Source organism: Nuphar pumila, chromosome 7 (genome assembly GCF_984573655.1).
Source record: "Nuphar pumila chromosome 7, dmNupPumi1.hap1.1, whole genome shotgun sequence".
In the NCBI taxonomy this organism is placed as follows: Eukaryota; Viridiplantae; Streptophyta; class Magnoliopsida; order Nymphaeales; family Nymphaeaceae; genus Nuphar; species Nuphar pumila.
Window position 1 is genome coordinate 30,914,298 of NC_143255.1, and position 72,089 is coordinate 30,986,386.

The window sequence follows — 72,089 nt, forward strand, 5'->3', positions numbered from 1 at the left end:
AATCGTTTATCATAACTAATGTGTTTTATATTTAATTTTTTGTTATACTCATGTGTGCTAACTTTCTGAAAGTATTTGTAGGCTTCTCATCGCTTCGCGACTACAAACAAAGAGAAAGATACGAGGGTAGTGTGGCAGAAGGTGGCTACCAATCGATTTGCCGACATGCTGCACAATATGAAGACTGCAACAAAAATAACAACTGGTAGGATAGATGATCCACTACAGTGGAAGGGCCATGGGCCTTCTACTATTAGGAGAGATTATTGGGAGGGCATGTGTGAGAAGTGGGCGAGCAATGCATTTTGAAACCGCTCAGCAAAGGCTGCACAAAATCAAGCAAAGATGTTCGATGCCCATCTACACACAGGTCAATCTAGGACTTTTGGGAGCCATCGGAAGAAAATGGTAACTCAACAATATATATATATATATATATATATATATATATATATATATATATATGTATGCATTGTCAAATTTGTAAGTATTTCTGCATACTTATTAATTGATTTTTTTATCATTTAACATTGCAGGAAGCAGAAAAAGAAGACATTGTGTCTTACAAAGATGTGTTTGTTGAAACACATAAACATAAAAGCATGAGAGATTTTGTATCAGAGAAGGCAAGAGCGACATCGGTATGTATTTATTGTATTAATAAACATTGCAATATACAAGTTACAATGAATTACGTTATCATAAACATTATAATTCTTAATTATTAATTCATATTGTAATCATTACTTTGTAAGAGTCATACGAGCAACAAATGGTAGAGCGATATGACAATGACTTCACTCAGCATCTGTCTTTTGATCCTGCAGCATGGGTGACTGCAACCGATGAACTCAAAAAGGGTCATTTGAGTTTGAGAGTAACATGAACATCACAACAGTTGTTGCCTCTTGTAGCCATAGCTCTCAGAGTTCTCCCGCCAGCATCAACTCTCAACATCTGATTGACCCTGCTATGTCTTGGGATGGTGTTTGTCAGCGCCTTGAGGATAAAATGCAGTACTATTTAAATGAAGTCATTCCCAACACTATCCATAATGAGTTGTGCAACTTTTTTTGGGATAGGCGAACTTCGTCTGCATTTAACATGAGCTCCGGTGCCCGTCAGGTATAAAGATTCATGTCATTTGTTTCATATCGTTAGATTTCAAGCTAGTATATGCATGATTGAATACATATATGCATGATTGCCGCACTATGAAATTTTTTGATACCTTTAGAACACATATATGCATGATTGATTCACTATACAATTTTTATGACACCCTTATAACACATATACGCATGATTGAATCACTATGAAAGTTTTTTTATAACCTTACAACACATATATCCATGATTTCATCACTATAAAATTTTCTTAGTGCATTATAACACATATATGCATGATTGAATCACTATGGAAGTTTTTTGACAACCTTACAACACATACAAGAATGCTTTCATCACTATGACAACCTTAGAGTACATATGAGTACGATATTAGCATATATGAAAGTTTTTTAATGCCTTATAACACATATATGCATGATTGAATCATTATAACAAATTTTGACTGCCTTAGAACATGATACGCATGATTGAATCACATATAAAGTTTTTTTACTGCCTTAGAACACATATGAGCCTGATTGAATCACTATGAAAGTTTTTTGACAACCTTAGAAGACATACAAGCATGCTTTCATCACTATGAAATTGTTTACTGCCTTAGAACACACATATGCATGATTGAATTACTATAAAATTTTCCTTAGAACACATATATGCATGATTGAATCAATATGAAAGCTTTTTGACTGCCTTAGAATGCATATGAGCATGATTGAATCACTATGAAAGTTTTTTGACAACCTTAGAACATATATAAGCATGATTTTATCACTATGAAAGTTTTTTGACCGTCTTGTAACACATATATGCATGATTGTGATACATAACACATTTATTTGACAACCTTAAAAACCATATATGCATGCGTGAATCACTGTGACATTCTTTGACAACCTTAGAACACATATTTGCATGATTGAATCACTATAATTTTTTTTCCAATCTTAGAACACATATATGAATTTTGTTAATGTCCTTTAGTTTATTGTTAGTCTATGTGTCATTCGGCCATTTACTTTGTTGCATTATATTAGGTGTATTGTATATAATTTATTTCATTATATTTTCTTTATAAATACTAACATTTTGGTTCTCTTGTAGGATACTGAAGATGATCAGCGTAGAGGAGCTGATGAAGGCATGGAGGGAGGGGCAGATCGAGAAAATGAAGAGGATGATGCCCAGAATCTTGGCGAGGATTAGATTCATGTGTTTAATTTGTTTGACGTACTTGTAACTAATTATAACTTGGCAAGGACTGTATTTGGTTGTTAAAGTTGTTTAACTTAGAACTTGTGTTAAATTTGTTTCACCTGTATATGTATTTTTTATGTGTACTTTTTTTTATAAGCAGGTTATATGAATTGTATAATGATAATTTTTTCCCGAGTTTTATATTTCAATTTTTTTTTTTAAATTAGCGACGGATTAACAATGGATATTATCCGTCACTACTTTGTTGCCAATTTAAATTAGTTGTTGGTTTGCGACAAAATTTAAGTCGTCGCTAATGTCCGTCACCAAAATGGCGACAGATATGTATCCCTCGTTACAACTTAGCGATGAATTATCGATGAATTAAATTATGTCACATAACCAAATCAGTCTCTATTTAGCGACAGATTAGGGACGGACATGATCCACCGCTAATCCATCGCTACTTAGTAACAGATAAACTCTTTCGCATTTTAGTGACTAGGGTTATGCGACGGACGCTATCCGTCGCTAAGCCATCGCTAATCTGTCGCTAAACATATTAGCAATGGATTTTGCGATGGATTAGCGATGAATAGAGTCCATCGCTAATACACATTTTTCTTGTAGTGTCAGTCCCTGATTCGGTTCAGGTCAAATACTGCTTGGACCCTTACTGGATCCGGGTTTGAAGCAGTTAAATACTGGATCCAGTTTTGACCCAGAATGAAACAGATCTGGGTCTGACCCGGTACTAACCCGATTTGGGTCAGACCCGGTATTAACTGGAATCGTGTAAGACCCGGTAAGAACCTTATATGGGTCCAACCCGGTATTAGATGGATCCGGTTTTAACCGGGTAAGACCCATACCCGAACCCGATCTGGTTTCACTGATTAAAAATCTAAAATAGAAACTTGAGGGTTTCTGTTTAGTGAAAACAGGAAAAGGGGTTTTGCCCAATCAGCTTGTCGGTGATCGATGTCTCTCGTTGGCGACCGATGCCGCCTACCGGTGACCGATGTCTTCTGCCGATGACCCACACAGGAGCCCCGCCGATGTCCTCTCCCACCTCACCCGATGGTAGAGGTGAGACAAGAAAGGGGGTTCATCGACGTCATCGATGGCGACCTGTATCCGCTCCACCGGATCTTCGATGATGACCCACGGTGATCCACGGTGCGCCTCCTGACAGAAAACCCCCTTCCAACGAAAAGGGTTTTGCGTCGACAATCCAACGGTCTGGTGGAAACACCCCCCTCACTTGTGACACCGCACGACGATCCCGATGCCAGGAGACCCGCCCCTGCAGCCCGACGACCACAGGTAAAACTCTCGATCCTTTGTTTCTCATTTTTTTATGCCGGTGATGGTCGACCAGTTAACCGACGAGCCATGTCGCCCCCCTGCGATGGGCTGTAGGAAAAATTATCGCCCCACGGTGACAGTCACCTATAAACAGCGACCTGCATCGGTTGTCGGCTAGCAGCATCCAGTGCCATCAGTCAAAATCATTGGCGACCACTGGCTTTCAAAAGCTATTTCGACGACAAAGAAACATTAGGTATTATATCGGGTCTACCGAAAAAATGTTGTCGCCCCATGGCGACAGTGGCCAAAAAAATGTCAACGCCTGCGCAGCGGAAGCATGGTGTGGGCCCATAACCCATTGTTGGGATCCTCCAGGGACCTACACACAACAAAATAGATGGAAGGCGAAGCGTACCTGATGTCGTCATCGATGAACCTGAATCGATGGCTTGGCGGTAGGCGCTGGTGGCTGGATCGGGATGAGCTTCGCTCTTCAGCCGGGTTGCAGCCCTACGATGAACGCAAGCTCCTTCAACAGTCGGTTTGCAGGATCCTTCTTTTCCTTCTTAGTCGAAAAAGCTCAAAAAATGTATGTTACTTTAACCTTCTTTTGTGTTTTTCTCTGTATGCTCGCTTATGCAGGGTCGCTCATGGATACCCTTTTGTAACTGTAGCAAAGGAAACGGTTACGTAATTGTTTTCTCTCTGAATTTCTTTATGTTTATCGGAAGGGACACTATAAGGGGAAAGTTATTATATTGTGGGTAACTGCCACATATAGTGGCTTATCCCAACATGCTGTTGTCACAACTATTGTTGGTGGTGAGACTAGTTAAGTAAGATGCTCATGAAAATCTGTTTGCTTATGAGATTATACTTATTTTCAACCATAGTGATCAGGAAACAAAATGAATAAGAGAAGCAATGCATGAAGAGAGCAGGTAAGCTATGAAGCAAAAAGCATAATACTATTGTGAAGTAATTATGCAAGTGCATGAAAAATGAAAAGGAAACACACACAAAGCAAGATGAAGTGCAAGCACAATCAAATAAAAAAATAACATGAATATAAGTTTAAAATAATATAAAACCAAAACAGCGAGTTTGTTATAAAAAAAATATTATTTTCTCTATAAGAAGTGAGGAGAAAGTGAAGAGAAGTGAAAAGAAAACATTAAGGAAGCAAGATAAAATCAATTTGAAAAACAAAGGAGACACTGACTTCTTCCTGAAAGGGAAACTAGTTTTCCATATTTTGGAAGTAGGTTTCCCAAAGATTTCTCTCTTTTTAGAGAAGCCAGGAGTTTCTTGCTTCTAAAACACACTTTTAAGGAAATGAGCATCCCTACTTAGCAAGAAGCTTGGAGTCCCCGTATAGCAAGAAGCTTCTACTAACTATGCTATCACCAAGGTGGTATCCGTCCGTGTTAAATGAAACATGCTAAATGGGTTTTTCTTCTCTTCCGATATTTATTTTTAATTTTGACCCCATAAATGTGTTGGGCATGATCGATTTACGAGGAATCCACACCTGGATCATGTGTTTTGGATGAAAAAACAATATTTGGAGCCTAAAAATTTTACAAAGATTTTAGACCACTGATTTTTCAAAAGTTATAAAAACTCACCCATGCATTGGAATTGAACACTTAAAGAGCTGATTCATATAAAATCAAGTACATAGATCACATTTGTGAAGTCTGAATTTAAAAATAAAATGAAAAAACCTGAAAAACACATTTAACACATTTTATTTAGCACAAACCCATTACTATATACATATAAGCTATTATCTATCAAATATAAGTTATATTGGCCCCACCCGGCCCTATTAGGCCCACCGGGCCCGACCGAGGGCGGGGCTTTTCCCAAACAGGGCTGTTGGCCAGGCCCGTCAATTGATGGGCCAGTCTGGTCCATTAGCAGGCCGTGCAGGCCCATTGCCCACCCCTCATCCAAAACTTGTTTCCCTGATAAACGTACAATTGGACATTGAGGCAAGTCGGGCCTAAGCCGGTTGGAATCTTACATGGACAGCTATAACGAAGGCAGTCAGAAAGGGACTACCTTCAAAAGAGAGCAGATCAGCTGATCTGTCAAATCACATTAGGGAAGTGATTTGACATCTTGACCGTCCATTGTCTTTGTGTATATTGTAGACTGTGAGGCTAAAAAGTGATTTGGCAGATCACCTGATCTGATCTCCCTTCAAAACGTATATTGTGCCATGAAGCCATGAAATCATATCTTGATGCTAAAAGCTTTTTTACATTTTTTAATTATAGTGGAGGACGGTGATCTCACTAAATGGTCCAACCACTAAAAAAATCACACTTAGATGTGCTATAAGCAAATCTGACCGTATGGATGTGTATCTTCAATGGTTGAAAAGCTACAAATAGGCTCTTGGATCGAATTTTTTGATGTGTAGGTAAGATTTTACACTGTAAAATTTTTCAAATTTTTTTGCAGACTTTTAGATCCTTTTAAAATCTTAACTACACACCAAAAAAGTTTGATCTTTATTAGTAGGTTTTCAATTATAGAGATCACATTCATACGGTCAGATTTGCCCAAAAATACATCAACCATAAAGGTGATAACAGGTAGGTGGACTGTATAGTTGAAGGATCATCACCCTTGTCTAAATTATATATTCCTAAATTTTTAATCATATAATGTTGGTGTTTTTTTTATATTGTCCCATAAACGTATTTACTAATTCATTACTTAGCTGGGTGCTCAATTATGCTTGATCATAGTTACTGGAAACCATGTGCTTCTTTCACACTTCTAAAACTTTTATGAGAAACTTGCATCCCTTAAGTGGAATTTATTTCACTGTTCAAGTATTTGCCCTTATTGTTGTTATAAGTGAATCTCTTTCTTTGGAAATTTCCAACTTGTGCTTTATGATGAGAGATGCAAGAAAAGAAAAATATGTCCATGCAGATTAAGAAATGAATCCAAACTACACAAGCTGCTTATATAATCAATCTGTCAAATGAACCAATTTTCATAGGAAAATTGACAGGTTCTTTTTCCTTTTTTCTCTGCAAGCTTGGGATTTATCTCATCAGGACCTAGGATCCTATCACATGCTCCATGTCATAGGGCATTAATGTGCTCTAAGCCCGCCGGAGTCGCCGGAGCCACAGCAGGCCTGGGTGAAGGTGCCGACTCCTTCACCCCAGGTTCGAATACCAAATCCACAATCACAAACAGACCGGCACCACAATGATAAAAAAAAAAAATACCAAATCTACAATAAAAATCGTCTGATCCTCGTCAACCCTTGACAAAAACACACAAAATGTCTTATTAAAACATGGGGGCGGCTCCCCTTGTCTGGCAGGAGCAGTTAGTGAACGTCACCTTGTGTTGGGACGTTGCAAGTTCGAATCCCATTGGTATAGTTGTATAACTGTTGGGGGTCTGCCTAACCCCAGCTTTCTCTGCGAAAAAAAAAAAACATGAAAAAACTATTTTCATGAGTTTACGTCCTTAAGACTCGAGGCACTTAACCTTTTTTGTCCAAGGAGAAACTGCACCCGAGATCAAAGACCTAGTCGCGGTGACCTTAACCTGCCCTACCCACCATCGTCGTCCCAAACATAGATTGGTCATAAAACTATATCACAAGGATATAAAGTTTTCGATATAACTAATGTACAAAGGGATACAGAATCAGAATCAAAATTGAGAATCCCTATGACATGGACATAAAAGAATGATTTAAATCTAAAAATAATCTGATGAAGCAGATTTAAATCCAATCCAAATGCACACCAAATCTTATTTAAGGATCTAATTGTACAAGGCATTAGACTCAAATTGGATGCCTGACTAAACCTAATCCATTTGCACCACAATAGCTAGGGTTGGTAAACAAGGTGAACGAACCCAACTTCAGCTGTTCAAGCTCCGCTGATTTTATGGTGAGTCGAGTCGAGTCGAGTCTAGCTCATGGCAAGTACGAGTTTTTTTTTTATAACCCGAAGAAACCGCTCCTGGCACGAAGACCTGGTCACGCTGGCTCAGCCTTCCATACTTACGATCGTCGTGTCAGCAGCGTAAAACTTCGAGGCTAGGACTCCTGCCCCCCGGAGCCTATGCTGTGAGTTGGTTTGTGCAGAGGGGCGATGCCCATGGGAATTGAACCTGCCCGTCTAGCAGCTAGAGTGAATAGGATTTGAATTTTAAACTCTTCTCTTACAAGCCAAACACTTCAATCATTTGTCCAACGCTAACTATATGATATGCAAAATTTTTGTTAAAGTATACTTATTACTCTGTTAATGAGCCCATACAGGCTCTGAGCCTAGCCGAACAACGTGTTGGACTTTTCGAGCTTGTTTTGTTGGTTCAAAACGGGCTCGCTACGAGAGCCCGAGCCGAGCCGAGCCGAGCCGCAGGTGGCGGTTTGGATTTGTGTTAGTTGTTTAACCAACCTCAATCCATTCAGTCAGGTCCAGTAAGAATATCCAAATTCTGCTGATGGTTGGGTCCAGGTTTATGTTTGACAGTCTTGGATAAAATCGCGTAAAACTTTTTAGTGGCGTGTCACTAGAGACACGAACACTGACACGTCTGGACAATATTTTAATTCTTATTTTATTAGTTTTATTGTTTTAAAGTTTTATTTAATAAAAAATATTTTTTTTTAACATTAAAATATCAAAATATAGTTTTAAATTATTAAAATAAAAACATTTTGTGTCCTCGCATCCTATTTTTCAAAAAAAAATTGAGCTTGAGAGTCCAACCTGCGTTACGCACGTGTCTTTGTGACGTAGGCCCAACCTATACCCCAGCCGGAAAAAAAAAACTTTCCCGGATTTGGATTCGGGTCAAGTTTCTTAAAAAAAATCTATTCGATTTCAGAGACGGTCATAGGTCGATCACGTGGGATTCGTGTTAGTGGGGCCCTGTGCCATCTAGCAGGACACGCGTCCGGACGTGATTGGCCTATCACGATGAGATAGAAACCCTTCACGCGCCGTTGCCCCCAAAATCGAGTATTCGTTCTGATTTTATCTTCGCTTTGAAGTCCATTTTCGAAAAACCAACCAGAAGCAAAGAAGAAATCCCTCTCTTTCGCTCCTTCCGGCGAACGCATCTCCGGTGAGTCTAGGATTCCGGCGGGAGTAAAGCGTTTCCGGCGAGCATCGGTATGTTGCAACTCTTTTGATTATGTTCCCTGGTTTTTCCTCCTCTCGTTTATTTTTGCTCCTGTACCTTTTTTTCGATATTTGGCGCTTTTCATGAAGGGAGCTCCAATGGGCAATATTTTTCATCAGTATAATGTTGATTTGGTAGACTATTATGAGATTTTTTGAGGGATTTTGTTGTGCATTTTGCTTCTTTTGCATGCGTTTTTTCGGCTTGCTCTTCTGGATCTTTGTAGCCTTTGTGTTTATGGTCAAGTGTGTCTGCGTCTCGTGTTCTCATATCGAACATTATCCCCACAAATCCATGCTTTATTGCCTCCAATTTTCTGAAGCACGACCACCCACAATGGCCGCCTTCATTGATTGTGCCCTCTCATTTGGTTGGCAATATCATTTAAGATGTTTTCCGGTAAAACATCCAATTATGTTCGAGAGAAAGAGAGAGAGAGCGCGTCAAAATATGTGGAGAGTTTTCGGATGCGCTGTGCTTTCGGCATTATTCCTCACATCTACTTCCTGCTGCTGCAAATGCAGTGCAAGTAAGCCCAACCAATTGGAAACATCCGCCTTGTTTGAACCATTACCAACATGGGTTAAGCTGTTGTGACTATTTCTTGAACTGCTGTTTTGATTGTTATGCGTCATCATTTTGTTAATGTTCATGTATCGCTCTTTCTATCAGTTTTGGATTTGAAGCGTTCTTTAAGTTGCTTTCTAGGCCATCTTTTTGGCACGTTTGGCTTGGTTTCACTTATAATTGTTTTTTGGATGATCTTAAGAGGTTCACTTGCAATCATGGTTCATAATGCACATTTGAAATTTCACCTACTACATGCATGCAGACACTAACATATTTTTTTATGTTATATGTGCACAAAATACACGCATAATGTACACGCACACAGTCGTTGTTGTATATTAGATAAAGTATTTATGTTTTGAATTATGATTGGTCAACTGTAATAATATTCTCTTCTTTTTCATTTCATAGTTGTGCTGCTTACACATGTCATAACCTTTTTCTTTTTTCTATATTTTTGTAGGAGATGGCTGATAATTCTAAAGAAGGTGTTAATGGAAGTGGTGTGCGTCATCATCGCACGAATGTTCCAGAGGGTAGCAATTTGGTCCCAAAGATTGGCATGGAGTTTGACAATGAAGTTCAAGCATTTGAGTTTTATAACTTGTATGCATATAAACAAGGGTTTAGTGTTCGAATTAATTCATGGGACAAGAATTGCATGGGTGAGCTAATACGAAAGACATTTGTATGTTACAAGGAAGGTTATGCCATGAAGAAAGGTGGTACTACTAGAGTGAGATCGGATGCGAGATGTGGCTGTCTTGCTCGAATGGTTATAAAGAGAGGTACCAATGGCAGGTTATATGTGTCTCAATTTGAGCCTGTACACAACCATCAAGTTGTTGGTCCTAGTGAGGTTCACATGTTAAGGTCACATCGAAAAAGAGCAGAAGCTGGCACTTCACCAGATTCAACAGGAAGTTCAAAGAGAAAATCGAAGGCTACAAAAGAAAAGCAGTCTGAAGCTCATAAGAATTTGACTACTTTTACCGTGGATTATATGATCTACCTAACCAAAAGGCGTGAAAATTCTCCCAAGTGTGGAGACACGGGAGCTGTGATGCAATATCTAGAAGAGAGATCAATCAATGACCCATCATTTTTTAGTGCAATACAACTTGATCAAGATGATTTGATAACAAATATCTTTTGGGCAGATGCAAGGTCGAATATGGATTATGATTGCTTCGGGGATGTTGTTTGTTTTGATACGACATTGAATGCTAATAGTTCTGGTAGACCCTTTGGGTTATTTGTTGGTGTAAATCATCACAAACAAAGTGTTATTTTTGGTGCAACATTATTGTATGATCAAACCATTGAATCATTTGAGTGGTTGTTTCGATCCTTTGAGAGGGCTATGAAAGGAAAACGCCCCAAAGTAATATTGACAGATCAAGATCAAGTAATTGCAAATGCTTTGGTTAATGTGTGGCCTAATACATACCACCGATTTTGTCTGTGGCATATCTTCCAAAAGGCATCACATGCATTCAATAGCAAGGATGATTTTAAGAATGACTTTGGCAATTGTGTGTTTGATCATGATGATGAAGATGGTTTCTTATTGGCATGGCAAAACATGTTGGAGAAACATGATCTTGTCCGCAATGAATGGTTAGAAAACTTGCTTATGGAAAGAGAAAAATGGGCCTTAGCTTATGGACGGGATAACTTTTCTGCTGATATAATAACTACTCAAAGAAGTGAAAGCTTTATTAGCATTTTGAAAAGGTACTTGAATTCTCAATTAGATTTGTTACGTTTTCTGGAGCATTATGAGAGGATAGTGGAGGATCAAAGATTCGCTGAACTTGATGAAGATAGTAAGGCCAATGAACCAAGTATGCTATATACACATTTGTTAAGAGAAGCTGCAAAAGTTTACACTCCTAATGTTTTTGAAATTGTTAGAAAGGAGGCGATGATGGTTTTGGATTGTGATGTTGATCGTTTGAGTGAAGATGGGTCTATATCTAAGTATGAAGTGGCATTTATACAAAATGTTAAAAGACATACTGTTACCTTGGACTCATCAAATTGCATGGTTTTTTGTAGTTGCAAAAAATTCGAGTTCATTGGTATTTTGTGTTGCCATGCTTTGAAAGTACTTGATCATATGAAAATTAAACAAATTCCACAACACTACATCTTGAAAAGGTGGACAAAGGATGCTAAAAGTGGGGTGATAAGATCTCATATTGTAGCACAAACTAATGGCATTGTAAAGTCGATTATGGCAACACGGTACAACCTTATAAGTCAAACTTTGATTAAGATCGCAGCAAGGGCTTCAGAAAGTGAAGAAGCGTGCAAGTATTTGGAGGGTCAATCCGTGATGATTATGGAAGGAGTGGAGCGCATATTGAAAAGGGATTAGTGTAAGATACATTAATGTTTTTGCACTCAAATTCCAGTACAAGCATCAAGTTGTGAAATTTTTGTTCCTCTTGCTTTTCATTTAATGTGCAACATGATAGATGTTATATATATGATAATTCTCAAATGCAGGTATGAGCATTGTGGGCAACATCGAAAAGATAATGCTTTAAAAATGAAGGATTTTTGCAGTTGAGGATATCATAAAGTCAAATCTTGCTTGAGACAAGGGAAACGATTCAAGGGTGGATGTGGCATATTTTGGTCTGCATAGCCCCACCTCATGCAGCTTTGAGCGGTGTGTGTGTGTGTGTGCATTATATGTAGATGTTTAGGTGTTTGATGTTTAAATTCTTTTTTCATCCTGTTGATAATAGTATGGGTTTTGTTTTCTCAGGAAAAAACAACACATTCAATGCCATTGGATGATTTACATTCCACAAGATAAATATTGTCCCTACCAGAAATTAAGGTATGCATGTGACAATGAAAATTAATTGTTCAGTTTTTTCTTTTTTGTTCTGATTTTTATTGTTTATTCTTGTAGAAAATGTGAAGTACAGGTATCTGCCACAAATATAAAATCTTTAGGTGAAGATGTTCTTAGTGTTGATATTTCCACCAATTGCCATGTGGAATTCAACCATCTTATGGGATGGAAATTTGAACTTTTGTTTGGACCTATCCCAATATTTAATCTATACATTAACTATTAAGTCAAAAATCAAAATTTTGATACAACAGTTAAGTGACTAGCCTCATCCATTTTTTATTGATTCCTTTTATAAACTTATGAACATTTGTAAATTTGTGCATGTGTTAAGATAGGTGCATGCTGGTTTAACTCCACTTTTAGTCAAACTTTTGTTATGCTGGTGCACTTTTGTCGGTATGAGCATCACCAAGGAGATCCATCCTACATATCACGGAGGCACTGTGTCATTTCTGACAAGTATGTTTCGCTTTCATGTACTATTCTTGTTATGTGTTCCATAGCCTTCACTATTGATGGTTCCTGAGCTACTGCAGTGTGCCAAGGAATAAACCGGGGTAAAACTAAGAATAAGGGAAGAAAGGCTTGTGGACAAGATGGGGAAAAAAGAGAAAACCTTCTGTTCTTCCCTTCATCATTCTTGCCTCAAACCTGAGAACCATCTTGTTCTTTTTGTATATATATTTTTTACCCGTTATAAGGTTTTAAATCTTCTTTTATAAGTAGAATATTTAGCCTTTGGTTTGCAAAACCTTGTTTTAGTTGTTCATCCTTCAATAGTACTTAGGCTTTCAGTACCCTAAAATCTTTTTTTAGCTCCCAAGATGAGAATTTTAGGTTGCTTTTGAGTTTTGTGAACAGCCCTGCCCATTTTTTGCTGTTTAATGTGAGTTTGAGTTTCATCCTAGGTCTCTTTCTTAAATAGGAACATGACTTTGTTGGTCATATTCTAGAATAAAGAAATTGTTTTGAATTCAGATTCAACAAGAAGTGGACATTTTTGGAGTTGTTACGCAAAGCCTAGTGCTGAGTATAACAAAGAAAATATCTTTTTTTTTCCTTTTAGGATGATGAAGGACAAATGGCATTTCTTCTTTTCTCCTTTTTAATTAAAACTTGGTGTCTGGAGGATCTAGTTTTGGATTCCAATTAGGTTGCCTTCTGTTGTTTATGCTTGGTTTTGTATTATACTTCAAATTCTGAATGATAATGAGTTCATGGAAGCTAAGCTATATTATAGAGACTTGGTTTTTTCTGCGTTGGGTCATATGGAGATAGATGTTATGGTTGGTAATGTGCAGTCAACTTTTGCAAGCAGTGGCAAAGTAGATAAAAACTTGTTTGTCATGTATTTTTGTTCATATATTTCCAAGGATAGTGTGAATAAGCATTGTTAATTGACCTTTCCTGTTTTATTGAACGTCCTGTTCATATGTTTTACATGAAATTTTCATTTGTGTCTGCCTCTCCATTGGACCATTATCTAAGACTAAACATGTATGATTAGATTTCACAAATACGATGCATCAGGACACTCCTCAGTTGCTTTTGTTTATTCAAATGTTAAAGATCAATGTGTGACGGTTATTAAATTCAGATCTGTTTACCATTTATTGGATTGACTGGAGGTTTACCAACAGTAGGTTTGGTCTCACAATTAGTGGACTGAATGAAATGCCCGTCTATTGGAGGTTTAGATATCATCCACATCAATTTGCTTTAGGTGAGATCTGATTCAGATCCAATGATAAGAGACACCATTGTAGCATTTTTAATACTATCCAGTCTATAAGAACCTTTTTTTGTTGCAATTTAGGTGCTCTTCTTAACAATCATGACTACAGCTGCAGTTGATTATAAATTTTAATTGCAAGCAAGTCCTGTATCAACTGTGCACCATATTATTGGTGCGTGACTGCAGACATGGGGTATGAAAGTATGATATCCATGCTGTATTTTTATTCCGAATTTCACCAAAGGCTTGTCCATGGATTACTTCAAGTTTTTCATAAATTGCAGATGGTTCTCCGAGTTGCCGGTTTCTGGTGAAGATATTTGAAGGTAACTGGAGAACTGAATGCTGCTGCTACTTCTACAAGACGGCTGCTAGAGCCATCTGCTACTGAAAGACTTTCTGAATGTTTTGTTCTCTCTTTAAACCCTTTTAATCGTTTGGGATAGCCAAAGTTCTGAACCCTTCTACTTTCAATTCATAATCCACGTATCAGCTTGTGAATTTAATACTTTGAATTTGAAATTTATTTTCAGAGGTCTAAAACAGTAAAAGTGAACAAGGCACAAGGTTTCTGGATAACAGAGTCAAAATAAGCAAATTTGTTTTTTGCCAAGAAAGGTGCCTTTAAGTTGTATGTCAAATTACTAGTCAGCAGAATGCATCTTTTTAGGGTGATACTGAAAAAGAAAACAATATCTTTTGCTCTATGTTGAATCAAAATTATGCGATAGAATTGAGCAGTATGTAGGTTCTAAACACTTAAAAAAATGTGTATAGGTGTTTTGATTAATCTAAACTTACTGGTATATTTTATACTTCTTAGTGTAAAACATGCATTAGATGGAGGTGCCTTTCATGTTTATATGTGCTTTAGAGCGATCAAATATCAGTGGGCTGATATTGCACTAAAACTTGATGATAAATCACATTTTATGGTTAAATTGGTTTGATCCAAACTATGATTTTTAATAAATAAGCAATGATAAACACATCTATAAGTTTAGATTAAGCAAAAATTCATGGAACTGTGTTTTATTGAAATGTCTGGTGCATTTAAGAAACAAATGTTCTAGAAGTGTTTGGTACATTTACGAGAAAAAAACTGTTTAGGAGCTACTAATTTTTCCTTCTTTGGTTGTCAGGTTAATGCAGACTCATGGGTTACCAGTTTTGCCGGTTTGCTAATTACCACTCTGACTACCATTTTGTATTGTAATTCCAGTGACATCAGGAATCAATACTCCCCGGAGCCCTGAAAATGAGAAAATGTGGGGATATTCTGTCCTGCGTACCACCAGTGATATAGCTAGTAAAACACTGCTGGGAACTTAAAAAGCTGTTTGTTTCATCGTGGCGGTCGGTCTATGTTTTATGTCTGCTTAAGCTGAACGTTCCCAAAAATCTTCGGGGAACCCACATCTTCTTCAGGTTTTCTTTTGATCGAGACGGATTGGAAATATTTTAACCTGCCTCACAAGGAATTCCTTTGGGTAGCCTGTAAGATTTATGTTAATATTGTTGGGTGCCCATGTAACCGAATGTGGCGTTGGACCAACTAAATCATTCTGGATCTGTAAATTATGCCTCTTCCTGGTTTTGAATATTGATATTCAGAGTAAAATGCGAACTAAAAATTCTCATAGCGCTTACCTGTTCCGGTGGCTTAATGGATAGGTGGTAGTTAGATTTCACACAACTCAGAAACTCTGATGTGTTCAATGTAATGTCCAAACTCAAACCCTGTTAATTAAAGAGAAACCTTTTTGATGGTTGCCCGCAAACAAATAGCAAGTTGTATTACGATATTTCGAGTAAAATACGAACTGAAAATTTACATAGCGACTTTCTCTTTGAACCTTTTGAAGGCATTGAAGCCTCTTATAAGGTTTTGAACAAGTTCAAAAATTATTATCCTCAGTTCCATCAGTGCTACTGCAATGGAAGGTACGACGTCTGCGAAAAGTATTAAGCTGAGCAACCAATAATTTAAACTTAGGTACAAGGAAATTGGCCTGAACACGTAAGTACATTTCTGCGAAGAATCCCGCTTTGTAACCCATGGGACACATTGGAAGCAAACCGTCATTGTCACTTACCCTCACACATACAGCGGATACTTTCAAATCCAAATTCCCAAGGTTTGATTTCACCAAAATTTAAGCTTTAGATACTGCTTAGAAATAGCCATGCTGATAATAATAAATTTAGGTTGGGAATGGACAATGATCCTTCGAATTTGAGGGTTTGGATCAGAACTCCCAAGCAAGTGGCAGAGCTGTCAGAAAGGCAATTGGGGAGCAGGAGTGCAGAATCTGACACGCAAGTCAGCAAATTCTTCACCTTCCAGCAGATACTTGGTATTACCATCTCTTTCATCTACAACTCATTCCGATGGTTACCTCAACAATGCTCTCAGCTTTCCCACCTTTCCCGTGAATTTACAAACAATTCCAATCACACGTGCAGAAGGGAGGAAAAGCGAGTATAACCATCCAATAACTCGACAGATCACCTTGGTTGGTCCAAAAGGCTAAAGCTTTTTTATGCACCCACCCAGATCACCCAGAGGAACAATCTCCTTTCCTCCACTAATGAATCTTCTTTATGCCTTGCACGGAAGCAGCACGCGAAAACGCAGAACTAGTGTTGGTGTGTGACTGCCAGTTTAAAGAGTAAGAGTAAAATTGACCGACACCAAAGACTTAAACAAAACCGGCTGGGCCGCACCACCGTGGCTCTGCCAGTCCGTAGTTGCTCGTACACCACACCCTGGCATCACATCGTCGCACATGTTGGAACAGCAGACGAAACCAAGAACAAGTTTGAAAAAGCACCCCAACGCAAGGAACATGTAAAATTAAATGGGCAACAGATAGCAAAAAGGCAAAAGGAAAGGAACATGTGAAATTAACCGGAAGTTCATTCAAACTTCAAAGCATTTGGCAGAAAAGGAAAGTTTTTTTTTTAAAGGCAAGCTGGGGTTTGGCAGACTCCCACCAGTTACACAACATACCATTGGGTTTTGAACTTGCAACATCCCAACACATGGTGATACCAAACAAGCAGAGCCCCCGTGCACTAACAGAAAATAGTAAGGGAATTTCATTCAAAGCATTTGGCAGAAAAGTAACACATTTATGTGCAAAATGAAGGCAGCAAAAGAAAAAAATATTAGGAGGATGCGAAGAACAATCAGAGATTTTCAGAAATAAATACATGTTTCTTTTACATACCTAAAACCCGAAAAAAAAACAAGAGGCACCAACCAGCACCATTATACAAAGCCCCATAATGATCACATAAAGAAAGAAAGGGAAGGGAGATGTGGAGAAAATTGTTCAACACTCGTATACAATGCCCTAGTCCAAAATCTTTTCTATGTACCAACTAGATTACACTGAAGTGGATAACCTATTTACCCAACTACACGCCAAAAAAAGAGGAAATAGGAAAGGAAAACCAAAGATGAGACAAAATAATAACTCAAAAGGGGCTACGGAGACAAGTGGATCGATGTACGCAGAAATGCAGGCATGAATACATGCTCATGCATAAAAAAGGTCCACTCCCTACCCACACTCAAAAGAATACATTTTTAGCAAACTACTGAAGAAAGACCAAAAGTTGAATCACGGAATTCATCCACCACCTCTGTAATGCTGCTTTCTTCTTTAATCTCTCCTTTTGTGTTGCCACTAACATGGTGGCAATACCTCTGTCGTTAGGTTCAGCCAAGGCCCAGACAAACTTCTGCTTTTTAGTTGTATATCTTTACTGGTTTTTCAAAAGTGTGTCGCGCCTGCACAAGATAATAAGTTCCAAAAAAAATCATATGGCAGATAGAATTAGGCAAGACTACCAACACTAGTGAAGCAGATGAAGTAATACATTGTGTGCCTACTCAGTAATGTGCAGCTATTAGAAAACCGACAGTAAATATCACTCTAGCATTTCCTCTTCACCATCAGCAAAAGAAGAAAAAAGGAAAACGATCACCTGTTTTCAGCTGTCACAAAGATGTGGATAGGAGACATGATGCAGGTTCGACTCGCAAGTTCGAATTTTTTTTTGAAAAACAGGACATGGAGGACATGGAAATTAATCAATAAAAATACATTTTTTTATATTTACTATTTTAAAATGTGATTTTATTGAACTAATATTAGAAGCACTAAAAATTATTAAAATATATTAAATAATATTGTGTGTTCCCGTGTCCAAATCAGTGTCTGGTCGTGACACCAAGAACATGCAGACGAAATGGCATGTCCCTGTGATAGGTTTCCAGCAATCAGCGGTCATAGCTTGGTCCCCAGATGTCACAAGAATCAAGGTAATTGACTGACGCATCTGCCAAAGATTAACTAGGATACTGCAACTAGACATATTGAAGTATTGACACAATTACTGGTCTCGATCTACCATCCCAAACCCATGACAACTAGAAAAGAAATCAGAAGACAAGTCTCCTTAAGTGGATTCCCAAGTCAAATGGCAAGTCTTCCACAACAACTTTACAAGTTCAGCTCCAGATCTTTCAGATACCACAAGAAAACACAACCAGAACGAAAACAAATTGCAAAGGGACTAACCTGATTGGCAGTATAGGCCCTTTTTGGGGCAGTGTCCGAGTGTTCCAATCCAAGGTACTGTTCCCACGCGCCATAAACATCTCTTCTCTGCAAAATACAAACCAAAGTAACACAAGTGTGCTGCACACACACACACACACACACACACACACACACACACATATATATATATATATATATATATATATATATATATATAGAGAGAGAGAGAGAGAGATGAATTGACACCTGAAAACGACTCGAGACTACATCACCATCCTGAAGATATTCAGGCCGACCCAGTGACATGAAGGCAAAATTCCACTGAAAACCCAAGCAAGTAACATGAGAGCCAAACCTAGCAGTTACTGGAAAGTGGAAATACAAACAGTTCAGTAAAATGAGGCAAGTTGAGCGAAATTACCTTCCTGAACTCTTCATCAGGAACCTGCAATTTTTTCTGAATCCGTAATTTAACTTCTGCCAGAGTCTCACCTTCATGTATAACCAAGAAAAAGGGTTCACCAAAATTTTGAACCTGCTGTTAAGCCAGCCAAGATAGAACCACGTCAAAGGTGCAATACAAGAAGATACGGCACTCAACATGCATGAAGGATGCAACAAAGTCCATTGCATGTCATACCATTTGATTTTGTGATGCATCCTTTGTGAAATGATACACATGGATCAGCCGGTCATGAGACCCAAGATTTTTCTCTTCTTCCGGGATCTGTGCAAATAAAGAAGCTTTGGATTCAATTATTAAACATATATTTCAAGCTGTCACATGGACACTCCATATGGGATGGGGTACCCTTGTCGACCAACGTGGGTCGGGTCCAACCTCGAGCCAATCCAAAAAAACTTGACCTGTGGTCGAAGGGTGGGACTATTTTAGCTCTCTCTCTCTCTCTCTCTCTCTCTCTCTTATTTTTGGGGGCATTCACCTGGGTGGGGAAAAGAGAGAGAGAGGGGGGGGGTGTTACCTACTTCCTCCTTTCTTCTTCTTTGACTTCTACTTCATACACACACAGAGTATGTATACATAGAGAGAGAGAGAGAGGTGGTGGGAATGGGATTACAAAGTACCCCTTCCTTTATATAATAAAAGGAAAACACATTTTTATGTTTTAAGAAATTTCATTTTACCCCTTTTTCTTTTACACTTTTTTATGTCTTAAAATTTTTCATTTTACCCCTTGTTCTTTTACATTCAAAATACACACATATCACATATATATAGCCACATTTTTTCAACATTCCGTGTCGTACCCTCCATACCTGTGTGACATACATTTCAAGCTCCCATGTATCAAAGAAATCCTTTGACAACTTATTCAAATATTATAATGCTTGTATAAAGAACAACTAGGCATTTTATATCCAGTCTAAACCGTTTGATGAACAAAGTGAACTACTTAAGCAAATGCCTACCTCCTCCGCACGTAATGTCCAATATTGGTCATTGATATTCTCAATCTTCTCACTCAATGGGAAGATCTGCACCAATGAGACATATAATCCTCAGGATGATTAATTAAATCAAAGTGCAGCTTATGGTAGCTAGAAAAACTAAGCAATTACAATCTTAGAAAAAAAATAACAAGCCTCACCTTGTAAATCTTGTGATAGAAAACCTCAAGCAATCTAAGCTCAGCATTAGGATTAGACAATTCAACCTGTTCCATATTGGATGAGTACAAGTGCAAAGACAGAGAAAACACACATACAGACAGTCCTACAAGGTGATAACCAAGAGTACTATTAAAGCCTCATATAACTCCCTGTTGGAGGTAAAGAAGGCGGTTGCATGTCAGTGTCGCAGAAGAGGATGCCACAGGAACCAATCATCCACTTCCAACACTTGCCACCCCATACCACAGGTTTGTTTTTGGGGGCCTCCTTCCTTGCAGAAAGAGCCCCCCTGCATTTGGCTTTAAGCTGAACTCATGGATTGACATATGTTTCCACGGAAGCCTTCACACACAAAAGATATGGCAGAACAAAAAGGTACATCCACATCTTGCACAGACCCTTCCTGACTTCAGAAAGGAAGAGATAAATCTAAAAGCACGACTAGGATTGCAGACATTACCTTCGACTTCAGGTCATTAATAACGTCACCCACTGTGCTCTGTTTGGGTAATCTTATACTATGAATGACCACCTGAAAAAGAAAACCCCCAAGGTTCAAGAAGACCATTTTAGGCAAAATAGGGCAGGACATAACCAGCTTACTCACTTCATCCTTTGTGGAGTGATGGAATGAAATTTTCAGAGTCTTTAAGCCTTGCAATTCTGGAAGTGGAATGTCCAAAACTTCATAATATAGTATATCAGATGTCTGACGCAACAAAAAGAATAAAAGATTCAGTCAATCAGAAAAGAAAACTGGAGACTTGTCAAAGGAGCGACCAACAACCTGGTTGTAGTGAACAAGCATGTCTGACAGATGCTCCACACCTCTGTACTTAATAGGCTGTGGTTTAGGTTGCTGGGAGTAACAGTTATGAGATGTAAGCCTGATTTTTGATGGTTCTTGCAAACCAATATGCTGGGCAACTCTTTCAACAACATCATCATATGTGTGCAACTTTGACCTGTGAAACCAATATAAAAGGGAGTAAATAAGCATAGATTATAGTAACATTAACACGTAAACAATACTACAAGCCATACAAACATCCATAATGCTACATACAGTTCTAGACAGAAATCGTCCTCCTTTGGTTTATCAAGAGAACGAAAATGAACAACCTGAAAAAGTGAAGATTTGAAGTGGGCATGAGACAATGGTTAAATTCATGAACAAGAAGGCTGGAGAAAACAATTAAAAAAAAATTGCATATTCTACTATTATCACATGACTCAAAACACAGAAACCAACTGAGCATCTAGTAAACCCCATGACTAATGTAACAGACCAAGATAACCTGGGTAAAGGACATAAATGTAAACATATATGGCCTTTTTGCCACCAAATTGCAGCTTTGTGCAGGTTGCTAGATGCTTAATACAATGACCCCATATGCAGGTCATGGGTTGTGACCAGAAGTAGAGAAGCCATTAAAACAGTCCAAACATCTAAGCCTAATGAACAGATCCAGGAGCAGCTTTCAAGGCCCATCCACTAAATATGCTGGAGAAGATTTAGTCATACTTTTTCACACCCCTACTCACAGACCCTTTGCATCCTGAAGAAACATCAAACTAGATTTGGCAGGACACACTTATGTGCGAAAAGGGGTTTTGTCCTAAATCCTGTGGGTAATGGGTGGGTTGTTGCTAAGCCAGAAGATGGAAGCCTGATGGGTACCAAAGGGGCCAAACTCCTATTTTCAGTGATAAGATCAACACCTGAACAATTTGAGGCCAAAAATATCATTGGACAACATATCTCTGGCATCTGATAAGACTGGAAAATATATTTGCCATAAAAGGGACACAATGGCCAAGGCCTGTTTAGGATCTACATGCTCATGTCACATGATGACAACCATGAAGCGTGGATAAGGGGCATGAAAGAACATTAGCTTGGAAGTATCTCAAATATGTCTAACAAATATAGGCATTGATTCCAGTTAGTACCCAAATCAGTTACCAACTAAGAACCTAAGAACTTAATCGATAGGTTCATAGAAACACTTCCTGAATGAAGAAAAGCAATGTCGGCCGCGATCCTGAATATGCTTGTAATACATTTGAGTCCAACAATATATTGATGCTATGTAAACAGGGTAAATAGCAGTCATATGTGGTGCCCAGTGATCACTAAATATGAATTATCTGTAGAAGCAAACTATTGCTCAGCCTCAACACTTCTATTATTAAAAGCATAAAATCCATAATTTCAAGAACTCACTCAAGTATACCTGTCGATTATGAACATACTCCAGAAAGGAGGGCACATCTGGGTAACGGGAATGGTCATCAGCATCAATAAGAGGAGCTTTCTGGTAACAGACGATGTCCCCATCTTCAAGCTACAAAAACAGAGGATCAAGATATCATGATAGTGATCTCTCTCTCTCTCTCTCTCTCTCTCTCTCTCTCTCTCTCTCTCTCTCTCTCTCTCTCTCTCTCCTGTCCTATACCTGGCTAGCTCGAAAAGTGATTCTCTTGTCAATATGTTCACACATAACAGTAGGCTCGAACTTAATCTCCTATACATTGAAGAAGCAAAGAAACATGAACCATTGTTAAACCAAAAAATCCCATGCATGACATTTCAGCAATCAAATAGACAGTCAGTATAAGACACTAGAATTGCATTAACATGCTTGATACTGACCTCATACAACTCAATTTCTTCATTTGGTGGAAAACCAGCCATTTCATTCAATCTAGTTAAAAGTTCTACTGGCTTAGCTCCTGCTTTCACAAAAAGCCTTCCTACATATCTGAGAATTCAAAGAGGGAAACAAACATGGTCAAAAGATAACTTAAGAAAAGCAATTTTGGAAAAGAAAGATGAGTAGATACCGTAGCTCTTCCTTTTCAGGATCATAAAGCTTGAAAAAAAGAAGGATAACTTCTTTTGTCTTGTCAGGAGGAGGATGAGGATGACCATCCTGGATCAAAGAGATAATAATCAATTCCTAGCAGCAAGTGCATGAACCCCCACAACCATGTTTACCACAAGAGAATCAAGGAGAGATGATCAATTCCAAAGTTCCAAACATTACTAAAGACAGACAAGAATCACAGTGAAATTGCCCTGAAATTCAGTGGCAGAACTGCTTTAGCAAGGTGATTACCAGTCCAAGTTCAACCTCCAAGAACAATTTCAGCTCTGCATTATGAGCTTTATTGGAGACCTCCCTTAACTGGCCAACCTACAAAATGACAACAAAAGCTCACCTCAAGAAAAATATCCTCAGGCTTGCCTTAGAATGAACACACACACATGTATATATATTATAATGTTAGTTGCACCCCTGCACCCATGTGACATAGCTCTAAAGTGTCAGTCTAAACTGGATATGAAAAGGCTAACTATAAAATGAAAACAACTTTTCATGTAGTGCTGAGCCCATTCATGTAGAAGAGAATAGTTGGTCCTAAAGCAAACATCAATTTTCAACAGTGCTTGACGAAGAGCAAAAGTACTTTATGAAAATGAACTTCTGCACAAAGTTATTCTAAAGAAACAGAACCATAAAGAAAAAGAATGTCCTTCAAAGCCAAAATTGCACCACCGAATCAGAAGTTACCATTGGAAAGTCATAGATATTACTACATATTTAGGCATGGATGTTCTAAATAGGAGTTGAAGACAATAGCATAGGGTTCAACACCAAAATTCAAGTGGATAGAGTGTATCTACCGATTGAAGTTCCTCTTGTTGGGTCAAAGGCCTGTTAGGACGATATGTATGGTTTTGACGCTTAGCCCATAGCCAGAAACGTTGATATTGCACTGGTATCCCAAACTCCTTGGCTACCTCTTCCTGTAACACAGATAAATAGTTGAGCAACCACACATCACAAAGAAACAGACCTCAATTATATCCTTTATATATCCAAATTAATACAAAATTAACAATACAGACAATAAGACTACAGCTAAGCTAAATTAAACTGAAAAGGCAACTGAGACTCTGTAGGTTACATATAACAAAACAAACGACAGCTAACAACACAGAAAAGCACACAATGCTTAAGAAAAAAAGTTGGCTGATTATCTCAAGGTCCGGGCGTAGTTACCAGAAGCACCCTTAGGGAAGGGGAAATGCACTTCCGAAGCGGGAAGCACAGGAAGCACCATGCTTCCCTTGAAGAGGGGCAGCGTGGGGAAACCAGCTTCCCATGTAATGGGAAGTGTGCCTTCCGTCACTTCTCAAGTCACTTCATTACCGCTTCTTATTTTCTTAACCTTCATTTCCCTCTCGTTTCCTCTTTGTTTCTCACTTGTTCCTCCCTCCCACAGACGGCGCCAACCATGTAATGAAATGGGAGCAATCTCACAAAGCACAACCCAACACGGTTCATACAAGAGACAAGATGATCACTCGCACAACCCAAATATGAGTTCAAACACAAAAGACCACTAAGGGTCAAACCAACAATATAAAAATTAAAAAATCATAATCTTCCTTTCATAGAATGCATACAAGATGAATACAATACAAGGGGCAACACGCCCCATATATACACAGATTCTAGCTGTTGGGAGGCCCCAACGGTCATATTGTCAAGGGCAATAATGCCCTTGTTAATATTTATAAAAGACAACAAAAAACAAAAAAAAAACAAAAAAAACAAAAATAAAGAAAATAAAAAAAGTGTGAAGACAGTTCTGCCTTTGATGGGTAGATCCTATTACAAGGGAAAAATTATCAAAAATACCCCTAAAGGGTATTACCTCATACATTTACAAATAATTCATAAACAAATATATATATATATATATAATGTATATGTCCACCATATATATATTATATACATATATATGATAGTTAGAACCATATAAATATACATATACATAAAAGATACAATATCTTACTACCCTCCATCAAACTCACGGTGTAACAACTGAGAGTTTGCCAAGGAGGAAGAACTCTGGGTGAGGAGAGCGCTTTGATGAAGAAGTCCGTTAATTGATACTCAAAAGGAACACATGACAACATAATGGTCTTCTTCAAAAAAAAAAGCATGCACGTAATGGCAATCCATTTGAATGTGCTTGGTTCTTTCATGGAATGTATGATTGTCTGCTATGTAAATTGCACTCTTGTTATTACAAGACAATCTTGAGGGTTCTGTTATGTGAACTTCTAAGGCTTCTAATAATTGTCTCAACCATACTAGTTCGGAAGTAGTAGTCATCATAGCACGGTATTCTGCTTCTGTAGAGGAAAAAGACACATTTTGTTATTTCTTGCATTTTCACGAGATCAAAGAATCACTTATAAAAACACAAAAGTTAGTGGTTCGGCATCTATCATTCACATCTCCCTCCCTTATCAAAGTCAGAATATGCAATAACCTCTAATGAGGAAGAAGACAAAAATGAGTCATAATTGATAGTATTTCTAATATATCTAATAATCCCCATTAGAGTACTCATATGTAATGTAGTATGAGCATACCGAAATTGGTAAACAAAGTGAATGGAATGAGCAATATCAAGACGAGTAATAGAAATACAAGACAGTGCTTTAATCATTTGTCTATATGGGGTTGGGTCCTTAAGAGGTTGCCTATCATCTTTCTTCATCTTAGCATTGATGATATCCGTAGTATCAACTTTTTTTATTAGAAAGCCAGAATCGTTCTATTATCTCGGCTGCATACTAAGTCTGAGACAAAAAAATAACCGTGAGGTGAATATGCAACTTAAATACCAAAAAAATAATGCAAAATGCCAAGATCCGTCATATCAAAGTTGGTTTTGAAAACCTCTTTCATATAACTAACTCATTGTTTATCACCTCCTGCAATAATCATGTCATCCACATAGAGCAATAAGATAGTTATATATGCATTAGAAGACTTAATAAATAGTGCAGTGTCAATATAACAAGACTTAAACCTAAGTTGAATCATTACAGTACTTAAATTGTTGTATCAAGCGTTAGGAGCTTGTTTTAGGTCATATAAAGCCTTCTGCAAGTGAAGGACTTTTCCATGTGCCAATTCTAAACCCGAAGGTAGTTCCATATAGACTTCCTCATTAAGGTTACCATTTAAAAGTGCATTTTTAACATTCAACTGAAAAACAGGTCATTTTCTAATTGATGTTATAGTGATAAAGGTTCTAACAATGGTTATATGAGCAATGTGTGTGAATGTTTCTCCATAATCTATTTTGTACTCTTGACTATATCCTTTAGCTACAAGTCTAGTGTTATATATCTCTAATGTTTCATCACTCTTGATTTTAACTTTGTAGACTCATCTACGTCCTATAGTTTTCTTTTCCTTGGATAAGGTTTGGATTTCTCAAGTTTTAGTCCTTTCTAAAGCTTCTAATTCACTGTTCGTGACACTAATTCATTCTAGATGATTTCTAGCATCTTTATAAGAGGATGGTTCAACATATGACCGGATGACCATAAGAGAGGTCTTATACTTAGGTTCAAATGAGTCATAATACACAAATCCACTGGGAGCCTTGAAAATCTTTATGAATCTTCTAACACTAGATGGATCTATGTCTTGATTTTAGGACTATCTTTCTAAGGCAGTTGGAGGATGATCCTCATTATGGCGAGAATAAGTTTGAACTACATTATGTGATTCAACTGTCATTAGAACTTTCACCATCATTCTCATGTGCATCATAAGTGTCCTCATGTCACTCTCATGCACATCATGAATGCCATTAGCATCATTCTCATGAATGTTATCATTGTCGATATCTTTACCATGCTCATTTGCAAAATCAAGAAAAGAATACTCATTATGTTGTTTGGTTTCAACCAGTGTTATTAAAAATGCGCCTCAATGCGCAAAAAATGCACCTCGCCTTAATGCGAGGGGCGTTATGCCCCGAGGCACATGTATAAAGCGCAACAGACCTGAGGCGTGCGCCTCATACGCCTTGAGGCGCATGCCTCGAGGCGAGGCGCGCCTCAAGCCGAGGCATACACGCCTTGATGTTTTTAGTCAAATGAAGGTCAAAGCCCTCATTTGACCAAAAATTAGGGGTTTTTTTTATGCAGTTTTAACTAAGCTGCTAGTAAAAAGGCATTTACTATCCTGTTCAAGCCCGCTGACCGTAAGTACGTCCGACAAAGCCAACACGGCTAGGTCTCTAATCCTAGGGGTGGTTTCTATGTGTAAATATAAAAAAAGGGCATGATAAATGCACAGGTACCAGGTAGGGGTGTCAATGGGTTGGTGTTACGAAAACTGTGAGCAAGAAACAACCGAAGGAAACAAAACACAACAAGAACACATAGATTTACGTGGAAAACCCTCTCCTCAAATCCGTGAGGGAGTAATAAACCACAATCGCTCTGAGGAAAAAACTTTATTGGTATTTCTCGACAGATACAAGAGAGAAAGAAAAGAAAGAATTTATACAAGGCAAGGGCGACAGCCCTAAACCTAAACAAATCGGGTTTGATCCATAAGACACCGGGTCTCAAACATAAGCCAAAAAAAATATCTTCTAAGGGGGAGCCCCCGGACCCCCCTTACTGCAAGGGCCCTATAAGATCCAATATGTGTCAAGATCGGGTCATACCCAATCCATTGACAACCTTAGTAGCAAGTTCACCAATTTGTTGTCTAATAGACACTCAAAGCAACCACGTTAATGAAGTCATTGAGATTAGTTGCTTCGTTTCACAAAAAATTAATATCAGTGTCAACTTGTTCAATGTATTCAATTTTGTAGGAGCAATAATCTCTTCTAGAATGTGGCGTTAAACCCTTTTAGTGGCAAAATCAAGTCATGTAATTACATGCATTCGCAACCCTATATATATATATATATATATATATATATATATATATATATATATATATATATATATATATTAACATTTGGTTGTTAATGCTAAAATGCATTTTCTAATTATGACATGATATTGTTAATGCTAATATGCATTTCGTTGTTAATGTTAATTTTTTATTTAATGAATGCTCATGTTTTATTTCTTAGAAACTTACATAGATCAAGTTGTTGCATTAATGTTATTTTTACATGTTAATCTCATATTTTTTCAGTATTTATTTGAGATTTTTTATTTCTTGTTGGTTGTTGCTTCATCAATAAAGATTTTTTTATTTATTTATAATTTTAGATATTTTTTTATAGTTTTTTTAAGTTTAAAAAAAACTTTGAGGCTTACGCTTTACGCCTTGAGGCTTACGCCTCGCCTCAGATTTTGGTGGAGCGCCTCGCTACGCCTCGACGCTTTTCACAACACGGGTTTCAACCTTATCAAATCCATTTTCATTTTCACGTAAAGCTTATTTCTTTTAACATCATAACACCTATACCCTTTTAAATTTTTGGCATACCCCAAAAACACACAAGGAATAGCTTTATCAAAAAGTTTGTCATTTTTATTAGTAAGAACAAAGCATTTACAACCAAAAACTCTAAATCTTTTTATAATCCGGATGGATTTTAAACAACTTTTCAATAGGAGAAATATTTTCAAGAGTGTTTGAAGGCATTCTATTAATTAAATAAATCGTCGTAAGAGTGGCTTCAGCCCAAAAACTTTTAAGAATATTTTTTGATAATAGGAGAGTCTTAGCAGTTTCAACAATATGCCTATGTTTTCTTTCGGTTAGGCCATTTTTTGAGGGGTATATGGACAATACTTTTGATGAATAATACAAAAATTCTCCTCTGAAATCTGATCTAAAGATTTTAATGTTGGTCTTAAATTTATTTTTAACATAGCTATGAAACTTTTTAAAGTAATCAAAAACTTCGGATTTAAATATAAGGAAATATATTCATGTATGCCTACTATAATCATCTACAAAAATAACATAATATGATACTCCTCCTTTGATGAAGAAAAGTGTTTCTCTCAAGTACATTAGTATAATTAAAGATATGTATGAAGGAGTAGTAACCAATGTCCGCACTTGTGGAGGGGTGACAACCAAGGATCTGCTTTAAGCCCTTTCCTATTTACGATTGTGATGGATGAGCTTACGAGATCAATTCAAGAAAATGTACCGTGGTGTATGTTGTTTGCTGATGATATTGTTTTGATTGATGAGTCTAGAGTTGGGGTTAATGCTAAGTTAGAATTATGGAGACAGACATTGGAAGCTAGAGGTTTTAAGTTGAGTAAGAGTAAGACTGAATATATGGAATGTCGGTTTAGTAAGCAACGGAGTAGTGATGGGAGTGTAGTGAAGCTTGGTGAGCAAGATATACCGGTGAATGATTATTTCAAATATTTGGGATCCATCATTCAAAAGTATGGAGAAATTGATGGAGATGTAAATCATAGGATAAAGGTTGGGTGGATGAAATGGAAAAGTGCTACTGGAGTGCTGTGCGATCGTAGAATGCCATTGCGGTTGAAGGGAAAGTTTTATAGGACGACTATTAGACCCGCTTTACTATATGGTACGGAATGTTGGGCTGCCAAGAGACATCATATTCAAAAAATGAGTGTAGCTGAGATGCGGATGCTTAGATGGATGTGCGGAAATACAATAAAAGATAAGATTCGGAACGAAGAGATACGTAAGAAGGTAGGTGTTGCACCCATTGAAAATAAGATGCGAGAGAATCGTTTACGATGGTTTGGACATATTCGGCGAAGGCCTAATGATGCTCCAGTTAGAAGGTTGGAGAAATGGGAAAATATATTAGTTAAAAGAGGTCGGGGTAGGCCTAGGAAGACTTGGATGGAGATGATAGGAAAGGATATGAATGCTTTGAACCTCACCGAGGACATGGCGTTGGATAGAAATGATTGGAGGAAAAGGATTCATGTGGAAGACCCAAAATGAATTTCTTTTTTGGTTCATATCGCTGACCCCAATTGTTTTGGGATGAAGGCGTAGTTGTTGTTGTTGTTGTTGTATGATACTCCTCCTTTGGGCACAAAATTACTAGCCCCAAAAGGTAATGATTTCATTTTTCCAAGAATGCATTCTTTACAAACCAAGTCTTTCTCATTATAATTTGCAAGAAATGGAAACAAATGTACCTTTGACATACTATAGGATGTTGCAATCTCCTATGACAATTTTTAATGTCCTTTTCCACAAAATTACAAAAAAATGTTTTGACAATTCAAGTTTGTAGATGAAATAAAGGTCTTCACTTCTATGGCCTTGACCAATCGGCTTCCCGAACTGGAGATTCTGCACCAAGCAATCACTAGGCGAAAAAATAATTGTATACCCATGGTCGGCAATTTGATAAACGAATAGGAGATTTAAATTTTGTTTTTGTGCAATTTTAACATTTGGAATATAAAAAGTTTGACTTTTTTCAAGATACCAAATTTTTTTATTTTTAAAAAAGTTTCATCGACAGTATAAACATAAGAATCATTTGAATTAATGACATTCGAATAATATCAACTCATTTAGAGTCATGAAAGAATGCACCAAAATCAAGGATCCAAGAAGTCTTACCAGGGTCAATGCATGTGGACACAGTCGCATCAAAGAGAGGAGGCTTGATTTTTAGTAGTGGTTGAAGAGCATTCATGAGTTATGATAGAGATATCGAGCCAACGATTTTGGAGCATTCATCTATATTACTCTTCTCAAAAGATGGACATACGGAAGCAACTCTTTTTTTTCTTCTATCTTCTCTTCTCCTCTTTGGGCAAAAAGGTTTGATGTGACCCGGCTCATTGCAATAATGTCAAATGATCTTCTTCTTGGAATCATACTTAGAATCATACTTGTAGTCATACTCATTTGTGTTTCACGGGTCTTGACATAGTTGGAACCGAGTCTTCAAGTGGATTTCTTCTTTAACGTATTTTCTTCCATAGTCAATTCCTCTAATGTTTCTACTATGGAAGGAATACCCCCTACATGCAAAAGTGTGGACTTAGTTTCCTCGAACTCAAGTGTTCTGAATTAATTTTTCTTTATGGAGTTCTATGTCCAAAGGACAATGCCATTTAGGCTCTAAGAGAGTCAACTCATCCCAAAAGAGAGATATAACCTATGTCACATGGTGTGGGTGCGGGTACAGGTGCAGCGATGCAGCACTTTAAAAAAACTTGGATGCTGAGGTGCGGAGAGGATATATATATATATATATATATATATATATATATATATATATATATATATATATATATATATATATATATATATATAATTTTTAACAATTTAAGTTAACCCTACGTGTATGTGTGTGCATTTATGTATTTATATATATAATATTAGATAAAAATGAACTTAATTAGGGTTAACTGAAACTACTTTTGGATAGAAATGGACCTCAATATGGTTAACTTTACCTAACCCAAAGGAAGTTGTGTCAAAGTGTTGCACCCGCGGGTGCGGGTGCGACGTGGGTGTGGTGCCCTGTTAGAAGAGCATGTGTTACATATGATAGAACATTGTAATATTCTCTTATGCCCATGTCTCCTTGGGTAATAGTCTTAACCGTATATTGAAGATTACATGAGCAATATATTTCAAATACATGTCTGGGAGGTATTTCCATGCATCGCATGCAAAATCAAATTTAGCTAAGCTAGAAACACTATTGATAAGCCATGTCATAATCTTGGAATGACCCATCAACCATTCATTTCATTTCTTCTCGTGTTCGGCAAAAGCTTTGTGTATGTCGTCTCCTTGGAGAGGCACTTCCTTTCCATTGTCGATTTTGGTAAGTGAGTTTGTGATCCTTCTCGATTTCATCTACTAAACCCCATAAACCTTTGATTCAATTTTAATGATTGACAATTAATGCCCACATCACATAATTTGAGTAATTTAGTTTCACAAGAATGGTAACACCAATTTCTCTATCTTCCATGGTGAGGCCATAAGAGAGAAAGAGAAAAAAGGAGAGCGGAAGAGGGAGATGATTCAAATAACTTTCAAGAGTTCCACGATTCACAAGCAAAGAGTCTTCAAGAGTTGATTCACCAAAGCTCTGATACCATGTAACGAAATGAGATCAATCTCACAAAGCACAACCCAATAGGGTTAATACAAGAGACAAGATGATCACACAACCCAAATGTGGGTTCAAACACAAAAGACCACAAAGGGTCAAACCAAGGTTGCTAGACTAGAAAGCGGAAGCAGAAAATGATTCGAGAAGGAGAATCGAGAAGTCGGGAAGCTATGTCACATGGGTGCGCGTGCGCGTATATATATATATAATTTTTAAGTTTTAGCAGTTATTAGTTAAAAAAATGTTTTAATGAGCCATTCGCAGTTTCACAGTCTGAATTAGTTAATACTTACACATGCATGGCTTAATCTTTGAGACAAGCATATGACTACTGGCAAGATTCCGACATTGAAAATATCAGTGCAGGAAGGAGAGTTGTTTCGACTCCCCACCTGAGCCAACACAACCGAACATTCAAAAACCCACATAGCGGCAAGGGAACCAACAACGACAGAACGTTATAGTGTGGCCCGCCAAACCGCATGTCCAAGCCCTCTGGCAAGGTGCACAAGGAACCTTGCAGTTGAGCCATTAGCACCGAGTAGGGACACGATTCTGTTGCAGCAAAGGGAAAGCAAACACAGAGACCCAAAAAAGCACAAGTGCGCACGGAGACCCCGATGTTCTAAGAGGGAGAGAGGGAAGACGGAGAGGAGAGGAGGAGAGCAGAGGGAGTCGGGGGCATACCAGGAGCAGTCGACGGCGGCGAAGCGGTCGGCGGAGAGCATAGGGAGTCGGAGAGGAGACGAAGGGAGGATTAGGGCAAAAATTGCCCTAATCCCCTCCGCAGCCCATTTTATCGGGCATATTTTTTTTTAAAATTCAAAAAATGGATCAAAATGACCCTGGGTGCATTGACCGCACCCAGGGTCGGGTTGACCTCACCCAGGGTCGGGTTGACCGCACGTGCACCCGTGTCGCATCGATGCGGGTGCGGCACCTGGTTGGTTGAATCCCTGTGACATAGCCAAGAAGCAAGGAATAATATATATATATATATATATATATATATATTGAATGGGAATCAAAATGAAACATAAATAAAAACTAAAATAAGCGACTTTAATTAATTTCATAATAATTAAATTTTTAACAAAATCTAAAAATGATGACTACCAATTTAGAGAAAGCACATAGAAGTGAGTGAGAAAACACATAAAAAACATGAAAAGTTGAAAGAGAAATATAAGAAGAATAGATGAAGCATGTGGAAAGCATAGGAGAAGCGTAGGGGAATCAAGGTTCTCATCAAGTTTCAGAAGCGAAGAGTATCGCGCTTCTGAAGCGAGTTTCTGGAAAGCGAGCTTCCCACCTATCTAAGAAACTTCCTATAACTTTGGGTCAAACCAACAATATAAAAAATTATAATCTTCCTTTCATAAAATGAGTAGAAAATGCATACAATACAAGAGGCAACATGCCCCCATATATATACACAGATTCTAACTGGTGGGAGGCCCCAACGATCATATTGTCAAAGGCAATAATGCCCTTGACAATACCTATAAAAGACAACAAAAAACAGAAAAGGAAAAAATAAAGAAAATAGAAAAAGTATGAAGACAGTTCTGCCCCTAATGGGCAGATCCTATTGCAAGGGAGGAATTAGCAAAATACCCCTATAAGGGCATTACCTATTACATTTACAAATAATGCATAAACAAATATATGATAGAACCATATATATATATAAGATACAATATCTTAACAGTTCCCCCCTTGCTTCCCTCTTGTTTTTTGTATATTTTATTTTAATATTGATTTTTATTTTTTCTTGCTTCCCCCTAATTTCCTTGCAGTGTATACAGAAAAAAGGAAGAGTTCCAGCTTTGTGAAAAACAATAACTAGTCCTATCTCCTAGCATGGTTCACTAGACAGACATAAAAAACAGTCAACCTTAGTAACTCCCAAACGCAAGAGCATCCTTGCTTACCTATGTCACATGGGTATGGGTGCGGGTTCGTTGGGTACGATTATATATATATATATATATATATATATATATATATATATATATATATATATATTTTTTTTTTTTTTTTTTTGAGGAGATTGTGGGTGTGGATGATATTTTGGGGAGATTGAGGTGTGAATGAATTTTTTTTAGAGGGGGGCAGTTTGATGTTTTTTTTTATAAAATAAAAGGTGTTCTTTTCTTTCTCTCTCTCCAGCTCACCGACAAAAGAAAGAAGAGGAAGGCGAAGAAGTCAGGTAGGCCTCTCTCTCTCTCTCTCTGTCTGTGTGTGTGTGTGTGTGTGTGGGGGGGGGGGGGGGGGTTATCGTGGTGAGGGCAGAGCCATAAAAACACTACAAAAAAGTTTGGGTCGGGTCTGGGTTGGACCTGACCTGGATCAGTGCGGGACCTGACCCAAGGTGTACCCGCACTGAGTCTGGTACCAGTACCCATGTCTTGCCGTGTCGACACAGGTACGGCACCTCAAATGGTGTGTTTATGTTACATAGTTGCCTACAAAATAACCAGGATGAGCCAAACGCTACTTTAATTTAAAATAGGAAACTTGAGCAGCACATGACAGTAAGAATAAGAAAACTAATGAAATAACACTTGTTTTTGTTAACCAAAAGAGTATATACTCTTTGAAATTGTCCACACGTGCACAAACCTGAACCAAATTTTGAGTTGGGGTAATTAATAGCGATAATATGTTATGCATTAATTGGTTAACGCCTGTCAAACTGTTGAGACATCAAGGAACAGCATAACTGTTTCCAGCAATACCAGTTGAATCAGCAACAATTCTAATGAAATATTTTCAGAATAAGATTGTAAAACAAAAAGAGATCATTACGCATCAGACACAAAATAGATCAGTCAGAAACTTACATCCAGGCTTCCTCTTTAAATGTAAGTCATGTGCAATCATCTTAGTCAATCAATCCCCAACCTTTTTTCTTTATTTTCATTGTTATGACCAAAGGGTATCCACTTCTCTAATTATACATGTCGAGAAAGGTAAAGGAACAAAAATATAAAACAAACAGGAGAGTTTCTAACAAAAATATAAAACAAATTGTTGATGGATAAGAGAACATTTATTTTGTAGATGAAGATATAAAAGAATTGAAAGAGTTGAAGAACATTTTTGGAAAAGCAAAGCAATTGGTGGTATTCATATAATGATGAGAGCACATACAGTGAGGGGACATACATGCCTGCACTGACGAGATATTTTTTACTCTAGAAAGCATATACAATTGCAAAAAAGTAGTTTCTCAAAAACATCAATTGGCAAGAAATGTGAAAGCATGATTTTAAGTTCAAAATTTTGGAAGGAAGTGAGTCGTGCTCTTAAAACAATGGCCCCTTTGATTGACGTACTTCGATTGGTTGATAGCAATGAAAAGCCTGCTATGGATTACATCTACAAGAAAATGGACAAGAAAATGGACCGTGCAAAGGAACAAATCAAGGTATAAGTTTTTTTTTTTTGTATTCTACTAATTGTAAATTTTATTTTAAATTTTAACTTTCTTTTATAATGATTATTTTCAATTATTTTACTTAATAGGTAAATTTGCACGATGATGAACAAATATATGACCCAGTTTAAAAAATAATTGATAAAAGATGAAACAATCAATTACACAAACCTTTGCATGTGACAGGCTAATATTTAAATCTAGTCATATACTATGAGCTATGTCACATGGGTGTGGGTGCGGGGATTCGGCACTTCCAAAAAACCCGGGTGCAGGGGTGCGGCAGGGGCAAAAATGTAAATATATATATACCGTAGGTTCCCCCGGCGCGGGTCGGGGGTCCAGTTTTTTTTTGTTGGTGTTTGTTTGAAGATTTGTTACCCACGTTCTGCTTGTTGTGTACCTTGGCGCAACGGGACAAAATTGATGAACTGAAAGGATTGGCAATCCGATTGACCCAGCATGCTGCGTTCTGTTGACTGTCATGATTCAATCATGTCTGAAACTCCCTGGTCTTCACGAAAAAAAATATTAGCAAAGATTTGATGTGGTTTGTTGGAGAATCTTCACGAGGCCTACGGCTCCACCGCCACTGCCATGCCGCTGCCTAGGGCTCTTCAAATTTCATTTTATATACAGTTGCACACAGATGACAGCTAAAAGAAATTTATTGGATTTGACATGTGGAAAAGAGAGGTCTACACAAGGCTACGGCTAGAGCACCCATCTCGTCAGGAGAAAAGTGAATACTAATAGCCACCAAGGCTACCACCACCATTATCATTTATTATGGAGAGAGAAAATCCTTGACGAAGAAGGATCTGGATCGTTGAAGCCTTGAAGGATAAAGACTTCAAAAGGCTCTTGAATTTTGGTTTTAATTTTTGAGGAAGATGGATCATCATTTCCAAGTTAACAGTATGTTTTCCAACGTTGCGAATTAATTGTTTGGAGGCAGGAATAGCATGGGATGCCAACAAAGCTCGTCAGATGTTGTGGACACAAGTGCCCCTTTATAAAACAAGAGCAGCCGCAACAAGCAGCTGTCAGCAGATTTTTTTTTAATTCTGCAGCCCATTTAGTAGGGAAAATTTTTTTAAAAAAATCCAAAAAAATGGACCGAAATGACCCTGGGTGCGGTCAACGCACCCAGGATCGAGTTGACCGCACCCGCGTCGAGTCGCATCAACGCGGGTGCGGCACCCTGCTAGCCGAATCCCTGTGACATAGACTATGAGTATAAAAATATCAAGTCTAATGAAGAGATAAAGAATGGCTTATATAATTGCATCAATCGTCTTTTTTTAAGCGAAGCGAAGCAAATCAAGATTTACTAGTAGACCAATTCACAAGATATAGAGATGCTAGTGGGCCTTTCGGGATGGAGTTAGCAAAAAAGAAGAGGAAAGTGCAAAAGTCAGGTAAAATAATTAAATTTTATATAACTCGCTTTACATTATTTTTATAACTTATATACTTTAATTATATCTAATTCAATTTTTTTAGTGGATTAATGGATTTTTTTTGCCATTGGTTGGCCCCGGCTCCAGACCTTTGTTGTTCGAGTCTTAGGTCTCACATGCAGTGCATCTAGTTGCGAACCTAATTAGAGTACTTTTGAAATATTTATCAATTTGTATAGTTTAACTTTATATATATTTTTGTAGATTCATACCAAGAAAAGAAACCAACTTTTGCACAAGAAGTTGAACGATTTGGTTTTTAAGAAATATAATAGGAGATTGAAGAGGTATGAGGAGCGAATGAGCAAAGAAAATCTCAACCCCGTCGTCTTAAGAGAAGTCAATGACAAGGATTTGTGGCCAAGTGAAGATGAAGCAGTCTTCGAAGATGACACTTTACTTATATGGGATCTTGTTGATAAGGCATCTAGAGTGTTCAGGCATAGGGCGGGGGAAAGAACTTGCGTTACTAAAGACCTAAGAAAGAAAAGGTCTAACAAAAAAAAAAGTGGTGAGGGTGGAAGAAGAAGAGGAAGAAGCTAGCTCTATAAAAATTGAAGAAGAAGAGCAATATATCGATGAAAAAGATGATGATGATGGACTTTCAAGTTCATCATCTAAAGATTAAATTCTTGTTGTTATTGTAAACTTATTGGGGTTCTTTATGACTTGGATGTGAACTTAATATTGCTAAGGCTTTAATTGTGTTTAAATTATGTAGTTGCCTAGGTTATCAGTTGTATGATTTGTTTATTCAATTGTTCATTTCTTCTTCTTATTTGTCTATTGCTTATATTATGTCTATTGTTGTTAATTTTTTTGTATACATGATTTTATTTTTTGTATATTGTTTATTCGCATTATTAGTTGTATTGTTTGGTTATTCAATTGTTCATTTCTTCTTAATTTTTTTCAGCAGGTTATCAGTTGCATGGTTTGTTTATTCAATTGTTCATTTTTTCTTATTTGTCTATTATTTATTTTATGTCTATTGTTGTTTATTTGTTTGCATACATGATTTTATTTTTTGTATATTGTTCATTCACATTATTAATTGTATGGTCTGTTTATTTAATACAATTGCTTTCTTGTGTTCAATGACATGTCATGTTATTAATTTTAGCAATTTGTTTACGTATTTTGTGTTTTTTTATTTTTTATTTGAGGTACCACTTAGGCCCCGCCTAGTCTTTTTAGGGGCTCACCGCCTTGCGCTTTTGACAACTAAGATTTGTAATAATTTTGTATCAGTATGGTGCACTCATACCCATATCCTACGATGTGCCCTTTAAGAATCCCTAATCTCAACAAAAGTACCTCCACCAACAGACTTCATTACTCAGAAGAAACAGGATTATAGGAAGACTGAGGATTAGAGTTCCAAGAATAGAACATAATCATTAAGGCATTGTCTGTATTCAACATTCTTTTTTCTGCTTTATACCAGCAGTGCATGAGTTTTATATTAAAGAAATTAACTTGAAAGGTTAGCAAGATCCAATGATCTATGCTTGTCAGAAACCAACTCCGACCAAAACTATAAAGCCCTAGCAGATACATGATGTGAGAGAAAGAAATAGGCCAAAGTACATTAACAAGTTCTAACAGGCAATAACAGATTCAATTTCATGCATAAACAAAATTTTCCTCTGATAATCATACCATGGCAGTACAAATTTTGTTGCATAACACTCAAGAGTTGATAAAGTGATGGGACACTAAAGAATGGATCAACAAAAAAATGCATCAACTTAGTGCAAAATAAATTAAGTTTCAACATTTTTATGCAGACAAGTTTTCTGTGCACTTCTCGGAAGAATGGCTGATACTTCATTAGACAACGAAGAACGATTGCATGAACAAAAGCAAAATTGGCATTATCTCATAAATAATTTCATGAAGACAAATCTTCATCCAATGAATGCTCCAAGCCATTTTCATGCAGAGTTTGCACCTATTGAACAGGTGGGCCTGTTATAAACTTGTTTATAGAGTTACTACAGACACCAGCACAGTATCTTATCTATATCTTCCCATTATCAAAAGTACACTTACATGTTTCCACATTTTTGCTAATTTGAATTCAAAATTAGTAGCACGTCAAGGTAATGCAAGTGAGAAGTGAAATTATGAGAAAAATACACAAAGAAATTAAAGCAGTCAGCATAAATAGCTTTTGCAAGTGGAAGTTATCCACACCAAAGCAGTGTAACAGCTCTAATAGCCAGAAAATAACCCAGACATGAGATGATGTGATGACAAATAAGCACAGCAAGGACAAGGCATCAACGTAGCACAAGAGCAAACACCAAAGACAGCTGAACCAATGGACGACAAGAAAGAATGACAAAAGAACATTGAATCCCACGCCAAAATTAAAAGCTAACTTTCATTATAGAATTTTCGCCACAAGTAGATTTTTAGCAAAAGAATATTCTAAATAACAACCCATGAAAGTGCACCTTAAAAAGGCTAAAAGGCAGTTGCTTCTGAATACGAAAACTTTGAACTTTGTCATGGTCCACCAGATCAAAATATACGTCCTTGCCAATCTGTTCTGCAAGATCCTCACTCCGAGCAACCTTAAGTGCAATGACCAATTCAGAAAAAGAAAAATGAAAAGAGGTGTCTAATATTTGAAGACCCCAGATCAAACCCACTGGCACACGGGTGTGTCCGTAGCTTTCAAAGGTGGCCCACAGAAGGCAAGGTGGTCGTGGGGCCCAACCCAGAGTTTTCCTTAGCTTCGGCAAGGGTTCCTCGTCATTAAAAAAGATGTCTACTGTGAAATCAAAAGAGATAACTTCCGAAGGTTAGAACCTTTATTATAGTATACAAGTGTGCTTCTGCTTTCTCCTTCTTCTTATGTTCCTTCTCTTCTTGTTCCTTCTTCAACCTAATCTGCGCATTAGGTTCCACCTCCTCAAGTTACAATTCTGTCATTCATAACCATGAATCAATACAAACCTGAATCATATGACTTGTGACTCAGCTTTACCCTTAGATGCTCCGCAATATCCTTTTCATCAACATTACAAATTATTTTCTCCTTGTCACTTTCCCGAATATAAACAAGCATGTACGCATTTGAATATTTTGTAAATTTGAATGGTGTATTATTAAATCCAGGATTTGTCTGTGGTAACTGCAAAAGTAAGCCAGAAAACAAACGTTGAAGAAAATAATTTAACCAGAAAAAGGAATGAACACAGAATCATGTGAAAATTTGTTGTCCTTTTTATGTAACCTCACCTCCTCCTCACCACCATACTGCTCCTCCAATGCTCTCTTTGTGTCTTCTTTTGTTACCCTTTCATCATCAAATTTAAACCTGAACAGCCCAATTTTGTTAGCAATTGGGCTCTTGAAGAAAATGAACTATCCAAAAATATTAATGGACTAAATGATCAATTATATATCTAAGAGTGAGTATCACAAAGTTTCATGAAGGCCTAAGACCTGTAAAAAGATGCACTCTGGAACTCCATTTTCCAAGAGAATCATTAAAGAAGTTAAAAGTTTTGCATAAAAGGAAGTTTCAGAAGGCACTCTAAATAATAAAAATAAAAAACAATATCACAACCCATATTGGTTACATAGCCTAGAAACAACATAGGAATTTCAAAATGTAAAAGAGAACACATTTACCGATAATAAAGTAGCAATCAACAGTTGCTGTAATTTAAGCATATAGCCAGGCATAGCATAAAAACAACACCGGCTACTCCCACACAAAAACAGAAACAAAGAACGCATAAACCTTGAATCAAGATATTTATTTTTCAGACTGTTCCCCAGACAGCCAAGTTACCAGTTAAAATGTCATTGTTATTATAAAGGTGAAGGAAGTCAACTGCAACACCAGCTAATAGTAGCATGAAACAACCACGGGAAAAAAATGACACACTGTAGCAATGATAAATATATAACATACCACTGATCAGAGAGGGTTGGCCTAATAAAAGCATAATAATGTCCTCCATGCACCCCACCACTATGAACTAGAACACTGCAACAGAATAGATACGTACAAAATCAGTAGTCAATAGAAATTAAAATAGAACATAAGGAACACATGGATTGACTGATGCAATCCATCCAAGATTTATAAACTGGAAGTATGCTTGAGGATATGGTGTATGCACTCTTTTTATTTCTGACCTTTAAAAGAGACAGCTAAAGAAACCATATGTTGACAAGGGAACAAAACAGAACGAGAAAAGTTCACTGGTGATAACTACGGAATTTCCTAAAAATCAAAAAACCGGTTTTTTCCCATGTACAAAATCAAGGAGTTTTGGAAATGATGATGATGGTTCTGAAAAGTACATTAATTTTCACCTAGACATGAGACAGCATGATGTTCAGCAGCTTAACTCAAAGGCAGTAGCAAACTCATTTCCAAAGAAAAACAATATTGCAAGGGTATCCACCTGGACCTCTGTAGCACACCCTTTAGGTCCACAAATAAGCAATATAGCAAAAGTAACATTCACTTGCAGCAAGTGACAAAACTTTGGCCATCTAAGCAATCCACTGAGCAAGCAAAAATTATATAGCATATGACATTAAACATGCTTTTTCTGGACCATGTTATGTGACAAAGAACAGAAAAAAAGACATGAATGACATCTGGAACGACTATCTGCCAGTTTCCCTTGGTATTGGATTATTATTTTCAGCTCTGTTCCCACAGAAAATGGCAAGCCAAAGTTGCATTCACAGAAACTCCCTAAATCCTATAGCTTTCTTGCTCAACCATAACATAATTGTTCCCACAAGTGTTTTTCTCACACAGCCTTATTGTCTCTATAATATTACTCTTATACACCTAACTTTCAAATTATTCTAGTGCCAAGTTGCCAACCTTAACAAAAGAATCACATTACAACAAATAAAACACTTAAAGCTGTTTAAAATACAAAAGCTACCATATTAATCAAATTCTGCAATCATCAAATACACACACACATACCCACACTGTGTCTGTGTGTGATGAACTGCAAGACATTTTGGGAGTATGATGCTTCACATGCAGAAGAATGCTACTGCATGTGCATCTCTAAACTAGGATGTTTCATCCTTTCAATCCAAACCTTGATGCAGATCCATTTACAATAAGTTATTTATGTGCCCACCAAAATAAAAAAGAAAGAGCAACAGGATACACCTGCTTTACCTTTGTTACATGACAAATTTTCACTCATTCAGACAGTTTTCCTAGAAATTCACATTATAGCACAGGTTTCAAAGGAAACAAAATCAGAAAATAACATAAAAAAATATCTCGAGAACAAGGTGGATTATCCCAGGATTCAGGAATATCGACCATAGGATGAAAAAACAGGGTAGTCACAGAATAACTTTTCTCACTTTCCACATCCATTAACTGGGTTACCATAGATCTCCATCGAGCTACTTCATAGAGAGCTTGGACAAGTTATTTAATAATCCAGTGTGATAACATTCTGATGGGACTAGCAGACAATGGATGTGTTAGACTGCACATTTCTACTACTAAAAAAAGAAGTGAAAATACCAACTAAGCAAGATAACATATCTTCAAGAAAGTAAACACCATTTAAGGAAGAAAAATCAACAAGCAATAACCATTAATGAATAGCTTTAAAACTCTCTCCAACGATATGAAATGCACAATAGCACCACTTTAATAAAACAATAAAGTACCTGTGAAGCGTGTAAAGGTTCCGAACACTCCTATCCGCATCAGGCGAAAGATATTTACCATCCTCCCTATCAAGGTCCAACTGCAGTGGGAATTCATACCGATCATTTATCTGTAAAACCAGACAAGAGGTTGGATTTCTCTTAGAAACTTTCCAGCATGAAAAGAAGGAGCAGTTGGCAGTTGAAAATCAGATGCTAACTAATTGAAAACCAAGTAAAGATGTGATTCTTATATAATACAATAACCTAGAACAGTTAATAAATAAGCACCAGCTTTTTCAAAAATCCGCTTTTTCAAAAATCCGCTTTTTCATCAATGAGGAAAAAAATAAAAGGAATAAGCCCTCTCACTGCAAACAAAATCATGTGTCAATAAGAATATTATACCATTATTGTAAATCTAGAGACTCACCAGTCCATGATCATACAATTTCTAGTCATGCATTAACCATCTGCCCATAAAGGAAGCAGTGCCTGCTCCACTACCAAGTTAAGAAGTTGCTAACCCCTCCAACGGAGCCAGAGCATGTTGTGCACCAAAAGAATTTCCAATATTAAAACAAAAACAGTTCTGAAAACTTTTATCATACAAAGGGTTTGAAAAAAATAAAGATAGAAAATTCATGAATCAAGAACTCCAATATTAGCATTCAGAAAAATAAAGATCAATAATTAATGAATGAAGAACCCAAACTTGCTGTGGAATCATATTTGTGAACATAAGGATCATGAAAAGACAGGCAAATGTGAGTATCAAAAGTTTCAAAACCAGACTCCTAATCCCACTCATGGTAGCTGGAGGTTTACACGGCATGCAATCATGTATTTTACATGCAATTTTTTGTACTTCAAATAGATAAGTTATTGAGACCATATCTATACATTTCATGCAATTAGATTATGTATTGATCGGTAGTCTTTTTGCACTGTTAGTGTGCTTGTGCCAAGCATACTTCCAGATCAAGCCCTATTGCATGATTGGTACCTGTATCTAGTTCAGTAATTCTTGAATTCTGTCACTAATACACAGTTAGGAATGGAATTACAATTATTAAAAATGGGAATATCATATACAGTTCTTCAAAACCCACACCAACCAAAAGCCTCATTCTTTCAGGATTACAGGAGGCTCATGATGAAAGGATCCCCTTGTACAAATCTGAAAATAATCACTCATAGTTCAAAGGCAAAGCAAGAGAATATGCATCATGATATGGGATATCTTTCGTTATAATCAAATCTCGCTAAGGCTCGTGGTAAATCTTCTAAGAAACCTTCAAACTTCAAAGAAAAGGCTAAGGCACTTCAGAGGACAAAGACTCCTGCTCTTGACATTCCCAAACAAGTGCCCTAAGAAAAAGAGAAAAAGAAATTTAAAAAAAAAAGAGAGATAGAAGAGAGTTAGGCAATTCAGAGGATAAAGACTCCCACCCCTGAAAATCCTAAATAAGTGTCCTTGAGTATATCTTGCTTAATGAGAAGCAGCAAAACCATCATGATGCTAGAAAGATTCTGATATTCAGTGCCTCCAAGAACATCATTTTAGATATTGAGTAAAATATCATGCAATGATTCAAGAAAAAAGGGGAAGAGTCTGAAAAACATGGGGAACCACCATCAAGGGTCTAACACCCCAAAGTTAACATTTGACAGATTTGAGCCATTGAATAAAAATTGGAGAGGATACATGATAAACGGTTACCTTAACCATTGTATCTCGCATAAAATCATATTCAAATCGTTTCAGCTGAAGCTGCAAAACAGGGGGAAAGTCGATAAAAAGGACCCCTTTCTTTGCATCCTGAAAAAATACAATGCAAAAACATTATTTAGTGTGATATATAGCCATATCACGTCAAAGGAAAAAATCATGCAAAAGGCAACGAAATAGATATGTAACTAAGACTGGCTGCCACCTGTAGGCCATATTGCTCTGCGTGATACTTATTATCACCTTCAAGGCGCTCCACTTCCACATACTTGTCAAATGAAGCATAAACATCTCTACATCCTTTGACATCAAGTTGTAGGTCTGAAAAGCATGCAGAATTGGTCAAACATTTAACAGTGCTTATATAAAATCCTGCAGGGAAAAAGAAAGGCCTGATAATGCACACTCAGAGATAAGTGAAATACCATAGAATGACTCCTTCCTTGTTGACTTGTAGTCAACATTGATGCACTCTATGTAGTTCATGTGGTGCCCTTCAAATAACTGTTGTATGGTGCCCTCAACAACAGTGCCCTAAACCATTTAATACCAAATAAATGCAATGAGTTAAAATTAGGCCCTGAGCAATCATTCTGAAACTTCCATTGCACCAGCCATCATACCTTCATCTTGTCTTCCAGCTTTTCACAAAGAACTCTGTTAAGCTCTTGAACATCGTGCTGCATGAAAGAATCATAAGTGTCCCACCCGAAAGATTTTGTCAGCTCTTTTGTGGCAACACTGTTATCACTATACTGGAGCTTATAAAACAAGCTTTGCAAAGCCAGAGGAATACTGCCTGAAGGCATATCATTCTCGGTTGTCGGCATATGATACACTGCCTAAAAGAAAAAAGAAAGACAGAGAGATATTCTCATATCACATCTTAGCTGCTTAACAGTCTCCAAAAAGAACCACGAGAGCACCACACATAGAACTTTTCTATCAAACTAGAAAACAGAGCATCGTACTGGCAGTGTCATGACAATAAAACTACTACCAAACAATAGTGTTCCCAGCCGATTCTAACCTTTCTAAAATAAGGTATATGATACAATGTTTGAAGAAGGGAGTTCATGTAACATGTCGCCCCTTGGTTCTTAAGACCAACATATCCTGTTTCCTTCTTCGAGTCATATGTCCAATAATCAACCACTTTACGAACAGCAACCTCGGCCTCAACAACACATGTGTCGTTTAAAAGAAACCCTTTCCCCGGGTCATATAGGTCACTGAGGGGCATGAAGGAAGTAAAACCCCAATCACCCTCCCGTGCATTGAACTGATGCTGTGTATCTGATCAAACCACAGAATAAGATGGAAAAAACACATAAAAGTTATGATATGATCTTCATAAAGTGTGTCATCGGATCCATGCATATTAACTAGCTAATGCATAACCTTCATAACCATGTTGCCTAACATCAATTTGGAGAAGATGCAAAATAAGTTGAAACATGCATGCAAAATATACCCATTGATTACGAGGCATCTTATAAAAAATGACACGATCGAACAAAAAATGGGGCCTGAAGCGACATTTAGCAAGCAAAACCCCAATCCTCACTAGCTATTCGAACAAATTCATGATGCACCCAATATGGGTGATGAGCAAACATAATGTTATGGGACGATCTCATACAAGTGCACAGAGAGAAAATGGACAACTATTCGACAAACCAACTCAGCAGCAATATGAAGAAAGGGAATGCAAGGTACAATTGCATACCTTTCCTTATGCTGTACTTGCTATGGATTTGATTGACCACAGCCAAGCTAAACTGTGCGTACCGACTCCACCCATAAGGCAGAGTAGCCGAATCCGCCACATCCAAATACATAGACAAATGGTCTACGTTGTTCCCCTTTGGAAATATCAAAATCCTCCTGAAATAGAATGAAATCTCACACCGATCAGAAGGCAATGCTTACTGTCCCCAAAGACTTCCAGCACGATCAAATGATCCGAATCAAATAAGCGCAAAAAAAAAAAACACAAAGTTAGGCATGCCCACCATTTGTAGCCACCGACGATGAACACATCGGAGTAATACTTCTTGACATTCAACCTCGAGAAGTTCTCGATCGTCAAAGTGAACCGCGTCGAGGGCGGCTCCTCGACCTGCTGGTTCTCTGCGGTGCTGATCGTTTCCCCTTGCGCCGCAACTAAGGAAGGCCGACGAAGCAAGCCAAAACCCCAAATAAACCCCCAAGCAATACACCACCAGCAGAATCAAAACAGATGGACAAATTAAACAAACAATAAACTCACAAATCACAAGCGCATAACGAACAAAAAAAAAGGATTTATAAGAGTCCGCGGTTCGGCATACCTTCCATCGACTGCGGTCCGTCATTGAAATCGGAATGAGGGACGAGCATCTCCTCGTCCTCCTGCTGCAGAAACCAGAGGAGAAGCTCAGATCCGGCCGATAACAGAATCAAAACCCTAGAAACTCGCAGAAAGCGCGCCCTCGCGATCGGAATCGCGGACAGTAACCGGACAATTGTGCGCGAAAGGCGAAATCTTCCCGGGGGGGGAAAGGGCAGAATCGGTGAAGCCGAACTAGAAACGAATAAGGGAAAGGATTCGAGACACGACGCAGTAGATGGGGGACATGAAAACGCTTACATCCAAGGGAGGAGGAGGCGTCATCATTGTCATGGAGACCAGGAGATCCTTTTGGATCCGAATTCTGAGATGGGAATCGACGGCGAGAGAGCTCTCTCGCTCTCTCTTTTTCTTTTTTCTCTCTCGCGCTCTCGCGCAGGAAACAGAGACAGGGAGGGGGGGACGGGAGGACCCCGAAATTTAGTTTAGGGGAAAAGGAGAGAGACGGGAGAAGGGAGGATTCTTATTTTCGTGAGATTTTGGGGTACGTAGTTGGGAAGCGTGGGAATTGGGAAATACCCTGGAAGTCCCCTCGGCGAGCTCTTTTACTTATTTCTGCTTTACTTTTCCTTTTATGTCTTATGTACCCTTCTTTTATTAATCTATTATTAACTTATTTAAAGTTGCTTATTAACGTTTTAGCAAAGTGGGTTTAAAACACGCATGCTCTTTAATGACACCTTGAAAACCAAAAAAAAAAAAAAAAGGAATTATTGTTTTACGCAATGCCTACGGAGAAAAAAAATAGTTTTTATTTTGAGAAAGTTTTTAAATGTGCACAATTACATAGGCCTCAAAGGGGTTTGGCATAGTGGCATGAGACCTAGTCAGGTGGCCGAGGTTCAAATCTCATGAGTCAAGGGGTAAGCTCATAGAGTTTTACGCTGCTATGATCTTGAGAGTAGTTTAAGTTATAGTCAGTGGGGATAGGTCTCTGTGGTTTTTCCGTATAAATATCAACAAAATATTTATAAAGAAACAGTGTTTTAAGGATGCTCTAGGATGGATTCAATTTTGCTTGATCTATTTCTCCAGTTTTTTTTTTTCATTGAAAACCCTCAGCATGTGCCATGTGAAATATAAGCATTACATTTTTGCATTTGACGCCCTAATCGGTGGCCTAAAATCTCAAAGAGGCCAACTGGCTATATATATATATATATATATATATATATATATATATAGAGAGAGAGAGAGAGAGAGAGAGAGAGAGAGAGAGAGACTACCTTGAATTCACCACACCATAGAAACTGCCCTTTCTTTCACATTTTTTTCTTGGTTTTTTTTTTTTTTTGGTAAATCAGGCCCTATAGATACGTCATATGTGGTTTGTTTAATCAAAAACGTGATTTAGATTGTCCAACCAAGGCTACGAAATCCAATAGTTTACAATGCTCCAAACTTTTACCATTAAGAAAAAACATTTTTTACGTCAAAACCATTCAATCCAAATTGCATTCTCTAATAAATGGAACATGTTAGAACACATTCGTGGGATCAAATTGGCCAAAAGAAGATCACACCTATATATATATATATATATATATAGAGAGAGAGAGAGAGAGAGAGAGAAAGCTGGGGTTAGGCAAACCCCTACCAGATATACAACCATATACCATAGGGATTTGAACTTGCAATGTCCCTACGCAAGGTGATATACCATAGGGATTTGAACTTGCAACGTCCCTACGCAAGGTGACGTGCACTAACTGCTCCTGCCACACAAGCTGAGGCCCCCTCCCCGTTGGGGCACCTATTTTTTCTTTCAAACAAAAAAGAAATCACACCTATGAGATTTTGCTATATTGTACTCTAAAGTGTAGCCAATATTTTTCAAGTATGGTGTGTGGGTTCTTTTGTTTTTGTTTCAATTACAATTAAAACAAATTGTATGTCACTTGCCAAAATTTTGTAACTCTTTTTTTTTGTCTTTTTTTGTATTTTTAAATGCAAATCATTGTTTTATCATGTATTTAGCAACAAATACTTAAAAATGACAAATTTAAAATGCTTTTATTGAGAGCTTTTAAATTTTTTTCTATTTCTCAGTTTTTTATGGAAATAGAATGTTTGCAAGAACCAAAGATTTGAGAATGATGAGAACATGAGAAATAGGAAATAAAATTAAACGTATGTGAAGGTAGGATTATCATTTTCCACAAATTCTTCCAACAATTACGATGCTTTTAAATGATATGAATGTGGTGCTGTCTAAAATATTATTATTTTTATCAAAGTTTTTGCATTACAAATCATCATTTTCTGCCGTACTTAAATAAATCTCACTATATACATCAGTTCATCTCTGACAATCCAGATTGGATGGGTGTACACAATCTAAAGTTGCCGTGAATTCTCTAAAGAATTATGAAAATATCATATTTCTCTACTTTTTTAGGGAAAAAAAATTTACTTGATGCCACACCAGCTATGCCACGAATTTGATTAACGATAAAGAGCATAATAATCTTTTTTTTTTTTAATGGGAGGGTTCGAACAATAAGATCCCTCGGATATAATAATGTGACCTAACCATCCAGCTATATCATTCATCGGCCATAAAACTAGGCCCTTACAAGTAGAATTTCTTGGCAGGGTATTGTTTGCTACTCTCGAGGGCAAGGAACCCTTTAGTAAAAAAAATATAATATTTTTATTTGTTCAGTTTTTTTTGTCTCTAGATGTGATTTTTATATTAAGTTCAGTAGAAACTGAGATTTGGATCATATTTTTCTGATGTATACATCAGATCTTATGAAGGTTAAAATAAGCGGCCTACATTGTACCAAAATTTCAAACCTGAACAACACATGTTTTTACGCCAAAACAGGGTGTCAATTCCTATTATTTTGATCATTTTGAACACATCATGAGATAAGATTTGGTCAAAACGACACCCCCCCACCCCTCTGCAGTGGCGGATCTAGAATGTTGCTTAAAGGGGGGTTAAAAAAATTTATAATAAAATAAAATATAAAACTAAAATATATCTAGGATTTTGCTTAAAGGGGGCAACAAAATTTTATAATAAAAAAAATATAAATGAGGGCAATATAAATTTTTATAATCAAATAATACAAAATTTCAAAACTTTCTTAAAGGGGGTAACAAAATTTTAGAATAAAATAAAATATAAAACTAAAATATATTCAGGGTTTTGCTTAAAGAGGGGCAACGGATTTTTTATAATAAAACTAAAATATATCCAGGATTTTGCTTAAAGAGGGGCAACAAAATTTTATAATAAATTAAAATATATGACTAAAATATAAAGGGGTGCAATATAAAAATTTATAATAAAATAATGAAATTTTCCCCTAGATCCGCCCTTGCCCCCTATGAGTTCTAACTAGGGGTTCCTTACCCAATAGGGTAGCAAATGCTATCTCTTGCTTGGCATACAACAATCTATCTGATTTAATGTGGGACTTGTTTTAGATCATTAATTGAATCCACATCTGCATGCATAGCGATTCATAAGGTTAAATACTTGTTTCTCTTAAGGCAATACTAAAAGATTAGTGGAATTTTCTTAAATTTACATGAAGCGTGTAGGGATGGCAGTAGACCCAGGGGAAAATGGGGCTCCGCCTTGCCCTGTTTGGACCGGGGATGAAGGGCATGAAACGGGGATAGAGGCGGGGATGAAGGTTAAAATCCTTCTCCCGATCCCCGCCTTGCCCCGCCCTGTCCCCAATCCTTCTAAGGGATGACAATAGACAGAGGGAAAATGGGGCCCCGCCTCGCCTCGTTTGGACCGGGGATGAAGGACATGAAACAGGGATGGAGGCTAAAATCCATACCCGTGCGGGGATGGAGGCTGGGATGGAGGTTCAGTTTTTGAGACGGGGCAGGGGTGGAGACCTTGTCCACCGCCCTTGCCCCTGCCCCCGCCCCCGCCCCTGCCTTTTTCTGGGTCCACTGCCATCCCTAGATGCATGCATGCTGTATTATTATATGATGCCTTTCTTCTAGACCTACGTGACATTGGCATGCCCCAAAGGACACGGGACACGTCCTTTTTTGTTGAATTTTTAATTGGGAATAATATAAGAGAGGACACTATGGGTGTAAGTTGAAGTATCTTTATGACATGGTTCGAGGCTGTTGATATGCCAAACGCTCCTTTTGCTCAAGAGCCTAGTCATTTACAAAACGTACATAGTGAAGGCCACAATGGTTTGCCTTAGCTTGAACTTTGCTCGCAAGGCTGCATATTGGATGAGCAGTACAAATGGAACATGCCATTTCCAATTAGTTTTTGGCGAGACATGGTTTGATTCCATTTGACATAAAACAAGAAGCCCAGTTAAGCTTGACTATGGGTGGCCATTGGGCCCAGCCCACCACATGCTGGGTTTGGGCCGGGCTTTTATCCCGGGCCGGGCCGTGGGCCGACACAGGCCAGCCTGCAGCCCCGGCTCAGTATATATATTATATACATTATATATATTATTATATATAATATAATATATATAATATATTATATTTTATATATAATATATTATATAATAGGCATGGCCCCGCCTGACCCAGCCTTATGTGACCCAACCGTTATAAAACAACGACAACTTTCATGCGCCAGCATGATTCTATCCTAAGCCTTCAGCTTGACATAGGATCCCACTAACCACATGGGTAACCACCACGGTACTTTGATATGCAAGTTTGAAAAAATAATTTTTATATTTACTGTTTAAAATGCATTTTTAACAATATATTATTGAAAATATTTGAAAATTTAAAGTATTAAAATAATATTAGTAAATGTAGGAATGGGCATAGAGGACAAGCCCGGCCCAGGCCCAGGCCCAGGCCCATTTGGAGCTTGGCTTATCAGGTTTAGGGTGTGATTCATGCCGGAAACAATTTGGCCCATTCATTAATGGGTTCAATGGGTTGGGTTTCAGCTCTTTTTTTATTGGGTTTAGGTTTGAAAGGTAACCTATGACCTGGTTCATAAGCCCAATGAGTCGATATTTGTGAGCTGGTCCAACCCACCCAAGTCTGTTTGTAAGTTTATATGTGTTTGGACTTCGACATAATGCTTCAATATTAATTGTGTTGCAACTCAAAAGTCTTGGGCTTCAGGGCAATGAACATCGTTGGAAAGACAAACCTAATTTGTGTTGTTATGATGATGTACTGGTAGGGGTCTGCCTAGGGCTGGTGAACAAACAAAGCAACTGGTGACTCGGCTCTTCACGAACTCGTTCATGATCGGCTCGTACAGTTGGTGAGCCGAGCCACAAGCAGGTCGTCTAGCTTAAATGAGTCGATCCTGAACACAAGGTGTTCAGCTCGGCTCGGCTCGACTCAATAGTGATAGTATAGATAAAGTATATATATTTCTATTCATAATATATATTTTGTGTAATATAAAAAAGGAAGAATGAATAAAATATATATATAAAAAGGCTGAATCAAAATTATATACATAAATATTAACTATGAAGTGTATTTTTTAAAAAGTTATATATATTTTCAAGTATAATATATAAAATGTATATACTCTGTATAAATAACATGAAATATTTTTACATGAGCCAGCTCATGTTCAGCTCGTCTCATTCAAGGATAAGTTGAGCTCGAGCTCGGCTAAACATGAACACAAGCTGAGCCACGAGCTCAATCCACTAGTAACCGAGCCTAAACATGCCCTGTTCAGTTCGTTTGGCTCATTTACCAGCCCTAGGTCTACCTAATCCCATATTGCTTATAAAAAAAACTATCAACTTTAGTTTCCATATTTGATGTAGATTTGTCACCCGATTATCTAACTTTATACAAGAAAATAGGAAAAAACTGAAAATAAATGGAAATTTAAATATTTGGATTTAACTCACCTCAATTATCTGTTAACAATAAGATTTTTTTTTATATGAGAATCCCCAGTCATAATTAAAACAAACTATCTAACTGAAAAATTCAATTTAAGGTAACCTTTTGTCATGATTAACTTCCTAATTATGTATGGGTCCATCACTTAGACCTAATATCCAAATACAAACTAAAAATGCAAAATATAAAATGGGTTCAAATGGACCTCGGGTATGTTGCAGTGCTGCTCTTGTATCATTCTCTCTAGGTTGGAGAAGACTTTTCCTCAAGTCTAGATACCGCCTATGCATTTACCAGTTTTGCTCGACTTTTAAAAACTACAACGATGATGTAATCTCCAATCGATGCAATCTTATTAAGCACAGGTACAGGGAACACAGTTGCATGATTTGTTTTATCAATTATCCAAATAAAAAGAATATATGGAGCCCGCTGCTCTGTGGTAGCTGATATAGAACAATGTCAAATAGATCCTCTTGCAATATATGAGTCAAAGTAGAAAGGTCTAGCAATAGATGTTTTTCGACCCAATTAAAGCATATCATATCCAAATTAGTTTCACCTAGGTCAAATGGGTACTTCAAAATGTAGGAATACGATCTCATGCGAACGAGTATTGAACCATGACGAAAAACTCTCGAAACACCATAGAAACTCGAAAAAGACCATAGATCTTTCTCTCAACTCAAGTGAATGTTGTCCAAAGCCAATATTATGACCTTGTATCTAACCATACATTCAAAACTCAAAACAAAAAGATAAAGGAAGGGTGATCGGCTCATACGGCCAATTACCGAAAAAATAACAGAAGAAAACGCACTTAGGGTTTTAACGGTTCATAGGGTAGGACAATCTTCTTCTCTCTTTGCTCTCTTCCTCTCAAAAATGTGATCATCTCTCTTTTCTTCACAAAAAATGTGAATAGTATTTTCTAATAAGGAGGCTCAACCTACTTTATATAGAAGAGGGTTGGGTTTTTTTATTAAGATCCAAACTCTCTTTAAAGGGTTTTCTAGTTGGACTCTTCTGCTACTTGGACTATGAATTCTATTTAAAGGGTCCACATTCCAATATAGAATCTGCTTTCATGGTCCAACATGATGAACTACTCTATTTAATTAATTAAATATTGTTATTTGATTATATATTAAATAAATTAATATTATTAATTGTTATTAAATTAATTACTAAAAAATGCTAGGCATTACACCCACAGGTTGGGAACCTCCACCTGTGGTTTCCCAACACAGGTAGAGTTCCACCTTGGGGTGGGCATCGGGTCGGGCCATTGGGAACACCCTGGACCACAGCTCGCCTGCTAGGCCCATGAGCCTAATCGGGCTAGGCTAGGCCTATCATACAATATATTATATTATATATTATGTATATTATGTTATATATAATGTATTATAATATATATTATGTAATATATAATACATATAATAATAGGTTGGCTCATGTCAGTCTGGTTCGAGTCGAGCCAGGGCCAAATATACTGGCCCAAGGGGTTGCTGAGCTCAATGCCCACCTCTAGTCCCACCTAATGTTTTTTTTTTGAAAGGATTTGGTTCTTTAAATTAATTCATGTTGGTTCTCAGGCTCAAAACTCATATCCAAGTGTTAAGGGATTGATTTTGGCCCTAAACCCATGGCATTTCGCCCATCATAACCCTTTACAAGGTCCAATATCTTTAATTTGGGTCAAACCTCTCATTTTTGGCTTAAAACTGACCCAATATCCATTGATTTCAACCCTTACTTTTGATCTAATCATAAGATTGATTTAACCTATTTATCAGAGAAAAATGATGTAGATTCATGATTAAATGCATGTTTCATGTTATATTTTGTATTTACAGTATGCTAGATGTGTTTATGTATAAATTTAATATGGTTTTGATGAAATATAAATTTATTTGGAGGTTTTCATAAACCTGAAATCTTTTTTGGAAATTGTTTTTAAGAAAAAACATGTTTTCTTGTGTAAAAATGTTAGATCTTTATTTGATTCATGATATGTATGATACATTTGTGTTTACAGTATGCTTAGATGTATATATGCATATTTAGGATATGTGTTTGATGAATAAAAATCATTGAATGCATGTTTTTTGTATTTTTATTGAAATATGTAAAGTTCTTGAAGTATTTTTTTTTTGAAAACCATAGTTTATCCTGTATTTTTATTCTGACCAACCATAAAGAAAATTATGGCTGTTCAAAATGGTGAACACATAAATATTGAAAATTTAGAGAGATGTTTTAGATATATGAAAGCAATCTAAGAAAAATGTGGTCCCAAATGAGTTTCTAGTTGGGAAACAACCTCTGTAAGTCGACATGGAATTTGTCTCGATAGAAAATCTTTGTAGGCTGCATGTTTATGTAAAATTTATTTTCCCCAAAATATTAGTATATTGAAGGTGTATGACTGATATTTTTATGTGTTAGTTGATATATTGAAGAATACATGATAAAAATCTTATAATCTAGTTTTTTATAGTTTAGAAATTAAAATTCACACACTATAGTTCTATAACCTATAATTTCTAGAAAGTAGTTTGTCAAAGAACAAAAATAACCTGTATTATTTGAATTTTAATTCTCTGTAGAAAATGAGTTTTAACTCAAGGTTTTCGAAGACTTGTGTTAGACATATGAAGTCATCTATAATAAAAATATTAGAATTTCTTTCTATGTAATGCATGGTTGATATTTCTTTAGAACGACTGAATCAAACTGCTGTGTATTGTGAACAAAAAAAAGTTGATGGTTCTAGAATTTTTATTTTCTCATCTAAAATGAGTTTAGGTCAGAGTTTCTTTCTAGAGATAGCTAACATGTATATGTATTTATAGTAAAAAAATTAGAATTTATTTCATTCGTTGTGATGTATGACAAAATTTACACAGATAGACAAAATTTTGTTTCTATAGTCTTGCATATAATCTGTTTTGGCCTAATTGCATATGCTATGTTGAATTGCATGCATGCAATAGTTTCAAATTTGAACAATGTGTATTATGTGCATAATGTTAATAATGTATAGCATGATCTGATACTATATATGTGCTTATGATGATCAGGTGTAAGATGTAGTTTGTTAATGTCACATGATGTGAAATGTATGCTTCTGTGCATAAAATGGTTTAAGCGAGGAACCAAATTTTATTGTGGCTTATGGTTGAGCTACATGTGAGCCGAAGTGAAGCTATATGCTAGTGCATTAATTTTGTAATGATCATGTAGATGTATTATTTATGTTGTGTTATGATGCATATGATTAACTGCAATTGTTGGCATAAGATGGTAAATTATTGTGATCGAGCGAGAACTGTCTAAGCAGGTGATGCATAATGATATGCATGTTTGACCCGATATGGATCTCATATATCATGGTGATGTGCTATGAATATTGTGAATCTAAATGTGTTATAGGTGATGAGAACAATGAATATTTAAGATGTAGAAGATGCATAAACATTATACTTAATTTCTCTTTGGTTGCGTGTTTACAATTTTTTTTTGAATTGAAAAAGATGAGACTTACCTAGATTTTGCTAAAATCATTTTTGAAATGTGTGGGGACATCGTTTGCAAGCTCCAACTATCCTTCGTCTGACAAAAAGATAAAGACGAGGCAGGTTCTTAATTTTTGTAGTGTGAATCATACCACCAAGAAATGCCTTATTGTAATAGAATAAAAAATATATATCTATTGAAATGAATAAATAATTAACTAAATAAATAAAAAGATACAAATTGATCTAAAAAATACTTTTTCAGATTCGAGGGCTTGTTTAGTTTTTATGCTCATTTTCGTTCGTCAGCACCTCCATGTAGGTATGATGGTTCTCCGATGGCGTCGGGGCAGAGTACAATCAAGGCTTGGGTAGTTTTCTTCTCTAGGTCAACACTTAGGTATGAGGTTTCCATATTTTTTTAATCTCTCAGACTATAAGGGTTATCCTTATTTATAGGATTTCTACATAGGATATGAATTCAGGAATTACTGGGTTTGAATCCAACCCAAATGGATATGTTCTTATCCTTATAGATGATAAGACTCATCAAAGAAGAGTTCTGCTTGAGATAAGACTTTGGGTATGATAAGTTTCTAGTTTTTTTTTGTTGCTCTAGGGAGACAATGATAGGATTTTGGGTGGTTTATATTCAAATGGCACATGTGAAAGAGATTTTTTATGAATTGGATAATGAAATTTCATATCTCTATGCTTAAATCAGGTCGTACTTCAGATCTATTATGATAGGTTAACTTATTTTAGTCGTAACTTTCTGTCAAGATGTCAGATTAAGACACAGTTTGATGCGTTGAAAAGCTAACATTCTCAACATTAATTTATTTTTTAAGTGCAAAACTAAATTCAATTGTTTTAGAGAAAAAAATGTACTCAAATTGGGACCTACCTGGAAAAAAATTTATTGAACAAGTTATATTGTTTTTGTCATAACTTTCTACTCTAATACTTTATTGACCTACTTTTTAGCTTATTGGAAAGGTAAGATCCTCTAATTTAATTGATATTTTGGATAAAAGTCTAAGCTAGCAGAAATTTGAAATGATCTGGTCAAAATTAAGATGTGTACAAATGCTTCTCTTTGGCATTAATCGAATGTTGTTTGATTTATGATAAAGAAGTACACATGTACAAATCAATCAATTTTTGGAGCCACTGGGTTGTCAAAACCTTTTTGGGCATCACCGAACGAGGTCGGCCCAGTGCTAGGATAACTGGGTTGTTAGGACCGTTTGTGGTTTCGTTGAATGAGGTCGGGCCAGTTTTTGAATAATTGGATTGCCAAGACCATTTTTTGTTGTCCCGCCAAGTGAGGTTTGTGCCAACATTCAAAAGGGAGAATTTTACTATCGAGACCAATACGGGTCTTCTTGAAAGCAGTCAGATCAATACAAGGACAACTAGATTGTCAAAACCATTTGGTGGTTTTGTCGAGCGAGGTCAGTGCCAGTAGAGGGACAATTGGATTGATGAGACCATTTGGTAGTTTTGTCGAGCGAGGTCAGTGCCAGTAGAGGAACAATTAGATTGCTGATATCATTTGGTGGTCTTATCGAAGGAAGTCAATGCCAGTGTCAAAAGGAAGAAGAGCTGAGATGTGAAGACCATTATAGGTCTCACCAAATAAGGTTGGGCTAGTTCAAGAACCATTTTATTTATATTTGAGAGAAAAAATGTTGGGCTTCAAGCAGGGTAACACAAGAGGAATGTAACTATCTTTTTAGCTTGTTTCGATTTTTGATGCCTTTATAATTATCTTGTTTTAAAACTTTTGCAAAGACCACGTGGGGACAAATACCAGAAGTCTTACTCCTCTTGTGGATTCATGGATAGAGTAGAGTTGCACCAGTAACAACTTAGGGTGAAGATGCCCTTTCTAGGATGATTAATTTAGACATGAGACTTCCTATCCTAATGAGGGGAGTTGGGCATACTTCGGTCATGTGGCAATGAAAAAAGGGCAAAGTTTTCTATGTACTCTTTAGACTCAGGACTCTTATGGTTAGACTCTTTGGTGAATTACGATACATGCAATAAACTTTTATGATATGCAGTAAGACTCATGCATTTGTAGTAGAGTGGTTAGCCTATGACAACTATGAATGATTGATCATATAAGGTAAGATATTTTTTCTCTTTTATCATTTTCAAAATTAGAACCTTTCTGACAAGATAATTCATGAACTTTAGATTCCTATACTTTAGACTTTTCTAATCTAAGATAACAATACTTAGCTTTACTAAAAAAATTCTTATCTAATTTTGGCTTGGGTTTTAGTGACTAGTTATAGGGACATGAGATTAAGTCACAAGGCATTCATGTTACGTCTAATGGTCTCTACTAAGACTTAAACTTTAAATGTCTAGGGCTTAATGAAAATGCATTCTAGTACACATTTTGGCCCTAGGTAAGTCTTCTATAGTTTTTGTTTGTAACTCGGAAGAGGCTTATTTTTCACTTTTGTCATCTTTTGACATGAGAATTGGCAACCATAGATTTCATGGCTTCCTGGTCCAAGAGGAATGCCCCTAACTATCCAACCTCTGCATCCAAATACCAAATAACTGAAACTTGCCATCATGCCTTAGGTTTAGAGGTAAGTATTGACTTTCTATTCTAACCTCATCCCTTAAGGTAATCTCATGATTGGAGTCTGTCATCTCGCCATGAAATCGAAGTAGGTGTTAGCCTAAATGCATTACTCTTTATTTTGCTTTGCTTTATTTTTCTTTTTTTTTTGCATTTTTTTTCTTGTAAAGCTAAAAGAGAGAGAATCATGAGGGGGACAACCTATGAAGCAGATTAACATTAAAGGTATTCAACACCCAACCTTTTTCTAAAGGGTCGGTTGCCTAGGTGGGTTCCATAAAGTTTAGACTTATGCATTGATAATGATCTCATACCCCTATAATTCATCATTATAGGCTCATGAGCTAGAATCTTTATATTAAAGTACCTTAGCCTTATTGTGTCACTTCCTTATCTTTTCCTAAGACTTGGATGTCTTATGTAGTGGACTCTCAGGTGTAAGGGCATACTTGAAGGAATGATCATTTTAAAGAAAGTTGGATCCATTTTAGGAGAAGACCCCTGAGCTTTAATGATCTCAATGATATGCCTTGCATCATGATAAAGCATTATCCTCCTCATATGACTATTGGAGTTGAGGTAAACTGGACTATCAAGATAGTTTTGGGTCTTGCTAACCAAAGTCGGACCAGTTCAAGAATGTCTGAGGTGTAGGGACAAATGTGGGTCCCATCAAACAAGGTCGGGCCATTGTCCAAGATAACTAAGATGTCGAGACTAATGTGAGTCCCTCCAAATGAGATCAGGCTAATGTTCAGAACAACTAGGATGTGAAGACTATTATGGTTTTCATTGAATGAAGTCGAGCCAATGTCTAGAGGTAGATTAGGCTTTCAAGACCATTTAGGTCTCGTCGAACAAGGTTGCGTCAATTTAAGAATGATTGTTTGTATTATGCTTTGCTGATAAATGTTCATTTTTGCCTAAGAGTTTTGGGCTTTGAATGGATTATGATATCTTATCCTTGAGTTTTAGATAAGTTCATAGTCTTTTAATATGCCCCACATAATTTTGACAGAAATGCATCATTGAGAATGATATAAAAACAAAAGAAGGGTTTGATAGAAGCTTCTTTAGTCTTTATCAACAAAAATAATATGATCCTGCAACAAAGAGGATAAGTTGAACCCTAGAAAAAAAAATCTTTTTGATTTTTTTTGGCTTTTTTTTTTTTTTTTGAAATATTTTGACTTTTTTTTTGGATTTTCAAAACTTTTTATTTTTTTAGATTTTGAAAACTTTAAAATTTTTTGGGATTTTTGGTTTTATGATTTTTTTAGGGTTTTCAAAAGATTATTTTATAGAATCCAAATTTTGAAGGCTTACTTGAGGATGATGACTCGTGAAAGATGTCCTTTTCTTCCATAACATTGTAATTCTATCAACTTATAATTGTCTTGTTCTGAGTACATTGGTCTTTTTTAAAAGGAGAGAAAGAGGAGCTCGAGTGTCTGTCCTACTTTTGTGAGCCAAGGCTGAGTTTATGCAGAGGAAGGGTCAATCCTGTATTTTCAGATGCAATCAGACTCTTTACTAAGCTGAAGGTAGTTAAGTCCTTTATGAAGTGATCATTCAGGACCCATGTAAACCTTTTCATTTTGCCCCTTTTTTGTTTAGGCCATTCTTAGCTTAGGCGTTGAGTCCCTACATTTGATATTGTTGGGAGAGGTTCTCTCACGCCATGCTGGTTTTTTCTTAGTTCCTCAAAAGGTTGATACCCCATGCGTAAGGCTATTCTCTATCCATTGTCATGTTTTTACACATGTTGATATATGATATTACTTTTGAGGTAAGAGTAAAAAAAAAATAGGAAAAAAGCTGAAAATAAATAAAAATTTAAATAACTGAATTTAACTCACCTCAATTATCCGTTAACAATAAAATTTATCATCTTTTTATAGATAAGAATTCCTAATCACAATCAACACAAACTACCTAACTAATAAACTCTAATTAAAGTAAGTTCTTACCATGGTTAACTTTCTAATTAGAATTTGGTCCATCACTTGGACCTAATATTCAAATACAAACTAAAAATCCAAAACATAAGCTAAGCAATTTATCAGGTATATCAGGTTCATCAAGTTTGTGAGTCTACCCAAGCCTAACTCATTTATATAATGGGTCGAGCTTTTAAAAGCTAATGAGTTAGGACTTAAAACTTTGACCCGAACCGAGCTTATGGTTGGCTGGGTCAACTGGGCTAATCGGGCTGCCCCACTTGTTGCCCACCTTTAGGCACATGTTTGTGTCTGTCTTGATATGACTGGTCATGTTCTTATCCTTGGAACATAGCTTATCATCATTGCACCAAGTAATGGCCGTTTGGAAGTAAGAAAGATATAGAAAAAGTGACGGTAGAAAGGAAAAAGTGTACACTTTTCTAACTATAAAATTTTTTATGAGTTTTTTTTCTAAAAGAATACCAAAAGAAAATTTCTACTCTCTCTCTAGGAAGGATAAGTTGCTCTACCCCCCTTCCCTTCTCTCTTTCATTTTTCTAACATTTTTCATTTTTTTTTTCTCATGCTACACAAACAAGTGAAAAATTTTCATTTAGAAAATTTATCTTGTCAAAACTTCTCGTAAGCTAAATTTTCTTTTCCTATAAAAATTTTTCTTGCTTTCAAACGCGCCCTTAGGCTTGACCTAATTGAACTGAACAAATAAATCAAACTACAACCACAACAACAAATAAATCAAAGCTAAGTTCATTAAAATAAACTAAGCATTACCAACTAGCCTAGAAAATGAATCCAATCCTTACGTTGTGACTCAAATAAAGCAAATAATCATGAATGCCTAACGCTAAACAACTGGCTTAGAACGTAAATGATGCAGGTTTGGTCCGAATCCAAGCATTACAAGATTCAACTTAACTGGATATTGTCTTATCTGTTCAGAGTCGAATTGAAAAAGTAACACTAAACCCAGATCCAGTTATCTAATCATATGTTATTTCACATGTAATCGAGTCGATTGTCCTTATAATTCAAAAATAGGATGCAAAACTGCACACTGACTTTGAATCCAATCAGTAATCAGATACTGCATATACCGAGTCTGAATCCAGTTATTAATCATATCATATTCTACCAATTAATCCCAGTTGGATTTGGAATTGGTTGGATATCCCACCCAAACGGCCAATCAGTTGGCATCCCGATACATTCATACTTAACTACGGATATCAATGGATCGAATTTTATCTGATATTCTACTGAATCCGAGTCCGTCTCTGTATAGTTGAAATCAGTTAGCCAAAACTATATATGATTATAATCGGGTTCGGATAAAACTTTTGAGTTTTGCTACCAAATCGTGTGAACATCGATGACACAAAAAAGTTCAGACATAGTACGAGCTTTTCTCCATCTGAATCCGAATCCAACTCCAACTCTGATTAGCCAATATTCAATTAGTCGGATATCCGACCCGAATTCCAACGGTTTACATCCCGGCTTACGTAACTTGTTCTTTCTTTTAAACACAGTGGTAAGTGGTAACGACAATAATGATAGCCATAGGATTTGCCAAAAAAAAAAAGATATGGTACTTCACCATATCCGACCCGAATCCCAACCGTTTTCATGATTACATCTAGGGGTGGCAAAATCTGACACGACCCGCCAACCCGACCCTTAGGCGGGTTCGGGTTTGGAAAAAATGAACCCATTTAATAAACGGGTAGGCCCACCTAACCCATTTATTAAATGGGTCGGGTCCTGGCTGACCCGTTTAATAAACAGGTTAGGCGGGTGGGTCAACCCGCCAACCCGCCAACACAACCCGCAAACCTGAGAACCCGTTTACCCGACCCAACCCATTTATTAAATGGGTTGGCGGGTCGTGTCGGGTTACCCGTTTATTAAACGGGCCGGGTTCGTGTTTGCCACAGCCAACCCGTTTAATAAACGGGTCGGGTTCGGGTTGAGGTATGCTGACCCGCCAACCCGTCGGGTCGACCCGCCAACCCGACACGATTGCCACCCCTAATTACATCCCTTGGCCTTTCTTTAAATACAGTGATAATGACAATAATGATAGCCATAGGATTTGCTAAAATAAAAAAGACATATCCGTCAATTTCTAAATGTCTAGGGACGCATCCGCAAATTAGACGGAAAGGAGGATATCTCTTTACCAATGTCCAATTTTACCCTCGACCATGCCCCGAGGGTTGCCTCTAACCGCCTTTAACTAGAGGGCAATTTAGTTATTTTATAGTTGGATCATGATGTACTACCTCAGCAGGTGCGTGCGTGCGAGCGGCGAAGACTCCATCTGGCAGTGTTTTGCTTCGGTTACAGGAAGCCTAATATACCCTTGACAAATACTGATTATGACGTTCATGTCCTTAAGCATTAAATTGGCCCAGTTATCTAACCTCAAGGTTGAGGGTTAAATTACAAAAGCCACCTACTTTATCAATTATTTACAAAAAAGAGCCCTACTTTTCAGCTATTACTTAATCAGCTGTTTTTTTTAGCCAGGATCAGGTGCCATCATATGGCACAATTTGAGTGTGCCTCTGCACCTCTGTCAATTGTGGGGTTTAAAGCAGATAGAGGTCAGCCTGGTGCTGAGGCACAGTGAAAGTGTGTCATGTGATGATGGCACCTGATTTTTTTTTTAATATAGCACTGCAGTCGTGTCAATTTTATCTCTATTAGTCAAACAAGATAAAAATGATAAGCTGAAAACAACATTTGTCCTGATTTCATCTCTTGTAAAGATCAAGTTCAACTTTATTTCAAGGTTTAGGTAGAGGTAGTCCTTATCATCATCAAACATTATCCCAACCACATGAGGTCGTGCGAATCAAACTTTTCTATTATTGTCTAATTAGTAGAGCAGCAACTTCAGTCGCTTTAGAATTTTCTAGGTCACCATTGACACTCCATTCACGTCTTAATTAAGTGGTCTTTCTCTTCTTTTTAATTCCTTCTTGTCAACCATTTTCATAAGAGTCATGATAGGTCTTTCTACAACATGTCCAAACCATCTTATTGTAATATTTGGCTGTAATTAATTTGTTTTTCCTTTGTTATGAACATTTGTACATATGTTTGTATATAGTGGATTTTAATAACAGGAGGACAACTCCCAGATTTCGACAATAAAAAAAAATCACTTATTTTTCAATATTTTAACAATATTATCAATTTATTGTGACATTTTCATACCAACAATGTACTAGTTCAAAAAACATACAAAAATGTAATATTTAAAAATATCCCATTCTATCAAGACTTTTCATGAGATTTGTTTTTTTTAACCAATTCTTGCAAATTATCATGAGATTTTTCCTAGCCGAGAATTTTGCAAGAACGAGATTCGTGACAAGCTCTTTTACAATGTTAATATGTGGACAGGTCGTCAGTACATGCTATCTAGTAGGCTACATTTTTCTTTTAACTTTTGTTTTTTGGCATGCTATGTAGATCAAGCCTTGCATATATAATCTAAATTGGTTGTTTAGCGATAAACATGTTAGACATCATGCAACTTTAAATTATAAACAAGTTTTTAAGAGCTTTAAAAATCAACAGCCTACCGTGCACTTTAATTTCATGTCTGGAAAAGTTATAGTTATGTTGAAATTGGTCAAATTTAAGCATGTTTATATTAATGAACCATGAAGATTGAGCAAACAGAGCTTGCATAGTTGCACCTATGATTACATTAGATAGTACGGTGCGGCTCACCTAATTAAGTATTTGGGTCAAGTCCTTTTCGATCGCATCATCCTGTCCGTCCAATTTGAGATGGATGGTCTGCACCTTGGTGCAGCATAAAAAGGAATGCTAGGCAATGACCTGTACTGGAACTTGAGACCCATGCAGGTTTGGACAGGAAACTATTGGCGACACTCATGGGCTCCGACCCTCCTGGCTGAAACTAGTAGGCAGGTTTTGTTGACCAAATCTGATCCCATAGATGTGCTTAGAATTAGGGGTGGCCAACGGGCCCGCCTGGCTCACTAATGGACCGGGCAACGGCCGGTCAAACCCCGGCTCATGGCCCTCCCAGTAGGCCTGTGGGCCTAATCGGGCTGGGCACATTATATTATATATAAAATAGAATGTATATATATATATATATATATAGGTCCAAGCCGGGCCGCGGGTGAGGTTGGGCTTAATTTATAGGCCCAAACCCGGCCGGTTACCCACCCCAACTTAGAATGGTCTGTTTAATTATTAGAAATTGACCCTCGAATGGTGTTTTTCTATGTAAAAACAGGTTTTTAAGGGGTGCAATTTTAATACAATGTATGTCATTGATTTTTCTTCCCAAAAAAACCTAAATAAATGCTGAAAATTTATGATCCAAGTGCAGGACCCTACTGAACCAAGCATGTAGATCAAATTTGGAAGGTCCAATTTAAAAAAAATAAGAAACTTTGAGATAATTGTTTTTTTTTTCACTGGTGGATTTGGAATCCATCAGGGTAGTGGATTTGGAATCCATCAGGGTAAATAATCTTTTCCCGGCTTGGACCATATGGATTTATAGGTTAATCCTGATTGCAATAAGAAAAAAAGGCAAGCTATGAAAAACATGTAATTTTTCAGAATTATATATACATAAAGAAATCAACTTTATTCTCTGGTTAGAAATGTGTTTTTGGCTTTTAAATTTTATTTATTGGTAATTTACAAGTTTAACTACTTTTTTTGGCCAATAAGAGCATAATTGGTATTTTTGAAATTATTGTAGGCAATTAACCATTTAAAATACTTAATTTACATTAAAAACTATTTATTTTAGTAAGTTATGACTTATCAAAGTGCTTTCAAAGTATTTTGAAGCTAACTACATGAAGTTAACAAGTTAAAATCTTAATTTTTAACCTAGGGTTATTTTGGTCATTTTAACCAAATAGCTATTTTAATTCTGCCAAAATGCTTAACAAATTATTATTAAAATAAATATCTTTAAAGGATTTTATAAGTCTTAAATAAATTTCAAAGTTTTAAAATAAAATTAAGATTTTTGTTGGAACTTATTTTACAAGTGGGTTCGAGCCCAAACGGATCAACCCAAATTGGGATTTTATGGGTTTTAAATAACTAAATAAAATTACATTTAATTCTAATTGGAACTTCAAATCAATATTTGTATAAATATAATATTTACTAGTTATTTTATATTTAGATTTATTTTTTGAAATCGATAATTGGGTTTTATTTCATTTTGGACCCAAACCTGATCCAATATGGACCCACCCAATCCCCATAACCCCTTGCTTTTCCCCCAAGAGGGGTCGACACCCTCAACTTTCATTTTTTTTAATTGGACTTTTCGAAGAAACTTCTTCTCCTTCTTCACTCTAGTTGAGTGCCTGGGATCCATGCCATCCCATTTCTCTTAGGAGTTGTGCTAGCCACCATTTCTCCAGTGTGAAGGTGAGTTTATTCTTCTTTATCCTTCATTTTTTAGATTTAACCCTAGTTGTTTTTTTCTAAATTAGGAAATTTCTTGATTTTTCAAGCCAAATCCAACATTGGGAATAGTGTCCCAGCCGGTTTATGCTCTATCACAACCCTATTGGTGTGTGGAGGTATGCGCTCTTCATTATTTTCATCTTATTCACCAAATTCCCTTTCAATTTTGAGTTTTTTTTGTCGATTTCCCTAATTAAGGGTTTCTTGTTTGTGTGCCTGATTCCTAGCCTTGGGAATTGTGCCCTATAGTTTACGCTATCTCCGACAACAACAACAACAAGGGTTTAATTCTCTTCATCTTTATTTTTGATTTCCATCTCTTTTCGGATCATCTTCCCAAGGAAATTGGAGTTATAGTATATTTTTGGTACCTGAGAAACCATGCAGCCATATTTGAGAATGCCTAGATTTGTGTGCAGAACAGAGGAGACGCCCAACACAGATCAACCCAATTTTCATTGTTTTTGGTATTACTTAGATGGATTTTTTTGAGAAATTAACTTACCCGATTTTTGTTTTGTATTGGTTTTTATGCAAAAAGACATTCTAACACATTCTCGTTGTTTGTACAACAGTGTAGCATTATTCATCAGTGAGAGAGCGCCCCAATTGAGCGTAGTTTATTGTGTTTCTACTTGATGTTGCACGTGCACACCAAGTGTTCTGTGAATTGCCAAAGCGGCAATTCGTTGCGGTCTTCGCGAAACCTCTCAGATTCTTGGGTTTTGTTATACTTATATTTCGGTTCTACAAAGGTAGGATTCCTAAACTGAATTTATAGAATATGTAATTAGGTTGTTTGGTATTCACCTAGTGTGTTTTAGCATTATATTGAATGATATGCAAAACATAGTATCATACTTAGCGAATTAGGTTTTTGAATGCCTAATTTGTTGATTATGCCATGCTTTAATTATTTAATGTTATGAGCATGTAATTAGCATGATTAAATTAATTAATTTAATTTTGTATTACATGTCTATAATTCTAGAAATGTAGTTTATGCATTGAAAATTGCGTTGTATGCTAAGTGTTCGGTAAAATGCTTAGGAGAGCAAAGTTTCCCAATTTAGATGCGGTTTTGAATGAGATTTAAAATTGTGTTTTGAAGAGTTTTATTCCATAATTTCATCATGGTTATGAAATTGCATGAAAGCGTCATAAAATGCATGTGAGCGAACATGAATATGCATAGTTAACCATGTTAACACGTGCATCATAAATGCGATTTTTGCACATGCTCATGCATTGTTTATGTTCGCATATCAAAAGTGTTGGGAAGTACATATAAATTTAAATTAGAATTTTATAAATTCTTAAATGTATATACCATGCAAATTGTCTTGGAGGTACCACCAATAAACGATACTTAATGCTAAGTATCGCACACGGCTAAAAAGCCAAAGCGCATAAAAATGCAATGCAAAGTGCAAATTGGGTAAATACCCATGGTAAGTAAAATGGATGCAAAAGCATCACACAAATAAAAACTGTAGTTTAGAGATCATGCTTATCATAATTTGAATGTATGAGAATTGAAGTGTTCTTGTGTTGTGGTTTAGGAGATCGTGCTTAATATGATTTTAGATAGTGGGATATGAAGTGCTTTTGAAGGTACATGTGTGCATATGCTTAATTGAATTGAATGTTGTGGGATTGATATGAATGCATGGCTAAATAAAATGTTTGTGCAAATATTGCATGCGAAGTATGTCATGTATGTAATGAATGCATCGTGCATATAAATTTGAATTGAATGATTCATGCATAGATAAATGGATCATGACATGTACCGTGCATCAAAACATATTTGAATGAGTCATGCATATGGGAATGGACTGTTAAGTCATGCATGAGGGCATGAACTATTGAATCATGTATGAGAGCGTGAGAGAGTTATCATGTGAGATAATGACACTGAAATGTGATATATGACTTAATAATAAAGATAACCCTGAGACCACAGGTCCAATTGAGGCATCAGTGAAGTCGGGCTCTTAGAGATGACTGAGTTCAATCCGATCCCAATGCAATGAGAGTTCATCCCGATCTCATGTCTTTCTTGAAAAGAAAAAGGCAGTACAAACCTCATGGGGTATTTTGAGTATTGGAGGACTATATGTGCTTTATCCTCGCCCCAAGAAGGTCAAGGGGATATGCATACTCAAGGGATCCACAGGGTAGGGCTAAAAACTCTGTAGAGTAAAGAAAAACATTCCATTTTATTTTTAACTCGGGTGACATACGTGAGCATAGGCCGATACGAGGACTCTGTGTCCATCTCTCAATCACAACATTGCAGGATTGACCGTCTGGATAGACCTAGTTAAGCTATAGTAAAAAAATAGAATAATAGAATAACAAATACTCATATTGTTGTTTTTGGGTAGCTATACCCTATTTTGTACCATATGGATCTAAACAATTAAGAAAAACAATGCATTAGATTTATATAATAATTGTTATCTTGTATATAAACATATAGATGTAGACATGTAGAGTTTGCTAATATTTATATATATCATTGCATATGAAAAAGACATGTTTAAGGTTATGTGATTAACCTCTTGTTTTTAAGTCACAGACTTGCTTGTTGCATGTAAGGTGCATGTGTGCATGAGACACACAGAAAAGGTCGAGAAAAATAGTCTATTTCCCATTTGATTAAATAAAAAAGTGCATTAATGGTCCTAAAGATGGACTTGATGATTGGATAAATGAAAGAATGCATATCATAGTCATGAGATGAACATGCATATGCTTTTTCTGAGAAAAGAATGTGAATGCTTACATTTTTCATAGATTGATATGTCTTATTTACTTGAAAAGAATGCACATATCAAGTACGTTGTAATGGTTGAATGAGACTCTGACAGTTTTGTCATATGCAATGTTATAGATGCATATGCTATGTTTGAGAGGGACTCTGATGTCCTGACTTATTTAAAAACATGTACGTGTGTTTCGTGTTGGATATAGTCAAATGAGATTTGACCTAATTATATTATGCAATTATATATGAATTGCTTAATTATTATTCATTTTTGTAAATGAATAAATGAATATCATGGATGTGAATGAATGAATGCCAAAAGTGAATGAATGAATACTATGTGAATGATTGTTGTTGTGGATTCTCTTGAACCCCATTTTATAAATGATGAGAATCACACTTTGGTTATACCATTACAAACTTTTTTTGATATTCTTGAAGTTTGGTTTTGGGTTTTCTGCGGGCATGTGGTTAATGCCTTACAATATTACAGATATGATCTTAGAGGATTAGGTTCTGGGTTTTCTGCAAGCATGTGGTTAATGCCTTACAATATTACATATATGATCTTAGAGGATTAGGTGAAGGTTGAGCTGTTGCAAACTCGAGTAGATTCTCTGACTCAGTATGATCCACGGGGGATCTAGACTTTGTTTACATTTTTAAGGGTTGTAAAATATTAAACCTTATTGTTTTGAATCAACACCCTTTTAAGACTTGTAAATATTTTGGAATGAGATTTTCTTATGGATGTTGTCTTTTCTTTTATACAATAATTGTGCATATGATTGCAAATCTCAAACTTTTATGTAACTCCTTAATTATCTTAACCCTTAAATATATTTCAATTTTTGCATTTTATATGTGCTATCCTCTGGAGTAATAAACTCAATCATATTATGTCTATGATTGATTATGTACTGTATCTGATACTGAGAGACTAATATACACTCACGCTTGCATTGACCATTCAGTATTTGAAATAGTTGAAATGTAGCTGTAGATGAACTTGTTGACACATTACTTTTGAGAGTCTTGTAAAAGTTTATACAAATGAAAAAATTTAAATTTTCTTAGAATTTTGGGGTTTGGAAAAACTTTTAAAAGGTTGAATTTTTTAGGGGAATTATAGTTGGTATCAGAGCGAGGGTAAGAGTGACATCGAGTTGCGAGTGGGACCGTCTTCACAGGTAATGTATTTGTTTGTTATGGTTGTTGATGTGCACATATATGATGTGATGATATTAAATATAAAAAAATATTTCATGATGTATAATGTTTATATCTAACCTAGAAATATGCTAGGACTTACAAATTATTTGCGTGTTATCGTATTTTTTGTCCAGATGGTGTGGGTAGGAAGAATGAATGATCTTATGGACACCCTATCCACTTTGGTCGGGGTAGTACAACAACAATCGATAACGATGGAGGCCGTGGTGGCTAATCTTCGAATTTAGCTGATCGATGCCAAAATACAGAGGGAGAAGTTGTGTATAAGAAGTTCATAGATATGGACCCTCCCATATTCAAGGGTAAGGTTGAGCCGATAGTGGTCAAGAATTGGGTCAAAGAAATTAAGCATATTTTTAGAGTGCTTTGTGTTCCTCAGGATTGGCAGGTGAACTTTTCCACCTATCAATTGAAGGAACATGCTCTTTGATGGTGGAAAATAGTCCACCAGGTCAAGTTTGAGAGTCGGGCTGTTATGTAGGAAAAATTTACTAATATATTTTTGGGGGGCTACTTTCTAAAGCACGAGAAGGCCAAAAACATGCAGAAATTTCTAAAGATCCAGCAGTAAGCAATGTCTCTATATGATTATATCGCTAAGTTTAGAGGACTTAAGTGATTTTGCCGTAATGTTTATATTACTAAGGATGAGAGAGCAATAAAATTTACACAGGGTTTGAAGCCTGCTCTTCAAACAAAGATTTTGATTTGAGGGCTTGAGACTCTCACAAAAACCATTGAAGTGGCTACTGTTTTGAAGGAGGATTGGGCATCGTATGCGAAGGCTCAAGGGAAATTGCATGGGCAGTAGTATGGTGGAGGTCAGTAGCAGAAGAGGAAGTTTCATAGGAAACAAATGTTTACCTCACCTACTAAGAAGCTGTTTGTCCAGACTGAAGGTAAGCATCAACAACAACAACAACATCAGAGGTTGTCTGCTAGTGAGGAACTATGCAAATCTTGTCCCACCACATTTGCCACTTGCCATTATTGTGGCAAAGGTGGGCATTTTATTCAATCTTGCTTTAAGAGGCAAAATGATGAGAGGAGAACAACCGATTAGATGGTGAAGGGCAAGTAGCCTTTGCAGCAGGGAGAGCAGAAGAAGTCAGCGGGCTGAGTTTACGCAGATTCTAAGAGTGCCCAACAGAATAGTGACCTGATCCAAGATACTGTTTTGGTTGTGGGTCAAGTTGCTTTGGTGTTATTCGATAGTGGTGCTACTTACTCTTTTGTCTCTGCTCATTTTGCTTATCAGTTACAGTTGCCTGTAGAACCTTTAAAATATGTGCTAGATGTTAGCAATCCTGTAGGCAACAAATGTATTTGTGCTTACTACATGCCTAATATATCTGTTGAGTTGGGTGGAGAGAATTTGCTTGTCAATCTTGTGTTGCTCAAAATAATCGAGTTCGATGTCATCCTCGACATGGATTAACTCTATGACCACTATGTCATTATTCGTTGTCGTGAGGGCATATTGGTTCTATTACGATCTGATTGTCCTGAGGTTGCTTATCGTGTATTTAGACCTTTCTTGGGATAACGTGTTGTTTCATCTATGAAGGCTTAAAAATATGCGAGCAAAAGAGATATTGTCTTTTTGGTGAGTTTGACTTTTGGGGAGACTAAGGTCTCATTTTTAGAGGAGTTAGTGATAGTGCGGGACTACACAGATGTATTTTTGGACAAATTACTAAAACTTTCTCTACTTAGTGTTGTTGAGTTCGGTATTGAACTTTTGTCGAGGACTGCGCCAATCTCTAAAGCTCCGTATTATATGGCACCAACTAAGTTGGAGGAGCCGAAGAA

At 36.8% G+C, this 72,089-nt stretch overlaps 2 protein-coding genes across 4 annotated transcripts; one reads left to right on the forward strand and one right to left on the reverse strand.

Moving 5' to 3' along the window:
• Positions 1 to 8,692: 8,692 nt before the first annotated feature.
• LOC149831751 (protein FAR1-RELATED SEQUENCE 5-like) lies at positions 8,693 to 12,858 on the forward strand. The gene is made up of 4 exons (XM_090012206.1): positions 8,693 to 8,806; positions 9,850 to 11,123; positions 12,166 to 12,240; positions 12,316 to 12,858. Exons 2-4 carry the CDS (start codon positions 9,853 to 9,855, stop codon positions 12,482 to 12,484), a joined length of 1,515 nt encoding a protein of 504 aa, XP_089868332.1. The 5' UTR covers positions 8,693 to 8,806; positions 9,850 to 9,852; the 3' UTR covers positions 12,485 to 12,858.
• Positions 12,859 to 17,174: 4,316 nt separating this feature from the next.
• On the reverse strand, positions 17,175 to 47,417 carry LOC149831752 (ubiquitin C-terminal hydrolase 12-like). 3 transcript variants are annotated; one of them, XM_090014105.1, is made up of 32 exons: positions 47,091 to 47,417; positions 46,792 to 46,855; positions 46,474 to 46,624; positions 46,188 to 46,345; positions 45,489 to 45,754; positions 45,082 to 45,300; positions 44,884 to 44,992; positions 44,664 to 44,779; positions 44,450 to 44,548; positions 42,748 to 42,857; positions 40,994 to 41,068; positions 40,312 to 40,390; positions 40,058 to 40,204; positions 39,880 to 39,960; positions 39,522 to 39,641; positions 23,894 to 24,016; positions 23,325 to 23,402; positions 23,050 to 23,138; positions 22,859 to 22,967; positions 22,662 to 22,730; positions 22,440 to 22,550; positions 21,269 to 21,324; positions 20,990 to 21,167; positions 20,810 to 20,911; positions 20,663 to 20,734; positions 20,181 to 20,246; positions 20,002 to 20,067; positions 19,211 to 19,297; positions 18,992 to 19,105; positions 18,817 to 18,891; positions 18,589 to 18,675; positions 17,175 to 17,795 (listed from the first exon to the last, which is right to left on the reverse strand). In XM_090014105.1, the coding sequence occupies exons 1-32, from the start codon at positions 47,121 to 47,123 to the stop codon at positions 17,754 to 17,756; spliced, it is 3,351 nt and encodes a 1,116-aa protein (XP_089870231.1). In that variant the 5' UTR covers positions 47,124 to 47,417; the 3' UTR covers positions 17,175 to 17,753. The 3 variants fall into 3 exon arrangements, with proteins under 3 accessions (XP_089870231.1, XP_089870230.1, XP_089870232.1); XM_090014104.1 differs by having other exon boundaries at positions 18,992 to 19,108; positions 47,091 to 47,416; XM_090014106.1 differs by lacking the exon at positions 23,325 to 23,402 and having other exon boundaries at positions 18,992 to 19,108.
• Between the last annotated feature and the right edge of the window lie 24,672 nt (positions 47,418 to 72,089).

Bases quoted from the DNA above. Each gene is read 5' to 3' on its own strand.
- LOC149831751 (XM_090012206.1), top strand. From the start codon at position 9,853: ATGGCTGATAATTCTAAAGAAGGTGTTAATGGAAGTGGTGTGCGTCAT. The intron at 11,124-12,165 runs GTACTTGAATTC...TTGTTTTCTCAG, and splicing joins TTTATTAGCATTTTGAAAAG to GAAAAAACAACACATTCAAT. The intron at 12,241-12,315 runs GTATGCATGTGA...TTATTCTTGTAG, and splicing joins TGTCCCTACCAGAAATTAAG to AAAATGTGAAGTACAGGTAT.
- LOC149831752 (XM_090014104.1), bottom strand. From the start codon at position 47,123: ATGACAATGATGACGCCTCCTCCTCCCTTGGAT. The intron at 46,856-47,090 runs GTAAGCGTTTTC...TGGTTTCTGCAG, and splicing joins CGCCTCCTCCTCCCTTGGAT to CAGGAGGACGAGGAGATGCT. The intron at 23,139-23,324 runs GTAATCACCTTG...TCTTTGATCCAG, and splicing joins TGGAGGTTGAACTTGGACTG to GATGGTCATCCTCATCCTCC.